Consider the following 72,089-nt stretch of genomic DNA (forward strand, 5'->3'; position numbering starts at 1 on the left):
TGAGGCTGGTCAGCTCAGAGGGTCTTTCATCTTGGATCCTATTAGCATTCTGAAGGAGTCCAGGACACAAACAGGAGATCATTTAGTCCAAGTGGCGGGCTACCTTCAGACCTACAGAGCCACACATGGAGATGGTAACTGAAGCCCCAGGGACTAGACTCAAGCATGCACACTCCCCACAAAGAAAGCAATACATATGGAAAGGTTAGCTGTCTCTGCAAACGATTTACTAATCCTGAACCAATAAATAAATACCAGAAGTCTTCATCAGAAACCAGAGAGAGCTAACAAAGGCTGAGGTTCAAGTTTCAGGTGAAAAGAATCTTGGAGGCTGATGGCAGCTTGCCAACAAGTTCTGAGATGACTACAGGTGCAGTCGAGGAAAGTAGTTGCCTGGGCCGTGGAGGTGGGGGCTAAGGAGCTGGGGCTTCCTCCTCTGCCGAGGCTTGTTTCTCCCTTTCAGCATCAATCCATTTCTGTGGTGCAATCATTCTCTTTGGCCCATGGGGCGGTGGGCCAATGAGGGCCTCAATGTCCTCATAGTTTATCACTTCCTTTTCCAGAAGAGCATTCGCCAGCTAGAAAGAACAAACACGGCAGTGTGTGAGGGTCCTGGACAAAGACAAGAGCCTTGCAGGGCAGAGCATCAGAGATGGAAACCCATCCCACAGAATGTCTCTGTGTCTAGTAAAGTAGGAGGGCTAGTCTATGAGCAGGATGCCTCAGAAAGGCCACCTTCCCAGAGGGACAGAGGCGCAAAAGCAGTTCAGGCAAAGAATTGCTCCCTGTCTTTACCCTAAAAGCTGCCAGTCTCATTAATTTTCCTATTACCTTTCAAAACCTCTGCTTATTTCTGGCAACTGCCATTTCCTTAACCAAACACCGTATGTATGTATGTATGGGAGAGGCAGGCGGGGGTGCTTGGAATCTGTGGAAATAGGCACTGACTGAGACAACTGGGGAGGGATTTGTTACTCTGGATATAGTTCTGAACATCAACATCATTAATATCATCATAGTCTTCAACACTATTATTGTATTCCCAGACAGGAGTGTGTGTGTGCACGCGTGCGTAATCTTAGGCTGACCTCAACCTTGCTGTACTCCTGTTTCAACTTCTTGAATGCCAGGTTTACAAGCACATGCTATCATGCCCGGCCCAGAAAATATTTTTATCCTAAAAGTCCTGTGTCTGTGGCCATATCCTGCTATGTCTTGCTGGCAGAACACATCTTTAACCCCAGCACACCAGAGACGGAAAGGTTGGTTTATGAGTTTGAGATCACCCTAGTTCCAGGCTAGCTAGGGCTATATACTGAGACCCTACTTCAAAACAACAAAGATAAAACAAAACCCTTCCAACTCAAAGGTTAAGGGTGGCTCTTGCTGCTCATACAAAGGACCTGGGTTTGGTTCCCAGCACATATGTGGCAGCTTTCAATTGCCTATAACTCCAATTCCAAAGGGGTACAACCTCTTCTGACCTCTGAAGGTTCCTGCACACTCAGGTACATGCATAGGCTTTAATTAATTAAATAAATAAATCTAAAAACCACATTTTCTTTTTCTCTTTTAGGTGATGCTGGACCTTAAACATGCTAGGCACTGGGATGATGTCTATAGCTATAGTTCCCCCTTTGCTCTAATCTGTCACTATTCATTGCAGTTAAACCCAAATAGAGGCAGCTCGATTCTGCAGTCAGTGTGATACCCACTGGTAGTCTTGCCAACCCCCATCTTCCTCCCAATACAGTCAGCTGGAGTTCTATACAGTAACACTGGCTCCTTACTAGGCAGAGGTTACCTCTGCAGAGATTGCACTGCCACAGGATCTAGTGAGGCAGAGCTGCTCCAGGACCAATACTCTGAGGGCCTGAAACAGGACTTCAACCTAACATAGCAGCTGCCTCTTTTCTCTGTGTAATAGCTTTGGCTGTCCTGGAACTTGCTTTGTAAACCAGGCTGAACGGGAACTCAGAGAGATCAACCCGCCTCTGCCTCCTGAGTGCTGGGATTAAAAGTATGTGCCACCATACCTGAGTTATCTTTTTGTTTGTTTGTTTGTTTTTTGCTTTTTATTTAAATTTATTTAAGATATTTTTAATTTTTGGAAGCAAGATTAACTCTGTAGGCTTGGCTCAGTTGCCTCATTTTAAGAAAGCAAAAGGCTAGAAACAACTACCCACACCAACCTATAATTCACACCACCAGAGGAACTAGGATACAAGGTGTATTCTAAGAGATTCATATAAAGTCCCTCACAGAAGGGGGAAGGGAAAGTCCCCCAGAGCACATGGGAAGTGGGGGGGGGGGCAGAGAATGGAGAGAGAAGTAGGAAAAAGAGAAGGGGAGGAGAGGAAAGCACATGCGACTAGGAAGATTGAGCCAGGGTAGGAATAGACAGGGGAGAGAGAGACAGCAAGAGAGAGAGAGAGAGAGAGAGAGAGAGAGAGAGAGAGAGAGAGAGAGAGAGAGAGAGAGAGAGAGAGAGAGAGAGAGAGAGAGAGAGAGAGAGAGAGAACAAACATAAAAGGGGGAGTCATTATTGGCTTGAAGAGAAAATTGAACCTAAAGAAAGGTCTAGAGACCTACAAGACTGCCACCAACTAACAATTTGAGCAACCGTGGAAAGGCTACCATAAATGCCCTTCCCGGATAGTGAGATCAACAACTAACTTATCCACCATCATGGAGCCCTCATTTAGTACCTGTTGGAAACAGAAGCAAACACCCATAACTAAACATTGAGTCAAACTAGAATCCAAATGCAGACGGAGAGAACAAGACCAGATTGCAGAAAAACATAGAGACAGCTGACCTGAAGGAGGAGCTAACAGGTTGATTGCTGCTAGTGCTATGTAACATGTACATGAGGGTAGAAAAAATTCTCCTCTGAATGAATAGGCTTGATATGATTATAGTAAGACATAAAACACACTCTAGCTGAATAGGGGTGTCAGTGTTGCCTACACTTCTAGGGGCTCCTGAGATACTATGGGGATGCTTGGGCCCACATGCCCTTACCGCCTGCAGCTTGTCCAGGTTGTCTAGCAGCACCCTCTCAGTGTGTCTGTAGGCTTTAGCCACCAGCAGCTTTGCTTCCTGCAAAGGAAAACATAAGTCTGTCATGAGGAAGGTATGAAACATCGTCCACAGACTCACTGACAACCAGCTCTAAAACCAAGGTGCAGAAAACAGGGTTCAGGAGCAGGCCCATCTTCACACAATATACAGCAGCATTCTGCTCTCATTCTGTCTAATGGATGCAAACCCACCAGCTACCCTCACCCTGGAGAGAGCAACTGGACAACCCACAGCTGCTACATTGCACAAGCAATCACAACTGGCCCTGAACAGACTCAGGTACCATGCTGGCCCAGCCTGTGGGCTATAGGAATCATGTACACTGCTCTACCGCTTGGTATCCTTATTTGATATTCTTCCCAGGTCCACATCTAGCTTATTTGGAACCATCTAGGTCCTCACCCAAGAGAACACACTTAATAGGTCAGAGTTCAGAACTAAGCACCAGCCACATTAGGCTTTCAATACATGCTCATCTGAGAGTGCTAGCAGGCTCCTGCAGGAGGCCCAGATGCTTCTTCTCCATGGGCAGTAAGGCCTGTGTCCACTCACATGGTCCATCAGTTGCTGGAGACCCTGGCTGAAGGGACGCCGCCCAATGCCCATGAGGCCCTCTTGTGCCTCAGGGAAGGAGACAGGCCCAATGCTAGGTGCCATCCCAAACTGTTTTACCATGGAGTAGGCAATGCGGGTAACCTTCCTCAAGTCATCCTGGGCCCCTGGAACCAAGAAAAGGAGGTATTCTGAGAGTACATGCATATGGGAGCACCAGATCTCAGGCTGTCAAGCAGCATCCAACATTCCAGAATGGAACCTAGATATTCTCTCTCTCTCTCTCTCTCTCTCTCTCTCTCTCTCTCTCTCTCTCTCTCTCTCTCTCTCTCTCACCTACAAACATACATACATGTATATATATGTATGTTGATTATTATTTTAGGTACATTAATGTGTTTATGTGAGGGTGTTGAGTTCCCTGGAACTGTAGTTATAGACAGTTGTGAGCTGCCATGTGGTTGTTGAGAATTGAACCCAGGTCCTCTGGAAGAGCAACCAGTGGTCTTAACTGCTGAGACATCTTGCCAGCCCCAATTATTCTTTTTTAAAATTACATTTATTTTTATTATATTTGTGTCTATAGGAGTTGGTTCCCTTATTTACAATATAGGTTCTAGGGACTGACCTCTAGTCTGTAGACTTGACAGTAAGTCCCTGAACCTACTGAGCAAGCCATTTGACTGGCTCATTACTGTATCTTAAAGGAAAAAACTTAAGTGCTCAGGACACTGGCCTGCCTTACATCAGTGACACACTCAAGTATATGGCTAGGTCTTACTCGGGAAGCCTGTCACTTTTGAGGCATAATGTTCCTGAGACCCCTATGACTTTTCTGGATATCTAATGAATACTCTAATATCCAGTTTTATGTAGCCATGACCAGTAATGAACCAAGCAAATGTTTTTATAGTCCATCTATATTAAAGTTTTAAAGTAAGCATTTTAAACTAAAGTTTTTTTGGTCAGGCAGTGGTGGCACACCCCTTAATCCCAGCACTAGGGAAGCAGAGGCAGGTGGCTCTCTGTGAGTTTGAGGCCAGCATGGTCTACAGGGTGAGTTCCAGGACAGGCTCCAAAGCTCCAGATAAACCCTGTCTGGAAACAAACAAACAAACAAAAACACAAATTTAAAAAAAAAGTAAAGCTTTTGCTTAGTTCCGAGTTTCCTCTGGCTCAAACTATATCTGCACTGCACACATCTTCTACCAGTCTCATCCTATCAAGTGCACTGAGCAGAAGGAAATAGGCATTAGCGTACTCTAACAAAGCCACACTCCAAGGACTGTCTCCTCACCAGAGGTAACCCTGCTGAACGAGATGGCCTCAGCTGCACGACCGCCGAGTGCCATGCACATCCGCTCAAACAGCTGCTCCTTGGTGAAGAGGTACTGGTCCCGAGGGAGCATCTGAGCGAAGCCCAGAGCAGCATTTGTTCGAGGTGCAATGGAGACCTGAGGAAGAACAACAGAGCAGGGAGCAAGTGACCTCAAAGTGAGGCAAGAGGCTCCTAAAACCATCACCATAGGTTGCCAAGTAGCCAATCAGGCTAGTCTATACATCCCATTCTTAGAGCATCCTTGCACTGCTATGTTAAAAAGAAAAGTGGGTGGCACAGGTCTATGCAGGTCCAGCTGCCTGTGAGCCCCAGATAGAAGACAACATTAATATTCAAAGTCAGGGCATGACTACAATTCAGTGGTAAAAAGCTTATTAGTATGTGCAAGGCCCTGGGCTGGATCCCCAAGGTTGCCAGAAAGAAAAAAAGATGGGGGCTGGAGAGATAGTTAAGAGTACTGTCTGTTCTTCCACAGAGTTCTGAAGTTGAGTCCCAGCAAAGGCATGGTGGGTCACAACCATCTGAAACTCTTGTTCAAGAGAATCAGGCACATATGTGGTACCCAGATATACATGTTGCCAAAATACCCACACATAACAAAATAATAAATATATATATACTTGGGTCAGGATTTAAAGATGTGGGTCACTACCACCCAGCAAAAAGAAAATTGTTTTGTTTTTGAGACAGAGATTCTCTGTGTTGTCCTTGGCTGTTCTGGAACTAGTTCTGCAGACCAGGCTGGCCTCAAGCACCCAGGGAACTGCTTGCCTGTGCCACCTGAGTGCTGGGATTAAAGGTGTGTGTCACCAACACCTAATAAGAAATTTTCTCAGAAGATGATTTAATGTCTATAACAAAGACAAACTGTGGTCATGATCAGTCACAGTTACAGTGACAGCCAAATCAGTAACAGTGTCAAAGTTTCCTTCATAGAACACAATGATGCTTGCAGTCATGAAAATCAAGTGACAATTTTGAGAACAAAAAGAAATCTTACTCTGGTATTTATTTGGAGTTCTTGAGACAGTATTTATTTTGCTACTGAGTTCATTAGTGCCCAGCCTCCCTCAAGCTGGACCTCATCCCCAGATCAGTGATTGCTTAATACACCATGGGGTAGCAGGTAGGAGTTAACTTCCTGCCAGCCCCAGGAACACAGAAGGGACTGCTACACACTACTTCAAAGAGACCAGCCAGTATATTGTTAGCTCTGAAAACAGCAACCGAAACTGAGCAAGAGTGTACATACTGGCAGTTGGCTGTCTGCTGCACTGTCTCATCCTGAATTGCTGGAGTGGGAACAGTAGAGCCACAAAGCCCTTATGGGACCCCAGTGATTTGTCAGAACTACTCAGAGCTTCGTAGAGGACAGACCAGATGCCACATCCCTTGTCCCATATCCCTGGGTTCCTCAAGGGTCTCTATGCACAGTCTACATGATTTCTGGAAAGTATCTCAAATAACCATTTGCCATCTGAGCAGAAACAAGTTCAGCACTCCTCCATAAGTCTCAAGTGGGCAAGGACAGAGGTCCTGGACATAGGAAACTTTCCCCTCATGCCTGGAAACTGAGGTTTAGGACCCACTTCTGCTAGGGGCTACAGCCGTCTGGCCAAGTTGGTAGTAAAATTTCTCTTATATAACTCTTATATATCTAATCTGGGTGTTTCCCAGACTAGGTGGGTAAAGATTTGTTTTCACGATGCCTACCACCATTTTCATCACAACCCACCTTCATTACAGCTTCTGTGTGTTCTAGCAGCCAACCAACCAAGGCATGGCCAGACTCATGGAAGGCAACCACTCTCTGCTCCTCCTTGGAAAGGATCTTACTCTTTTTAGCAGTTCCTGAAAGAAGTCAAGAACCAAGTTCAGGAACAGTATGCTCGGGTACCTCCTTGTGCTCTCTTCTTGCTTGGCACTTCTGTGGCTCTGCTGACTTTTCACAGACTCTTAACATCCAATCTCAAGGGAGTTCTAGGGAAAAGATGAATGGTTTCTTGAGAACCATCAAAAACAGTCTTTTCTTTGTTTTTTGAGACAGGGATTCTCTGTGTAGGCCTGGCTATCTTAGAACTTGATCTGTCTGGCATAGACAACTTCTGACTGGTTGTTTGAAAGCTTCAACCCTAACAAGGCCTTAACAATGGGTGTGGTCCTCATACCAGCAATGACACGCTCCACGGCATACTCAAAGTTGAATGTGTGGACAGATGTGTGCCCCTCCCGTGCAGCATGCAGTGCTGCCTCATTGCAGATGTTGGCGATGTCAGCACCTGTCAACACAAACCACAGGCAGGGATGGGGGGTGGTGCTGGCTCTTCCCTGTCAGCATTTAGGAAAAGGAAAGAAAAGGAAGGAGGGAGACTCAGCTTTTAATGACAAACAGCAAAAAGGAAAAAGGCCTATGATTCCATTACTGGGGAGGCTGAGGCAAGCATAGTCCACATAATGGAATTTTGTCTCAAAATAATAAAGGAACAAAAAGGAAAGGAGGAAGGGTAGAACGAAAGGAAAGGAAGGGGGAAGAGAGGGAATGAGAAGGAAGGGAAAAAGGAGGGGAGAGGAGGGAAAAGGGAGGGAGGGGGAGGAAGGAAATGAAATTGCCAGTGGTGAACTGCAGCAGGAGGCAGGAGGCTGACAATTGGTGCTGCCCCAGAAGCCCTCTCCAGGGGCAGCTGGCTGAAGCACTGTAAAGTCATGCTGCTCTGGATCTTGCAAGCCCTTTCCTTTCTGCTCTGTGCTGTTTTATGTCACCTGTCACTTATGTGTCCAAATAGCAAGACCAAAGGGCTCTCATGTATATAAATCCTATTAAAGACTGAAGTGTAATCAAAAAGGAAGAAAGCAGTCCAAGCGCAATTTTGTTTTTATTTTCAGAGACAGGGTCTCATGCTATAGCCTAGCCTGCCCTTAAACTCACAGCCATCCTTATGTCTCAGCCTCTCAAGTGATTAAGACTATAGACACAGATGCCAATGCACATGAAATAAAAAGCAAATAAACAAGTTTAAAAAAAAAAAAAAAAAAAGATTACAGACATAACCCACCAGCCTGGCTTTCAGGGTAATTTTAAATGTACATTAACCTTTAAAATGAGAGCTATGCAGAAAGGAAACCTAACTGTGATTTCTTTTTTTTTGTTGTTGTTGTTTTTGGTGTTTTGAGGTAGGGTTTCTCTGTGTAGCCCTGACTGTCTGGGACCTTAAAGAGATCACCTGCCTTTGCCTGCTTCCTGAGAGCTGAGATTAAAGATGTGTGCCATCACTAAAGGCACCTAATTGTGATTTCTACTTCACTGAAAATCACAAGGGGACAGTGTGTGGGGAGTGTGGTGGGGCAGTCTAAACTGGAAGGTGTTCTATGCAAACACAACACAGGAGACACTGCCAGACTTCTCACAGTCCCCCATGGCAGAAGCTATGGGACCATGATGATACTGACTGATACTTTGGTAGAGATATCACAGCTGCTACCTGTGAAATAGGTGAGCTATAATACTTCTTGCTATTGCTTTCAACATCTGGGAGGAAGAAAGTCCCTCTTTTCTGTCCTTCTGCTGCTTGCATTTGAACTTGATCTCACCTAGACGTGTGCTGATTAGTGACTCAGAACAGGGACAGAACTCACACAGGAAGACGGAAGCTCTCCGTCATGAATATATGACCAGGTCATACCACTGAATCCTGGTGTTAGCTCTGCCAGCCGCTGGGAGTAAAAACTGCTGGGCTGGGTCAACTTCAGGCTTTTCAGGTGCTGCTCAAAAATCTCCCGTCTCTCCTGTCACAAATAAGGAAGACACAGCTGAATTCACACTTGGGTAACAAAACAAAGCTCCCATAAACTCCATGAATGAAACTTGTGACGATTACAAGAAACACTGGCTTCGGCATGTTTGTCATTCTCAGTCATAACCCATAGTTTTGGAAACCAATTTAGAAAGCTCCAGGCAGCAATTTAAAGATGAAAAGAAAATAAATACAACAGAATGTAAGTAAATCATATCACACATAGCAAAGATTTATTCCACAAAAATTCTGCAAGTCACACATTCTGAATCCTGACATAAAACTCTGACATTGTAGGAGACAGCCAGCTTCTCTTATGTAAAGTGGGGGGGTACTGGGGCTACCCCCACACATCTCTGTCTAGGGGCATTAACCAACTACCCAGTCCTTAGGTTTTCTCTCCTTCCTTCCAAAGAGCCTCTATTTACCCAATTCCTGTTCTCTCAAGGCTGTAGTGCAGGTTCTTTGACCATGTAGCAGGACCAAACAGAAGCTTGTGAGAAAGAGGCTACTAGGGTAGAAAATCCTGGTTTCTGGGGCTTTTATTGAACACTACTCCAAGACAAAGTCAAGTGTAGGTTCAACAGACAAGATGATTAGAGACTGAAAAGACAGCACATAGCATAGGAACACATTGCTCTTTCAGAGGACCTGGGTTCGGTTCCTAGTATCCATATGGTAGTTTCACAACTATCTGTAACTCTAGTTGCAGATACTAGATACTCTCTTTTGTCCTCCTCTGGCACTAGCAATACACATGGTACAGATGCACTCATGCAGGCAAACTTTCATATACATAGAAATTCATCAACCAACCAATCAATCAATCAATCAATCAATCAATCAATCAATCTATGTGGGAGGGATGAAAACCCCAAGACTTTTCACAAAATTCAAGATGGAAAGGAGAGATGACTTCATTTTGATTTCAAAAGGATTTACTACAAAACTCAACCTAAGCCAGAGAGTGGTGGCTCACACCTTTAATCCTAGCACTTGGGACACAGAGGCAAGTGGATCTCTGACGTTGAGGCCAGCCTAGTCTGCAGGAGAGTTCCAGGACAGCCAGAGCTACACAGAGAAACCCTGTTTCAAAAAACAAAACAAAACAAAACAAAACAAAAAAAAAAAAAAAGCCACCTCAACATAGACCAGTGCAGTTAACTCCACACACTCAAGATACAACATATTGGGCCAAGATGAGCTCACTGTGAAACTAAGAAAGAGTAGTGAGCAAGTCCCATACCAGGACCCTGTAATCCCAGCAGTATAGAAGTTGAAGCTGCAGAATATTAAGTTCAAGGACAGCCTGGGCTACATAGCAAGACTCTTATCTCAAAAAACAAACCAAAACAACTACAAAAGGACATTGGCTATCATGGTGCCCAGAGGGGTCATGGACACTTACTTGGGCACCAAAGATCATAGTAGTGTCACACCAAGCCTAGGACCTGGAGAAAACAACTATGACAACTATAAACTAGAGCTTGTTGGCTCAGGCAGGGAAGGAAGGCTGTGACCCAGGTCATAAGAACCCCATTCTTCCCAGCAGTTCTGACCTGAAGAGTGGGAAGATCAATGAAGACATGCCTATCCAGTCGACCTGGCCTCATCAGGGCATTGTCCAAAACATCAGCTCGATTCGTGGATGCCAAGACGATGACATGGTCTGTGGTGCTCATTCCTGAGAGAACAGAGCAGACAGTGGCCTTTGGAGTTGGGAATTTCAACACAATGGCTTTTCCCAGTGACTACCCCCTTCAAGACATAGCAAGGAAAGTGAAGGCCCCAGATTCCTTCTGGACAGCCTGATGAGGTGGAGGCACTTTTCCAATGGCTTCCAATCAAAGTCATGCCAAAGTATGAAGCTGATTGTTTTCAAACAACAGCAGTTTCCTTTGGCCATATTGGGGGGGGGGGGAGAAGCAGAATTGTTCAAAGTCCCCTGGAGACACAGGTGTCACCCCTAGCAAGGGAGTAGTAAGTGTTCATCCCAAGGAGGAGTTGACCTTGCTGAGCTGCAGTCATTTTTACCATGTGGTATCTAGACACTTTAATACCTGAGTTTAGGGATGAGGTTTCTTGTGCAAAATATTAGAAATGGAGGTGGAGAGATGACTCGTGGTTAAAAACAGTGCTACTCTTGCAGAGGACCCAGGTTTTGTTCCCAGCACCTATATCAGGTGGCCCACAACCATCTCTAAGTCTAGTTCCAGGAAGTCTGCCATCTTTTGGCATCCATGGGCATGAGGCACACAGGTAGTACACATATATAAACAGGTAACACATTTATACACCTATAGGGTTTTGTTTGTTTTTTTAAAGTGGTTCAGAAACCACCCTTGATTAGATCTGACTGGGGGAAAAAAAAAATCAACTACACAAAAAGGTTTGTAGCCAGGTATGGTAGTGCATACCACCTTACTCCCATCATTTGGGAGGCAGAGGCAAGAGGATATTGGTGAGTTCTACATCTGCCTGGTCTAGATGGCAAGTTCCAGAAAAGCCAAGACATAGAGAACTCCTCCTAAAACAAACAAACAACAACAACAACTTTAAACTCTTTCTGAAGAAGCTGGGGAGAGGGCTGAGAATGTAGACCAATTGCTAGAGTGCTGAAAGCCCTGGGCCCAATCCTCAGCATCACATAAACCAGGCACATACTTGTAAATACTAGCACCCTGGAGGCAGGGTGATCTGAAGTTCAAGGTAATCCTCAGCCACATGCTGTGTTTAAGACTAGCTTAGAATGCATGAAACTCGGTGGGTGGGGGGCATCCTCCTTTTTCACACTTTAAACTTGAAAAGCCATAACAGCAACAATAATCCACTGAGCCTTCAAGGGCAGAGCAAGGCAGAAGGTCACCTTGCCAAAGCCAAGCAGATGCCTAAAAACAGTACTGATTGTTTAAAATGAGATCAGACTGACTCAAAGATGCACCACAGAGACTACCTTCTGCACCATAGCCCCACCTGAGCCTTTGGTAGAGTGATAATGACACAGAAGGCAAGAAGATGAGAGGCTAGAGATAGGGTAGCTAAGGAAGATCCAATTCTGCCCAAAGACCTTCCTGGTTTCATGCTCAGGCTTCTTTTGCTTGTTTTAATGAGACACTATCAATCTCAGTAGCCCTGGCTAGCTTATACCTGCTGTACAGAAGAAACTGGCTTCTGCCTGCCTTTGCCTTCTGAAAATGGGATTAAGGGTATGCTCCATCACACCCAGCATGCTCAGGCTTCTTAATGTCTTCTGTCCAGATGCCCTGGAAATCTGAAATTACACATGTGTGTCAGACCTGTACCCAAATATTTAAAAGGCTGAGACAGGAGGATGGCAAGTCCAAGGCCATGTTGGGCAACCAGTGAGAGTTTGTCTCGAAATAAAAAAAAAAAAATAAATGAAGGAGCCAGGACTGATGGCACACGTCTGCATCCCCATCTCTTTTAGGAGGATCAAAGTTCTAAATCACCCTGAATTTCAAGAGAGGTTCAAAGCTAGCCTAGACTACATGAGAACCTGTATCAAAACACAACAAGCTGAGCATGAAGACATATGCCTTTAATCCCTGCATTTGGAGGCAGAGGCAAATGGAGCTCTATAAGTTCCAGGCCAGCCAAAGCTACACAATAAGTAAGACCTTGTTCTGCATCTCACAAAAAACCAAAAACTAAACAAAAAAATTACAACATGCTGGAGAAATGGCTCATTTAGAAAAAAAGCACTTGCTGTGCAAGCAGGAGGACCTGAGTTTGACTTCTCAGAACTCAAACAAAAGCAGATGCTTGGGAGAGCTTTCCCCTTTCCCTTTCTCAGGGGTTCATGCATGTCTCTTAGGGTCCGCCTTGTTTTCTAGCATCCCTGGAGTTGTGGGATGTAAGCTGGTGATCTTTTGTTCTATGTCTAATATCCACTTATGAGTACATACCATGTTTATCTTTCTGCGTCTGGGATCATTCACTCAGGATGGTTTCTTCCAGGTATGTCCATTTGCCTGAATTTCAGGACCGGAGCCCATCCCCTATGGAGGGTTACAGGGAGAAAGGCCTCTGTCCTGCCCTAAATGATGTGACAGACTTTGATGATCCCCCATGGGAGGCCTACCCTCTCTGAGGAGTGGATGGGGGAGTAGGATGGGAGATGGGGGTGGTGGGAAGACAGGAGGGAGAGGGAACTGGGATTGGTATGTAAAATAAGATTGTTTTTAATTTAAATAAAATAAATAATTTAAAAAAGCCAGATACACAGCACAAGCTTCTGTGATCCCAGCACTCCTATGGGAATGGAGGACTCTCCTAAAGCTCTCAGTCCAGCTAGGCTGGGGAGAGTCGCTGTGTGGTGGGAGGATGGGAACATGCCCAGGAGCTGGGTATCGGGTTAATGTCACAAAAGAGATGAGGGTAGTGGATCGAAGCAGCCACCTGTTCTACATTAGAGAAGCTGGCCATACCCTGACAATATCAACATAGAGTTATTACCACATAGCTCCATAGTCACTCCCCAGACATCTGATTCTCTCCTCAGGGCTCACTTCTAACTTTTGGTCTGGGGGTAGGGGATATCCAGAAACTGTGGCTGTGTGTGGAAATGGCTCTTAACAAGGCCAATACTGATATCTGGGGCACACACAAAGGGCCACCAGTGGTGTCCATGTGTTCTCAAGCCTGACATCCCCCAGGCCTTGGGCCACAGTCTGACCTGAAGTGTTACTGATTCTACTGAAGGGTGATGAGCAGTCTGAGTTGTTGATGAATTGCTATTTTGCTAGTAGGGTATGACCTAACAGTTCAGTCCCAGGCTACGTCTGTTCTGTTATTCACTCATCTGACATGGTTAAGAGGTTATGTATCCTGCAAACTATGCAAAATACACTCACTTATACTGTAAGGACTGCCTAAAAGCCACAGCAAGGCTAGCAAGATGGTTCAGTGGATAAGAGTTTTCTGTCAAGTCTGACAATTTGAGTTCAGCACTCAAGATCCCAAGTGAAACAGAGACCAGACTCCTGCAAATTGTCCTCTTTCTTCTACATGTACATTGTGGGATAGATACATATACTCAACCCTTGAATGTAAATAAAAAATACAATTTTTAAAAAACTGCAAGGTCAAGCTGGGTGATGTGGCACATGCCTTTAATCCCAGCACTTGGGAGGCAGAGACAGGCCGATCTTTGAGTTCAAGGCCAGTGAGTTCTAGCTTAGCCAAGGCTAAACAAAGAAACCCTGTCTCAACAACAACAACAACAAAAAAAAAAAAAAAAAAAAAAAAAAAAAAGGAAAAAGGAAAGTCAGGTGCAGGTAAAAACAAACAACAAGCTGTGATAATGCTTTCTTAATTTTTGGGGTAGGGTATGGTGGAGTGGGAGTGGGGGAGGGGTTGTGGAAGGGGGCTGAGACAGTGTTTCTCTATGTAGCTCTGGCTATCCTGGTACTACCTGTGTAGACCAGGCTGATCTTGAACTCACAGAAATTCACCTTTCTCATCTTCTCAAGTAAGGTCTCACTATAGAGCCCAGGCTGACTTCAGATTCCAGATCCTCCTGCCCTAGCCTCAGCTTCCTGATTGCTGAAATACAAGTATGTACCACCTCATCTGTCTTCTTCCTTCTTTTTTTATTACCATTTTAAAATTTTTAATTAGATTCACTTTCTGTTGTTTATGTGTATGAGTGTTTTGTCTGTATATATGTATGTGTACAATGTGTGTGCCCAGTAAATGTCCCAGCCTCTGGAACTGGAGTTGCAGATGGTTGCTCTGCAAGGGCAACAAATTTTTTTTTTTTTTTTTTGGTTTTTCGAGACAGGGTTTCTCTGTGATTTTGGAAGCTGTCCTGGAACTAGCTCTTAAGCTCTTATAGACAGACTAGGCTGGTCTTGAACTCACAGAGATCCGCCTGCCTCTGCCTCCTGAGTGCTGGGACTAAAGTGTGCCACCACCGCCTGGCAGCAACAAGTATTCTTTTTGTTTGTTGTTGCTGAAACAGTGTATCACTATGTGGCCCTAGAATTTCTTCTGCAGATGAGGTTGGCCTTGAACTCACAGAGATCTGACTGTCTCTGCTTCCTGAGTGTTGGGATAAAAGGTGTGTATTTCACCATGACTGATTGATTACAAGCGCTCTTAACTTCGGAGCCATATTTCCAGCCTGTTTCTTTCCTTTCAGTTTTTTTGTTTATTTATTTTTTTGCCATGGGTCCCCTGGAACTGGAGTTATAGACAGTTGTGAGCTGCCTTGTGGGTGCTGCTAATTGAACCCTGGTCTTCTGGAAGACTGGCTAATGCCCCTAACCTCTGAACCATGTCTCCAGCCCCTTGTTTTGTTTTTTGAGACAGGGTTTCTCTGTGATTTGGGGACTGTCCTGGAACTCGTTTGGTAGACCAAGCTGGTTTAGAACTTACAGAGATCTGCCTGCCTCTGCCTCTCAAGTGCTAGGATTAAAAGCATGTGCCATCACCACCGGGTACCAGCTCACAATTTTTAAAATATAAATCAGCATTTCATACACACAAGGCAAGAGCTCTGCCACTGAGCCACTCCCCAAGCCCTACTAAGATTTTTTTCTTTTCCCTTGAAACAGTCTCACTATATTGTTCTGACTATCCTGGAACTTGCTATTACTAAGCTGGCTTCGAACTCATAGAGATCCACCTGTCTCTGCCTCCCAAACTAGGATTAAGGGTGTGAACCACCATGCTTGTCCCTGTTAGGATTTTCAAATGACTCCCATGTGGAATCAGAATTCACATTCTCCATTTGTGATTCCCCAAATACTTGTACAACATACATACATACATACATACATACATACATACATACACACACACACACACACATACATATACACACACCACAGCAGAACACTCCACGTTAAAGCACCCTTTCTCTAAGAATACAGTGTGTGGTAACCAAGTGGGCAGCTGGTTCTCTTGCCTTAGACTCTCTTATATAACTTTATAGTTCCGGAAATGCCCACAGCACCTGTGCTTAGGCTTCTGTGACTAGGATTTCTCATTCCTTTGGAGAGTTTTTCCCACGACCAGCACAACATCCGCTCAACTCCCTCCTCTGCACTTCAATGAACAGAAATTGCTCTTCCCGAGGAGACAACAAAGACTAGTCTCAGAGCATCTGAAGGAACCAATGTACACAGCTGTGAGAACACAAAGAGACTTGTTAGTGCTGGGCCAACTTGACAAGCAACCAGTTCCTCAGCCAACATTGGGGGACAAACAGCTATTTTTATGGTCATTCAGAGAAATTCAGCTCAGAAAAAGTCATGCTTTCTAGTAGACTCAAAGCTCTTGAGAAAGATGGCCTCTGTTCTTGTTAAGCTGTGTGAAATAACAAACTTGTTAACACATTTTCTTTTCTAGTTTAGTAGTAATGTTATGAAATTCATTTAAGCCCTTATTTAAATAAAATATATCTTTGAGGGGCAAAATGCCACAGGAGAAGGGTTCATTGGAGTTTTCTTCATGATCAAGGATGCCTGGTTCAGAAGGATGAAGGATACGTATTCAACCTCACTTCACAAATCATAGAGCCATAGCTGAGACAGGAAAGACCTCCATGCCAGGATCCTGGCCTGATCTGAAAGTTTCCATGAGTTTCTAGCAGCCCTCTGCTCTCTACGGGGAACCCATATCTCCCAAGGCATTTAGTGCTCTATAAACTTGATAGTAGAGCACTTGCAGTCAGTATGCAAAGCAGCTGTTAGGGTCTTTGTTGCTCCTGCCACCGGCTCTGAACTTATATGCTGATAGACAACTGTATAACAAAAGGGACAAGAAATAGGAGGGCTGTGGGACAGCTCTATATGTAACCATTCTCATAACTTCTCAACAATATAATATCTTTCCTCTTCGTTGTTAGAGCCATCCTTTGACCATTTATTTATTTATTTATTTTGGGCTTTTTGAGACAGGATTTCTCTGTGTAGTCCTAGCTGTCCTAGAACTTGCTCTATAAACCAGCCTGGCCTTGAACTCACAGAGATCCACCTGCCTCTGCTGGGATTAACCCTGCCTAGTCTGTCCTTTGATTTTTAAACCTGTATCAACTTTACAGTTCATGAAATAACTTCCAATGTGCATCAACCCATCTGATATCACAATAGCTAGGAGTTAAATTCTCATGTGCATGTGTGGGAAGGAGTGCAAACATAAGTGTGTGTATGTAGGTGCAAGTATGTCCCTGTGTATGAAGGCCAAAGGAAGACATCATGCGTCGTCTCCTACCATTCTCTACTTTATAGCCCCCCCACCAAGGATGTGATGGTGTTGGTGCTTACTGACTTGAGGGTCGTTATGTTACTGGACTGTTGTTCCTACCAAAATGAATGCTTCACCTTGCCTTAAAAAACACATCACACAGCAGATCAGTGGTGGCACATACTTTTAATCCCAGCACTCAGGAGGCAGAGGCAGACAAATTTCTATGAGTTCAAGGCCAGCCTGATCTACAGAGCTAGTTCCAGGATAGCTAGGGCTACACAAAGAAACCCTGTCTGGAAAAACCAAAAATCCAAAAACAAAACAAAACCCCCCAAAAACAAACAAACAAAAAACCCCAGACATCACAGTCATTAACATAACTGTCCTACAAAGAGTGTTACTATTCATCTCAAAAGACAGGAAGAAACAGAACCAAGATCACTCCATGGGCTACCTGAGTGGACCTGGATAAGGACAGTGGAGCTGGCACCTAGCATAAAGCAAAAAAACTCTTAAGACACTGACAAAGTTTTGTTAAACTCTTTCACATCAATGCTAAAATTTACTTAGAGCTGTTACACAGAGAAACTTCGACTTGAAAAATCAAACCAAACCCAACAAAACAAAAACCAAAGAACTGCCTCTTATTAATACCAAAAATAGCTTGGGAAGAGTGTTTCCATAAGATATAAACCTAAAACTTATAATTCTAATTGAAGTACAGATCAACCTCAAGCTGGGTATGGAGCCACATACTAGTAATCCCAGCCCTCAGGAGGCTGAAGCAAGAGGATCTGGAGTTTAAGGCCAGCCCTATAGTTACATATTGAAATCTTATCTCAAACACAAAAACTGAAGGGTTGGTTCAGAGCAAGAACACTCGATGTTCTTCCAGAGGACCTGAGTTCAGTATCAGAACCCATGTCAGCAGCTCACAAGCACCCTAACTCCAGCTTCAGGGGGGGCCAACACTTCTGACCTTTTCATGCTCATTCATATTCATAACATAAAACAAAAATAAACAAGCCAGCCATGATGGTACACGACTTTCATCCCAGCATTTAGGAGGCAGAGGCAATTGAATCCCTGTGAATTTGAGATTAGATTGGTCTACATAAGAAGTTCTAGGCCAGGTAGGATTACATAGTGAGACATGTCTCAAAACAAAAACAAAGAGGTTAAAAATTGTCAATTTTATGTTTTAACTGCAAAAATATCCATTATCAAATAAAACCAAACATACCACACACACACACACACACACACACACACACACACAGAACAGTGAGATGGCTCAGCTGATAAACGCTCTTATGGCCAAGCCTAATGATTTAAGCTTGATCCCCAAGACCCATACATACAATGAAAGGAGAAAACCAACTCATTAAAAGTCTTCTGATTATATACCTGCCAAGGCATGTACCCCTTTCCACACACAGTGAACTATATTAATGTGCTGCTCAGAAAATCTTTTAAGGGATGAGTCTTCTAGAAATAGTTCAAAAGAAAATAAAGTCCACATCTCTCTCACTGGGTTTCTCCATTACAAAGAAAAACAATGCCACCGAGGTCAGCCCAAAGTCTCCTTCACAGAGTCACACACATGGGTACCCCTTGTTGTAACACAAGAATCTCAACACACTGCTCAACCCTCTCACTCCAGGAACATAGAAACACACAACAGAGAAATTGAGGGGATTCAACAGCTTAAAGGCCTCACTACTAGCTGTCACCACTCACAGTCCTGGCTTCCCTCTGACCAAGCTTGACTGTTGGATTTCAATGGGGAGGAAGCTAGTGGTCAGTGCTCACCTAACATATGGGAAGTCCTGGGTTTACTCCCCAGTATGAAAAACTTGAAAAAGAAAAGCTGTAATTCCTTTATATTTACTAATTTTACCTGTATGAATATTTTGCCTGCAAGTATGTTATATGTACCATATGTGTGCCTGATGCCAGCAGGTTAGAAGGGCACTGGATACCAAGGAACTAGAATTATAGATGATTGAGAGCTACCACGTGGATACTGGAAACCAAATCCAGGTCCTCTGTAATAGCAATAAGTACTCTTAACCACTGAGCCCTCCAGCACCCAAAGAGGAGTTTCTTAAAGGTACCAAACGGATGGACATATAACAGCTGGTATACAGTGTATGGGGAGGCATGCTGGGAACTGACCGTCCATCTCAACCAGCAGCTGGTTGAGGGTCTGTTCTTCCTCTGTGTTGGAGAAGCCGGACATGGAGGTGGAACGTTTCTTTCCCACAGCATCAATCTCATCGATGTACACTATGCAAGGGGCCCGCGCTCGGGCTTCCTTGAAAAGGCTTCGCACTCGGGCAGCTCCCAGTCCTGAGGGGACACGGAGTAGTAGGCAGATAAAGGAAATCAAATCCTGTTTTTGGAGTTACATCCAGGCAATATCTTCCACCAAAGGCCATTCTCTGCAGATGAACCAAGAGTGTCATCTTGCCATCTGGACTTCCCAAGCCACAAATCAAAACAGAAACAAAGCACATAATTACCAAGTGGATGTGGACCAAAGCGTTTTTTTTTTTTTTTTTTTTGTCTGTTTGAGACAGGGTTTCTCTGTTAACCCTGGATATCTTGGAACTCACTCTGTAGACCAGGCTGGCCTCAAACTCAAGAGCTCCACCTGTCTCTGACTCCCAAATGCTGGAATTACAGGCATATGCCACCTCTGTCTAAAACTTATTTTAACTTGGGTTATGTTTTTCCTTCTCTGTTCCACTCAGCTCCCCATCCATGTTAGGGAGGGTTATGTAAAAAGCCATCCCAGGCACTAGGCCAATAAACTTGCCCATGCTTCTAGCCCATACCTACCTCCAATTACCTCGACAAACTCCGGGCCAGCCATTGCTAAAAAGGGCACCTGAGCCTCCGTGGCTACTGCCTTGGCCAATAGCGTCTTCCCACAACCAGGGGGTCCCAGTAACAGGGCACCCTTTGGAACTTTGGCACCAAGCTGAAGGAAACGCTCTGGGCTCTAAGCAGGAATAGACATGTGACACTAAGTACTCAGTATTTCACATAGAATGTTTAAGTGACTCATATGAAGAGTAACTTATGATAGTCATGAATTGGCTATAGCTTCAGTGGTTCCAGAAAAAGCAAAGAGCTTCATAGGGTCTCAATTCCAAAAGAAGAGATGGTCTAGTTGAAGTGGACTATTACACTCTTCTCTTTTAGTGGCCAACTGTATACTGAGCATTGTTGGTTTAACAGGTACAGATACATCTTATTTTTAGTTTTTCAAGACAGGGTTTCTCTGTGTAGGTCTGTTACTTGCTCTGTAGATCAGACTGGCCTTGAACTCACAGAGATCTGACTGCCTCTGCCTCCCAATGGTACAGACACATTTTATCATACCTATGAGATGATAATGTTACCTTTAACATATAACATCTAACTCATGGAACAAACTCCAGTCTCAAGGTTTCTGCTCTCTGCAGCCTTCTTTCTTGGAGAGAAGACATGTCACGACCTACTCACATCTTTCATGGGCTTAACACGATTCTCACCTTCAGATAATCCACAAACTCTCGGACTTCCAGTTTGGCTTCATGCATTCCTGCCACATCTTGGAAGCTGACTCCTTTCCCTGTCTTCCCATCCACAATGGTGAAACGTGCCATTTTAAGCTGATTCTATAGAGAAAGAGCGCAGGGCAGGAAGCTGAGAATCCCTAGCAAAACATGGAAGCAGTAGCTGCTATTTGCCTGGCCTAACACAAACCTCTATGTCCATTTACAGTGGAGCAGCTTCCTCTTACAGCCTAGGAGAAGCACCCCATTCAGCCTATTCCCTCCATTACACTGGGAATCACAGACCATTTCAAATGCATGAGGGGAATCTCTAGTTTGTATTGTTTGTATTAGGAAGAAAGTAATCTCACAATTTACCTTAAAAAAAAAAAAAAGAACTGGAAAGATGTTTCACTGGTTAAGAGTACTTGTTCCTACAGAGGTTCAATTACTAGCACCCACATAGAAACAACCTTCTATAAGTTGAGGTTCAGGAGATTCAACTCTCTCTTCTGGTCTCTGTTGGCACTGCATGTACAGGATGCAAACACATGCAGGCAAAACACTCATATACATAAAATGAAAATAAAATTTAAAAAGTTAAATATGTAGCTGGGTGGTGATGGCACACACCTTTAACCTCAGCACTCGGGAGTCAGAGGCAGGCGGTTCTCTGTGAGTAAGAGGCCAGCCTGATCTACAGAGTGAGTTACAAGACAGCCAGAGCTGTAACAGAGAAACCCTGTCTTGAAAAACAAAACAAAAACAACAGCAAAGAAAAACAAAACAAACAAACAAAAGAAAAATAGAGAGAGAGAGAAATAAGTGAAAAAACAAAACAAAAAAAAACCTCTTTGGAGTCAGGTGGTGGCCTGGTACAGCACTAGAGAGGCAGAGACAGGTGGATCTCTGAGATCGAGGTCAACCTAGTCTATAAGGCAAGTTCCAGGTCAGTCAGGGCTGCACAGAGAAACCCTGTCTTGAAAAACAAAAACAAAAACAACACTTTTTGGGCATGGTGACTCCTACCCTATATCCCAGCTTTCAGGGCAGATGCAGGCAGATCTCTGTAAATTCCATGCTAGTCTGGTCTACATAATGTATAAGAACTGCACAGTGAAAACCTGTCTCAGGAAAAAGAAAAAAAGGGAAAGGAGGGAAGGAAGAAAAGGAGGGAGGGAGGGAAGGAGGGAAAAAGAGAGGAAGGGAGGAAGGGAAAGACAAACATGAACTCAGGGTAAAGAGTATAGCTCAATGGTAGAGAGCTTGCCTAGCATGAAAAAGGTACTAGGGTTAATCACCAACAGAACACCAGAATAAAAAGTCTCCTTTAGCTAAGGGGTCAGAAATATACTTGCATTTTCTGAGAAAACAGAGTGACACTAACTGGGCTAGAAAAGGAGCTGCCTACATCCCTGACTAAGCCTAAGGGATGGAGAAGCCATAGAAGTAGAGTACACTTCCTAAGGTACATTCCAAGAATAGAAAAAGAGTTTTCCTACATTATGCCTGTTCTTTTTTTTTTTTTTTTTTTTTTTTTTTTTGGTTTTTGTTTGTGTTTGTGTGTAGTTTTTTGAGACAGGGTTTCTCTGTATTGCTTTGGAGGCTGTCCTGGAACTCACTCTGTAAACCAGGATGGCCTCGACCTCACAGAGATCCGCCTGACACTGCCTCTCGAGTGCTGGGACTAAAGGCATGTGCCACCAAAGCCCGGCGTCTTTAAAGTATTTTTAACATTTTTCTATCAGCCAATAAGAAAAAAGAAGAAGAAGAGCACCACTCCAAGCTGATATGGGACTTTGAAAAAAAAAAAGGAGAGAGACACAGGACACAGTTCCCTATACTCAGTGGGCTCAGTGGCCCTCATGTCAGGAAATGGGCTTTCAGGAACACTGGCTACCCCACACTTCTCAGTCAGCCAAGCAGGCAAGCAGGTTGATGATCATGACCACTGTAAAAAGTCCTTTTCCCTGAGGATTTTTTCCAGTTCTTACACACAAACATTCAGCAGTCCAACTTACAAAAGCACTGAATCCGCCTTCCCTTCCTGTCATCCCAGTCAGTCTGAAAACATACCACAAGATGGCCAAGCCCACTGCTGTCATTCCCAGGGCATAGAGGGCACTAGGTAAAAAGGAAAGGTAGTTATTGGGGTGGAAGTCATTGTCAAGGTAACTGACGAATAAAACTTAGAAGCTGGAACCTCCAAATCTGAGGCCAAGGCAGAAAGCAAACAGTTGTGCAGCCACGCTTTCCTGTCCCACGTTACCAAATTTCCTCTTCCACACAGATTTTCAAGTGTTTAGACTAAACAAACAAAGGAACAAAGGCTTACCTACCCTGCTATGTGACCATGCTTACAAAAGCAGGGTCTTCTATGGTTAACATGCTATATTTTGTCATTTTCAATTAGTAAACCAATAATAATAATAATAATAATAATAATAAAGACTCAACAAAATTAAACTATGAATAGGCTCTCTATATGAGAAGGAAGAAGAAGGCCACCTGCCCCATACCTCTCTATCACTTAACAGTAAAACCAGTTCAGTCTCAGGCTAGGAGGTTTCAGCATCTGGGCTGTGCCGATTACAAGTCATTTTCAAAGCTAGATACTGGACTGCTGCATCTCAGGTCAGAAACTCACAATAAACTACTCTTTAGACATTGGCTTCTATGACTGTCAGCCTAGTGAAGCCTATGGGTTCCATGGTCCCTTACAATATACTAAACAGTACTAGGATGCCTCTGAAAGAATTTATACTTACTGTGGCCTTTTCTATTCCATCTGTTCCATTTTCCTTTATAGAAAACAGCAACCCTGGTGTGTTTAATTAAGAACTACCACAGGAGCCTGGCAGTGGTGGCATATGTGTTTGATCTCAGCACTTGGGAGAGGCAGGCAAATCTCTGTGAGTTTGAGGCCAGCCTGGTCTAAAGAGCAAATTCCAGGACAGGCTCCCAAAGGTACAGAGAAACCCTGTCTCAAAAACCACAAAAAAACAAAGCTAGCACAGACAACTCAAGAGAATGAATAGGGATTTGCACTTCCACATCTGCAACCTCTGTACTTTCGCCTTCATGGAACCTCCCCACAGGGACCCAGCAAAGTCAACTCAAAATCTATTGCCTGTTTTACATTACAAGCCAGATTAGGTCAAGTCCACAGGACAACAAACGTACTTTCCAAAAAATCCTGTCCGCTTGTAGGAAACAGGAATCCTGTCCTTGCTCTCAATGTTCAGCTCATCTTCAGCTGCTCGAAGCTTCTCTTCAAATTTGTCTATATTTGCAACCTGCATCCGGTACATCAAGGCCAACCGCTGTGGGTAAAATGTAGAGTGGGCAAACAGAGAGTGGAATGTCAGCACACAGAGCTGGCACACAACATGACACCAGGGCTCCAAAGAGGACACTGTAGAAAGCACTTCCATGCCTAAAAAGTTGTAGTTTTCTCCAGTCCAACCTAGAGTGATGGTCTCAGGAGATAACCTTTTGAAAATTCTTTGCACTAAGCAACATTTTACCCTGGCATGTGGGACTCACCACAGGGACAGGCACCTGTAGGAAGTCACAATTATCTCATGGCCAGTGTGGGTCATCAGTTTGAGGTTTTATTACTTTTGCTTTTGTTTTGTGAGATAATAGTCTTGTTATATAATTCATGTTGGTCTTGAATTCAGACTTCCCTTGAATGAACCACCTTGCCCAGTTTTCATGTCACTTTTGTCATAGTCCACATCCACACACACTACTAGGTTAAATTATTAGGAGCTCAAATTCTAATACATTCCTGGATTTAACTTGAGCAAATGATGGAAGATGGATGGCCCAGCCCCACAGTTTCAGAGAAGTCTTCAACAATGTGTCATGGCTTGGTGAATATTGGTAGAGGTGACAGTGAAGAGGCAATAAAATATTTTAACCATCATTACATTTCCTCTCTCTGTACCTTAGCTATCTGTAACTTAGCTATAGTTACACTTTCAGGATTACTTTTACTGATCGTAGGTGTCTGATCTGGGCTTTCCCAATACATCAAGCCATTCCAACACCCGAATAGCTTCACCAACCTACATAAGGGGAAAAGTGTTGAAATGACCCTCTTTATTATGGCAGACTCAAGAGCAAAGTGTCTTAGTTCAGAAGCCAATTCAAACCCTACATTCTCTGCAGTGTCTGGGGCCTTCTGTAGCTGCCTCATCCAGAGGTCGCTCTGTGCACCTTTGCTGAGGTAGGTAGGTGTTTTGGGCTAGGTGCTTCTTGTGTCATCCTTCATTTTTGTGGTTAGATGGATTCAGCTTTTGTTGTTTGACAGAGGGTGTTGACTTCATGGTCCTAGTTCTTACAAACTATCAGCACAGAGCTGATCTAATCGAACTTGTTGGACCAGATGACACCCATGCCACCCACATCCAGGTAAGAGGAATTTTAAAGTGTCCTTTTGAGGTGCAGAACAGGTCTGTTGAAAGGAAACATACTACACTGGAAGAATAGGCTCATTCTAGTCAGTACAGCCTGCAAATAGAGTCTGTGCCTACAGCCTGGTATGGCTACTTGAAGCAAGGGAGCACAGTCACGTGGCCTCTCATAGTTACACTCTCCTGTCATCAAACTGCAAATAAAACATGAGGAGATGAAAGAAAAAATTCAGAGTCTGTTGGCTGAATGTGGTAGCATATACCTTTAATATTAGAACTTGGGAGGCAGAGACAGGTGGATCTCTAGGAGTTTGAGGCGAGCCTGGTCTACATAGTAAGGCCCAGACTGGCCAGTGCTACATAATAAGCTGTCTTAAAAAAAAATGTAAAATATTAATTAATTAAAAAAAAATCAGGCCAGGCAGTGGTGGCACATGCCTTTAATCCCAGCACTCAGGAGGTAGAGGCAGGTGGATCTCTGTGAGTTCAAGGCCAGCCTGGTCTACAAAGCTACACAGGAAAGCCTTGACTTAAAAAAAAAAAAAAAAAAAAAAAAAAGAGTCCTAATTAATCCTATACTCAAGTAATTTTAAGGCTCACATAGAAACAGTCTGGAAAGATGGACAGGATCTTGACAATATGCTTGCCATAATGCTTTCAGGACTCAGTAATGGCATATATTACTGGGGGATAAATAAGAAAGACACTCTAAAAACTGAAGCAAAGTAGGATGGCACTTACCTCATATTGGCTGTACTCTGAGGCCAATATCAGCTTCAATCGCTAGGCACTGAGTACTCTCACCCTGGGGGTGGGGCATGTCCCTGTTCTCTGACAATGAGCTTCCTACCTGATCTGAACCCCCATTCACTGACCTATCATGTGTATTCTTCCAGTCTCCCAAGCTGGGATCTTGGTATGAGCACAGTCCCTCATTGTCCTCTCTGGCTCTAGACCTTCACTAACTTGCATTTATTTTATATCCCTCAAAGGGCAGACTGGTTTGTGGTATCAGCAGGGCTCAGACTAAAAACCCATCATCTTTTCCTGTATCCATCCCTGTCAACCATCCACTTAAGGGCTATGTTGCAAACTGTTTACAGGAACTCCTTGCCACCTTAGCCCTCCCTTCATGACCCTCCCCTGACTTCACAACCAGCCTGCACAGACCCAGATTAGCTCAGCACAACTTCTGGGTCTCATCTCCTTATCCTTTCATACCAAAGAGATACTGTTTAGAATCAACTGTCACTTATTTTCACCTCTTCCACTCTGACACCCCATCAGAGCTGTCTTTCCTGTCAAGAACTCTTTGGAACCTGTCCTGGAACTGGCTCTATAGACTAGGCTGGCCTCACAAAGATCAGCTTGCCTCTGCCTCCCAAATGCTGGGACTAAAGGCATATACCACCAATGCCCGGCAATAAATTCTTTACATATGTATATTGGTTCTGGGAATCAAACCCAGGTCCTCAGTAAGAGCAGCAAGTGTTTTTAACCACTGAGCTAGCCCTCTAGCCTGACTACCTTCCTTAAGCTCCACCTTAACAAGCACTGCTCAAACCCTGCAGAAAGTCCTACTTTGTACTCATCTTGTTAAAGGCAACCAGACAAGCCCAGGATCAAAAGGCTGACTGAAAAAGGGATACTCCCAACTTTCCCAGTCTTCCCAATGCCTTCACCCTGACTCACAGGCCGGCCAAACACCACAGCTCCAGGATGCAGATAGACTTCCACCACATCACTTTCGGGTACCACCTGTACACGCTGCACCTCGCCTTTAGCCAGCATCTCATTGACAAAGTCTGTCCAAGAAATACTGCCCCCACTGGTACTGAGGGAATTCAGCAAGCTCATTACAACAGCAATGATGAACAAGGTGCGCAGCCTCTCACGATACATCTGGTCTTCCCGCTCTTTTCGTCTCCTCTCTTCTGAACAGAACACAGGAAGAATCAGGCACATCAAGAGTAAGCACAAGGTGTCCCCCAAACCCACTCCAATCCACTCCTGTCTCTATCCAGGATAGGGCCATCTCTCACGGGTATCAATAAAACATGGCATATCTAGTTGCAATAAGAATAAGCACCTCCTCATGTATCTCAGCACTTGGGAGGTAAAGGCAGGAGGATCTCAGGAGTTCAAGGACATCCTGGTCTACATAGAGATCTCCAGGACAGCTAGGACTATGTAGAGAGACTCTGTTTCAATACCACCACCACCCTCCCATCTTCCATGCCTGAGAAAGAGAAGAGATAAACTTGACAAATACTATCCATATGTTGCCTGCCGTCACTGGGACTTTATTCACTGAAATCACTTCAGGGGAAGTTGTAGTTCCCACTGTGAAAGTAGCAACTTTTAAAGGTAAAAGCCATCTTAGGAACACCATCCTGTTGTCTTGTACAAAAGTCTTCCACAAGTCTAAAAGCAGACAAAGGCTCTGAAATGCATTCTGTAGCATATGAAAACTATCAAGCCTAGTGAGTATCTTCTCTTATTTGTCCCAAAAGATAACATCTTCCTCATCCATGGAAGAGCTGAATTCTTCCTCTACCCAAACTTAATTATTGAAATGTAATATTTAAAAATAAGTTGATGCCAAATGCAGTGGTGAAGGCACTTGGGAGGTAGAGGAAGGTGGATCTCTGTGAATTAGAGGCCAGCCTGGTCTACAAAGTGAGTTCCAGGACATCCAGGCTACAAACAAACAGACAGACAGACAGACAGACAAGTATCTCTGTGAGTTACAGAACAACCAGGGCTACATAATGAGACTCTGTCTCTAAAAACCACAATCAAACATGTTTATGAGCACATTCACACATATATACAGAAGACTCCAAAGCTGGCAAAATAGCTCAGCAAGTAAAGGCACTTGGTGCCAAGCTTCATGACCTGGACCCACATAGTGGAAAGACAGAACGGACTCCCACAAATTGTTTTTCAATTTCCACAAACACTGTGTATGCATGCCCCTTTCCCACAAAACACAAATAAATAGATATAATAAAAACTAAAACATAGGGCTAGAGAGATGGCTCAGTGGTTAGTATACTGGCTACTCTTCCAAAGGACACCATACTTAAATGGTAGCTCACAATCATGCGTAACTCCAATTCTAGTTCCATATCTACTTCTGGCACTCATATGGTACACAGACATACACAATAATTAAAACAAAATAAATAATTTTGCCTGTAATGTTAGTAATTAGGTGGTAGCAGAAAAATCAAGAGTTCAAAGTCATTCTTAGTTACATAGTAAGTTTAAGGCCAGCCTGGGAATACATGACACTTTGTCTTTTTCTTTTTTTAATAACTTATTTATTTTTATTTTATGTGCATCTATGTTTTGCCTGCATATGTCTGTGTGAGTAAGCCAGATCTCCTGGATCTACAGTTACAGACAGTTGTGAGCTGCTATGTGGGTGCTGGGAATTGAACCCAGGTCCTCTGGAAGAGCAGCCAGTGCTCTTAACCATTGAGCGATCTCTCCAGCCCCTGACACTGTCTTAAAAATACCAAAATAATACACATCTTTAATCCCAGTTCTCTGGAGTGCTGATACACAGGGATCTCTGTAAGTTTGAGGTCAGCCTGAACTATATGATAGGTTCTAGAACAATCAGAAATACACAGTGAAACCCTGTCTTAAATAGTAATAATAAAAGATAAAGTAAAAAATAAACTAAAGCTGGGCATGGTTGCACATACCTGCAAGCCTAGCACTTAAGAGGTAGAAACAGAGGGCTCAGATATTCAAGATCATCCTCTGCCACATACTGAGTTCTAAAACTGCCTAGGACTAGCTGGAAAAGATAGTCCACCTGTTAAAAGAGCACTGACTACTCTTCCAGAGAACCTGGATTCAATTCCCAGCACCCACTGGTGGCTCACAGCTGACTCACAGCTGTCTAGAACTCCAGTTCCAGGGCAGCAGGCACACATGTAATGCACAGGCACACATGTAGACAAAACATCCATACACAAAAACACCCTGAGCATATACAACCCTGGTCTTGTGTTAAGTGTGGGGGTGGGGGCAAACATGATGTTGTATACCTATAACTGTAATCCCAGAATGTTCAGGTTCAGCCTGGGTTACAAAATTGAGACCATTCTTCTCTTAATTTCAAAAAGTCAAAAAATTAATAAATAGCTGGGGGGTACGGGGGTGGCACACACCTTTAATCCCAGCATTTGGGAGGCAGAGGCAGGCAGATCTCTGTCAGTTCGAGACCAGTCTGGTCTACAAAAGCTAGTGCCAGTACAGCATCCAAAGCCACAGAGAAACTCTGTCTCGAAAAAACAAAACAAAAATAAATATAACTCATATGCTAGGCCTTAAGACTATATCATACCACCCCTCATTTCTATTTCCATGATTCTGTCAAAAGAGAGAGTGAACACTGACCCTGGGATTGACTAGAAACTGGCATTCCATGCCCAGTGCTCAACTTCTTCCTCAAGGACTCTGCCAAGATGCCCAACTCTGCCTGTCCCTCATTGATCTGTGCCATGTTTATTTGTGTCTAAAATCTCAAAACTTCACAGATTGTTCCTACATGCTTTTAATTATACATATGTTTAAGTGTGGTTTGTACTTTTGAGTACAGTGTCTGCAGAGTCAAAAAAGGGTGATGGATCCCCTGGAACTAGAATTTCAGACAATTTGTGCTGGGAATTGAACTCATATCCTCTGCAAGAGCAGTAAACACTCTTCAACCACTGAGTCATATCTCTAGCCCCCTAAATACCTCTTCCTACATATTTCTTACATATCTTTGAGGCTAATAATGTACCAGCTCAGAAAGTTCACAGCAGAGTTTTGTTTTTCTGATATCACACTGTCTCCAAAGTACTTAAGGCATGAACCTCCATCAAAGCTAAAACATGGTACATCCACCAGTCAGCAGCATAAAAAACTAATAGCAAACTTTGTTGCTAAAATTCTTCTGGGGGGATGGGGCAATAAAGACAAAATGCTGTTAATGAATTTCAAAGGTAGAATCACTAGGTTTTCAGGCTCAGAAATCCTTCCTGCTCTGAGCACCATGTAGATAGTTTTAGACTCATAACATTTATTCTGACCTCTGATGACCTGTAGAGAAGCCTGGAAGGTAAGGACAAGTCTCATCTTGCAGAAACAATGGAGGCATTCTCCTTAGGAAACTGCCTGGAAAGTTTTAAAATGTATTTATTTTGTGTGCGTGCGTGCGTGCGTGCCTGTGTGAATTTATGTGCATCTCATGCGTGCAGGAGCCCATGGAGGCCAGAAGAGGATATGAAGTCTCCTAGAACTAGAACACAACCTAGATGGTTGGGACCTATCATGCAAGTGCTGGGAAATGACCAGGGTCCTCTGCAAGAGCATTAAGTACTTTTAACCACTGGGCTACCTCTCCAACCTCTGCCTGAAAATTTTATCAAAAGTTTATTATTTCCTAGCCAGGGGTGGTAGTGCATGCCTTTAATTCCAGCACTCAGGAGGCAGAGACAGGCAGATCTCTGTGAATTCAAGGCCAATCTTGTCTACAGAACTAGTTCCAGGACAGCCAAGGGGTGTTATATAGAAAAACTCTATTTAAAAAAAAAGTAAAAATAAAAAGCCAGGCATGAAGACTTACAATCTTCTTGAGAACCTGAGGCAATGGTCAGCCAGAGCTACAGAGTAAGACCCTGTCTCAAAACAAAAACAAACAAGCAAAACGATTAACAAAAAACCAAAGCCAGGAGCAGAGTCACACTTCTATAAACCTAGCACTTGAGAAGCTGAGGCCTCAGCTATACAGTGAGTTCTAGGCCAGCTGGGGTTACATGATACTTCATGCCCCCCCCAAAAAAAAACAAGGAAGAAGAGAAGCCCTTTCCACTTCGCCACTTCAAGATGTGAAACATCGACCTGTATGTTGTAATTCTTTTTTTATTTTCTTAAAGATTTATTATGTATACAGTGTTCTACCTGCATGTTCGCCTGCAGAGCAGAAAAGGGCACCAGATCGTATAGATGGTTGTGAGCCACCATGTGGTTGCTGGGAATTGAACTCAGGATCTCTAGAAAAGCAGTCAGTACTCTTAACCTCTAAGCAATCTCTCCAGCCCTTATGTTGTAATTCTTTGTAGTTTTGTTTAAAAACAAACAAAAACCTATGTGTGTGGTCTGAGTGTGTATGTATTCATATGTGTGAGTATACATGTGTGGGTAGGTATGCATGTGTAGTTCACATCAGGAGACTTCCTTAATTGTTCTTTTTTTTTTTTTTTTTTTTTTAAGATGTATTTATTTATTATGTATACAGCGTATCCCTGCAGGCCAGAAGAGGGCACCAGATCTCATTATAGATGGTTGTGAGCCACCATGTAGTTCCCACTGATCCATCTACCCAGCCCTTGTTCACCATCTTATATACTAAGACAAGGCCTTTTACTTGAACTAGAGCTTGTTGATTTAACCAGTCTAGTCAGTCAGATTGTGCCAGAGATTCCCTATCTCTACTCCCCAGTGATGAAACTTATAGGCTGTCAAACTGTCCACATTTATACATGGGTGCTGTGGATCCAAACTCCTCACACTTGCATGACAAGTTCTTTACTCACTGACCCATCTCTTAGACCCAGCTTTGCCTTTTAGATTTAATAACTTAGGTAAGCATGATGGTACATGCCTGTAATACCAGCACTCACTCAAGAGAGAGGTAGGAGTACAGATACAAGCTTAAAGGCAGCCTGGTCCAAGTGAGACTATCTCAAACCAACAAAATAAGCATGGAAATAAAAAAATAAACTTTATCTGTTTAGAATTTGCTCTATTTTCAGAACAGAATTAAATGAGACAATGTATGAAAATCACTTAGTATAATGCTAAGCACATACTATTTCTAATGGTAGAAAACTTTCACCATTATTGGCTCCAAAAAACTTGCAGAAAAAACAAAACAAAACAAAAACAACTTCTAGCTATGAAACTTAAGAAACTAGATGGGTGATGGTGTCTGTGGTAGCTCATGCCTTTGATCTCAGCACTTGGGAGGCAGAGACAGGTGAACTCTGTGAGTTCAAGGCTAGCCTTCCAGGACAGGTTCCAAAGCAACACAGAGAAACCCTGTAGTAGTAGTAGTAGTAGTAGTAGTAGTAGTAGTAGTAGTAGTAGAAGAAGAAGAAGAATCTAGAAGTTCAGTTCAAACTTTAATTTTCTACATTCTCTTCAATGAGTCCTAATTCCAGCAATGTGAACCTAAGACATGAGAACATTCTTAGTTTCCCCAAGCATGGCTGTAAACTGGAACAAGGCAGTATTAGCCCATAAATGGTGGTGATCCTTCCACTACAAACCTGTCCCACTCATTTGCCCTCTCCTCACTGATCTCCTGCTGACTTCACACACTCAGGAATGTGCATGAGGCTGGGTTCACCACAGTTGCCACTCCCAGGATTTAGGGTTTACCCATTCTGTGCAGAAACACAGAAACTCTGTCTACCTTCAGACATTCCTGAATGTGACAGAGGGACATAGGTGTTCACAGAGGCATCTCTGAGAGAACAAAGGACTCAGCAATCACAGAAGTAGGGCAGTTCACACAGGGACAGGCAATCAACTGAGCCTTTCTTAATAGCCTCACCCTATTAACAAGAGAATACACAAGGAGGCACAAGAGGGGCAGGTACTTCAAAACATTGGGTAGGTGTACCTTCATCATCTTCAGGGGCTTTGCCTTTGGGTTTATCATTGTCTTTATTCTTCTGCTTCATCCGTGAGGTGTTAAAATAGTAAGTACTACCTATAATAAATAAGAAAATAATTAAGTTTGCAGCTACAAGAGACATACAAGAAAGCAGTATGTCCATAAATAACCACATCACAACAGAAACTATCTGGAACCTATTCCTTGAGAATTGCTGCATTGGAGGCATTTCCTTTTATGTACATTACTACAGTATCTGCTGGTGATAGAATAATGAAATTTTGCTGGGCAGTGGTGGTACACGCCTGTAATCCCAGCACTTGGGAGGCAGAAGCAAGCCATCTCTGTGAGTTTTAGGCCAGTATGGTCTACAAAGTGAGTTCTAGGATAGGCTCCAAAGCTACACAGAGAAACCCTGTCTCAAAAAACCAAAATAATAATAATAATGATAAACTACTATTGTAGAAAGACAAATCTTTGCTATCTAAACTGAACAGCTAGTGGCTGGATCATACTTCCCTTGCAAGAGGATCCCAAGTTTGGCAGTTCACAGCCACCTATAACTCCAGCTCCAGAGAATCCAACACAAACACCCTCTTCTGGCCTCCATGGGCATCTAGATTCATGTATACACACACACTGAACAATTTATTTTCATTTCTAAAAAAGTAAAATAGGGCTGGAGAGAGCTCAGCAGTTAAGGACACTTGCAGAAGATCTGCACCCACATAGCTGCTCACAACCAGCCATAATTGCAGTTTCAGGGGATCCAACACCTTGTTCTGACTGCTCAGGCAGCAGGTACACCTATGTCACAGGAACATTCAGATAAAACACTCATACACATAAAATAAGCAAATCTAAAAATTATTTTTAAATAAAGCAACAGATTGGCTAGCCAGGTATAGTAGCTCATGCCTGTAATACTAGCACTCAGAAGGCAGAAGGATCGCCTTGAATTCAATGCTACCTAGGCTACAAAAATATAAATAAATTAATTAATTAATTAAATTGGCTAATATGAGAGAATACAGAATTAGAGGATATAGTTCAGTGGCACAAAATATGTTAGGTTTAATACCTAAATTTATCAAAAAACAGGCGTTACAGGCATAAGTTTGAAAAATGACACAAGCTTAACAGATGAATAATTTAAATAGTTTGGTGTCTGTGGTAACAGCAGCAATCTAGCTGCCAATGCCAGGGACAGGCTGGCATAAGGCTGCATAGGAAAGGCTTGGTCTTCCCCAAAGTCTCAACAGATGGGGGAGAAAATCACCATGATAGTTAAGTCTTTTAAAAAAATACGCATGCTGGTCAGTGGTGGCTCACACCTTTAATCCCTGGTCTACAGAGCAAGTGACAGGATAGGCTCCAAAGCTACACAAATAAATCCATCTGGAAAAACCAAAAACCAAAACAAAACAAAAAAACAAAAACAACCCCCCACACACACACACAGAGCCAGGTGTGGTGCCAGCTCCTATTGCAAAATCAATAAACAAATGAACAAGAAAAAATTTAAATTTAATTTAAAAAACAAATATTTTTTATCTATATGAGTATTTTGCCTACCTGTTTGTATGTATATCATGTGCATGCCTGAGGAATCAAGTGCTAGATCTTATGGAACTTAGAAGACTGAGTTACAGATGGTTGTAAGCTGCCTGATGTGGACGTTGGGAATTGAACTCAAGTCTTCTGGAAGAGTAGTGTTTTCAACCTATAAGGCACAACTCCAGCCCGGAGTCCAACTTTCTTCATAAAAACATTAACAGTCTGTGAAAGCAAAACTATCTTTATTTCCATTAGAACTCAACATTGACTTTTTGGATGGCTGGGGTATGTTCATAATTATCTCAGAGTCACTGGATATGGGGGAAAAAATCAAATGAAACTCAGAGCAGATGAGGAAACAGGTTGTTTCCTTCGAATTAGGATCCAAGCATTTCACTGTTCTCTATTCCAACTAGTCAAAAAAAAAAAAAAAAAAAAAAAAAAAAAAAGAGTAAAATTATGGCACCAACCCTGAGACACAGTAGAATTTTAACTGAGTGCTTGAAAGGCAGAGATAGGATCTGAGTTTGAGCATAAATTGTTTTACAAAGTGAGTTCCAAGACAGCCAGGGTTACAACAGAGAAACTGACTCAAAAATATAAATAAATAAAAAAGAACAACAATGATATACAACTTTAATTTCATGCTTTATTTATTTAGTTAGGTTTTTTTAATTTGTTTTTTGAGACAGGGTTTCTCTGTGTAGCTTTAGAGCCTGTCCTGGGACTCACCCTCGAACTCACAGAGATCTATCTGCCTCTACCTCCTGACTGCTGGGATTAACACCCAGCACTTTATATTTTAAAGATTTATTTATTTTTATTTTATGTGTGTGGGTGTTTTGCCTGCATGTACATCTGTGCACCACTTGTTCTGTGCTTAGTGAAGGCCAGAAGGGGTTGCATCCTACAGAATAGGCATTACAGATGACTATTAGTTGCTGTGGGGTCTGGGAACCAAACCTAGGTCCTCTGAAAAAGTAGCTAATGTTCTTAACTACTAAGCCATCACAGTCCTGAGCCAGTCCTCGACACTTAAATGTTTTAAATGAGGGTTAGTTAAGAATGCTCAATAGGTAAAGGTATGTGCTGCCAATGTTGATGACCTGAATTTGATTCCTAGGACCCACATGGTAGCAGAGATCCACAGGGGGTACCCCTGTACACACACACACACACACACACACACACACACACACACACACACAGAGCTGCTAAACAAAACACTTTATGTGAACAAAATTAAGTCTAGGCCTGGTAGTACATACCTGTAATCCCAATACTTGGAAGGTAAAGACAGGAGGATTATGAGTTCAAAGCCTGTCCGGATTATAAAATAAAACCTTGTCTCAAAAAGACAAAAACAAAACAAAACAACCACCACCAACAACCCCAAAACCCCAAAAAGCAGAGGAAAGTAGTGGCATATTCCTACATTCTACCACTGGGAAGGTAAAGGCAGGATGATCAAGTATTCAGACTCCCTATCTATAAACATCACTTCAGATTATCCAAAGACTAACAGGCTCACAACAGAAAGAACCAAAGCTTGGAATGAAAATATAGCTTAGCTGGTGGAGTACTTGCTTATCATGCTCAAAGTTTGAAGTCCAATCCCTATCATCATATAAAACTAGACACAGTGGCACATCATACCTATAATCTCAGCACTAAAGAGGTCAGAAGTTCAGGGTTTTTATGGTGGCTGTTCTTAGTTTTCTGGTCAATGTCAAACTAGCAACATTCTAATGATCACTTGACATTTACCAAGGAATCTGTATTCTTAGATTTGATCACAGGATCACAGTGTATGTGAAATGACAGCACACCTACCCAGTAGAATAGCCTTATAGCCTTTTTTTTTTTTTTGAGGCAGGCTTTCTCTGAGTAGTTTTGGAACCTATCGTGGAACTAATTCTTGTAGGCCAGGCTGGTCTCGAACTCACAGAAATCCACTTGCCTTTGCCTCCCAAGTGCTGGAACTAAAGGTGTGTGCCACCACCGCCTGGCAGACACCCATGGGTACTGGAAACATGGGAACAGAACTCTTATATTTTTGGTTGTGAGCCCAGCAATTAATGGCTGAGCTGTCTCTCCAGCCCTAGAGTAGCCTTCTGCTCCTAGGCTACTCTACTGAACACCACATGCTCTCACTACAGCTCACTACAGTAAATACTGTGTTTTCCGGCACCTGAACTAACTAACTCTCTCTCTCTCTCTCTCTCTCTCTCTCTCTCTCTCTCTCTCTCTCTCTCTCTGCCTCTTTTGAGACAAGGTTTCACTAGCTAATTCTAGCTGGTCTCCAACAGGTAGCCCCGTTTCAGTGCTGGAATTACAGGCATATTAGACCATGCTCCTCTTCCATTATACTCTTATAGGACTACAGTAAAAGCTGTGTCCATCACTGTGGGAACATGCAATTCATAGATACACACCTGAAAGCTGCCACAGTCTCACTGCATTTGGTACTATATGCTGTTTCAGTAACAATCCGCTAATACTTCCAAAGCTAGGGGTCAGTATTCGAAATATCAAGTTCTGTAAAAAAAGAAAAAGACTGAGGTAACACTAAGACCACGCTACAAAATAACACAGGAACAGGGATATGGATTAATTGGTAGTCCTTGCCTACCATTCAGGAAGCTATGGGTTTGATCCTCAGTACCCCATAAAACTAGATATAGTGGTAGATGCCTATAATCCCAGCACTGTGACACATAATCTGGCCTCAAATTTAGTGATCCTCTTGCATTAGCCTCCCAAGTGCTGGGATTACAAGCCTGGGCCACCAATCCAGTGAGCTTGTTTAGAATTTGGTTTTGTTGTTGAGACCTGCCTCATATAGTTCAAGCTGATCCCAAATTTACTATATAGCTGAGGATGGCTTTGAAATCCTTACCTTCCATCTCTACCTCCCAAATATAGCTTTATGGTTGTGCTCTACAATTGGCTTCACCTTTTATGCTCTCCCCCCCACCCCCCAATAAGATGGGGTCTTACATGTAGCCCTGGCTGGCCTAGAATGGAATTTGATTGAAGATCAAGCTGGCCTTGAACACACAGATATCTACCTGCTTCCTCTCCTGAGTGCTGTGATGAAAGGTGTACACCACCATGATCCACAAACCTTTTAAGTGTTAAGATCAGTAAAATTTAACATTTTCTAATTCATGGTATAGTGAAGGCTAAGAATTAGAACCTTGTTATCAATGGGAAGGCTATCTCCATCTTCTAATAACAACATTCCTACCAACATCAAATGGGGTTATACTGGTGAGTATACTGTGAAGTCTACTCATTTCTTCACTACATGGAGAAGGTTGGTGCTCACTTGACAGGTGAAGCCCCTTGTACTGAAGTTATGGTCTTTGTAGTGGCTGTAAACTACAACTCACTCAAGATCATCAACAAGTCAGGTGGTAGTGGTACGTGACTTTATTCCTAGCACTTGGGAGGCAGAGCCAAATGGATATATGAGTTTGAGTCCAGCCAGGACTACAGATTAAGTTCCAGGACAACTAGAGCTACACAGAAGAACCCTGTCTCAAAAAACAAACAAATAACAACAAAAAGAGCATCAACAATGCCTCCTGCACCATCAACTGCTTAGCTCTGATGGCCATGGCCATTTGTCAACTTTGATGTCCTGAACAACTCATAACCACAAACCATGCCACCTATATAGCCTCTCTGGGAAACTAGCATGATGGCAAATGAAGGTGCCCAAATCAACATCTTTGTATCCTCTGGCACTGTCCAGACTGTAGGTGAGGTCATCCCAGAGCTGAATAGGAAGGAAACTTACTGGCATGTTCTGCTCTGATCTGACCTACCACCCTGAGAAAGCTGGCAAACATATTGGCATCAAGAAGGTGGTGAAGAAGGTATCAGAGGGACCCCTCTACTGGGCATCCTGGGCTATACTGAGGATCCAGATGTCTTCTGAGACCTTAACAGTGACTCCCACTTTTTCACTTTTAATGTTAGGGCTATCATTACACTCAACTCTTTTACTGGCACAGTGAATTTGGCTACAGCAACAAGGTGGTGGACTTCATGGTCTACATTGCGTTCAGGGAGTGTGAACCCTGGACCACCCATCCCAGCAAAAGCACAAAAGGTAAAGGGAGACCTTCCAGTGCTGAGAAGTCAGGTGCTCCATTAACATATTGAGAATCTCCCCCTTCTCAGAGTTTCCATCCTAGACCTGCTTCCTAAGGAGGGGCTTAGGGATCTCTACTGTCAATTCCATCAATAAATGTCATCACATTCAGCCAAAAATCAAACCAAAACACAAAAGAAACAACAAAAGCCAATAACTTTCAACCATAGGCTGAGGATCACAAGACTAGTTTCAGCCTCCAATTCACAATCTTCCTGGCCTCAACCTCCCAGTAAATGCTGAAATTGCATGTGTGCACCACCTTGTTCTGCTTAAAAAAAGAAAAAGTTCAAGTGCATATTCATGTGTGATATTACAATGCGGTGAAATGTGACCATTTGGAAGTTTGATGATAATATCAAAACCTCCCCAGGCTGAGTTGAGAGGCCTGAATGAAGCATAGCCTTCCCATTAGGAACCCAAGGAATTCCTATCAATAACAACCTACCCTACATCTGCAGCTACCTGGTTTTCATTCACGCAAAAAGCTTCCTATTGCTCTAAGCAATTACTTTTCCGAAAGCGCTGAAATTCATCCTAATGGAAGTGGTCCAGTTGAGCCAATTATAGCACTAACGTCAGACCCTGGTGAAGTCATCTTGGTATGGTGGCCCACATCCATAACCCCAGCGCTTCCGAAGATGCGGGGCTGGGGGGGGGGCGCGGGGGATGTGGGGAGGTAAGAGAGGGGGAGGTCATTGAATTCAAGAGCTGCTTTGACTACACACTGAGTTCCAGGCTACGTGAAATTCTGCCTCAAAAAGAAAAGGAAGGAAGCTAACTCGTAAATAGGACTCAATTTTAAACCGCCAGGGACTGAGGTACAACACAAACACACTAGGGCTAGAAGAACCATCCGAGGCTCTACCTCACGCCCCGGGAAGCCTACAACAGCCCTCCCGCACCACGCAGCCGGGTAGGCCTAGCAGATTCCCGCGACAGCCGCCGCCACCGCTAGGTTCGGAGCGGGTTACCTGCGGCGCTTGGCCTCCAGCCGTAGCAAAGCCAACCGGAGTCCCGCGGACCATGTATGGCCGCCTGGTCCCAGACCCAGACGAGAGGCCTGGGTGCCTGCTCGAGAGCAGGCTCCTTAAGGGCCTGGGCCCAGGCTCCGGGATTTGGCGGAGTGCGCGCAATAGGAGCAACGCGGCCGCCATGGTGTCGAGAGCGGCGCCTGCGCAGTGGAGCTCCGACAGCCCCAACGGTCAGGTTTTTGGGGAGGCCTCCTCCAGCGCTTGCGCTGTGGCAAGAGTTGTGAACTCCAGCGCCTGCGCCGTCAGAACCTTCACGTCTCTGCAAGGTTAGCTGCTAAACTTACAGTGTCAGTAGAGAGCGCAACATGAATGCTAGCAACCTGGAGCCTGCGGGTTCCGGTAGAGACAAACTACAGTTACCTGGTATTTTTCTCTCCTCTTGTTTTATTTCCAGTTCAAGTACTGTTTCCAGTGCTTGGCAAGTGAATACAGGATTCGGTTTTCAAGTCGCCTTTCTTTGGGGAGTGTGGTTTGGTTCCCGTTGGCCACTTTCTGTCCATATATATTTAAAATACAGTATTCACTGTGTAACACTGTCTGGCCTCAAATTCCACATCCCTCAAGCTCAGCCTCCTGAGTGCTGGTCTGACAAGCGTGAGCCACTAAATCCAGCTTTTTTATAAACACCAGAGGTCCTGAGGATGTTCCTGACTAGCTACAGAAAACGTTGTAGAGGTCTACGGTTTGTAAGACCACAGTGCAGCAGCTACAGAATAGGAAAACTGTGCCCCATCTTAAGGAAGAAGAGGCAAAAGTGGACTAACAGATGCAGAATAGTCGGTCCCTATCCTGGAGAGGGCTAAAGAACAGGTTCAAGTCCACTAAGGGTTAATGGCCATAGGTCAGCGATCTTTGTTTCCTTTCATGTCAGGAACCTAAGAACGAATTCAAAATGCAGCAGGAAAGACAGATGAGAAGGAAGATATTTTTGAAAGAAAAGCATTTAGTGGCTTAACCAGAGTGGAATATCTGTTCTGTATACATTTTAAATTAATGTAGATGGGACTGGAGATTTAGCTCAGCAGTTAAGAACACTGGTTCTTCCAGAGGGCTCCAGATTGATTCCCAGCACCCACATAGTGGCACATAACTGTGCCAGCTTGGAGAACCTTTTTCTGGCCTCACTAAGTACCAGGCACCCATGTGGTACACAGACAAAATACCAATCCACATTTAAAACGAATTTTTAAAATGATAAACTTATGTAGATAAATATCTCTTCATACTAGCTTATTTGTTTTCTCCTGGAGAAGGGCTGACTCACTTCTGGAAGTAATTTCCAACCCTAGTGATTGACCATGGCTCTCAGCCAGGCTTATATAAGACTAGGCAACACAGAAGTCCCTATTGCTATATTGCCACTCACAGGAAATGAGAATGTATCAAAAGTGAAACTGGATGTGTAACCCCAGAGTTTAGGAGTTTAGTAGGTAAGAGGTAGGAGAACCAAGAATTCAAGAGTTTAATTTCATTTGCTGTGTTGTGAATTTGAGACCAGCCTGGGCCACCTACTTTTGAAAACCTGTCTCAAAATCGAGTGGAGGGAAGGAGGGGGGGGTAGACTGGAGAGATGGTTAAATGTTTAGAGCTGGATTTTTCTTTCAGAGGACCTGATTTTGGTTCCTATCATCCATGTCATGCAGCTCACAGCCATCTATAACTTCAGCTCCTTGGGGGTCTGATAACCTTTTTTTGGTCTACACACACACACACACAAAAGAGAGACAGAAACATAATTTTAGAATATTTTTCATAATCCCCCCCAAACATTTTTTCTACTTTTCTTCCTCATTTATAGTCATTAATAGTCCACTCCCCATCTCCCCAAATCACTTAGTAATAGGCAACTACTAATATGTTTTCTTTCTGTGGACTGTTTGTGATCAAATTTAGGGCCTTATTAATTATAGTCACTACCACTAAGGTAATACCCCTTGTCCTAGGCTTCATACCATCGCGCTTTCACAGTTCATTCATGCCGAAACAGAAGGGAGGACTTGCTGTTCCACCCATGGACAACTGTATTTCTAGGCCTGGAAAGGGTCACTACTAACCACTGTGTACAGCAGAGGGAGGGCAGTGCTGTGAGTCTGCCCTCTTCTAATGCCTGATAGCTTAGTCTGAAAACAGAATAAATGCACATGCCTCGGAAGTGAATTCTATTCTGTGTTTTTCTGTACTCTCTAGGTCTATAATATTAAATATTAAAAACAATAAAATTTCTTAATGCTGACTAGTGCCTGGTTCAGTCTTAAACACTGAGACTTAATGTTCACACCTCTCTTAAGTAAATTAAACATTTTTTTAAAAATTAAAATTATCTTACTATGCAGCCATAGTTGGTCTCAAACTCACAGAGATCTGCCTGCTTCTGCCTCTTGAGTGCCAGATAAAAAACATGTACCAGCTAGCTGGGTAGTAGTGGTGGATGGATGCCTTTAATCCCAGAGTTAGGTAGATATCTGAGTCCAGGACAGCCAAGAATAGGACTAAATAGAGAAGCCCTGTCCCAAAAAACAAAACAAAAAGAAAAGAATAAAACAAAATGAAAGAAGGCACCCACCATGTACCCTGTAGAAGTGAATTAGAATCAACTAATTTTATATTATGTGTATGATTTTTACCTGCATGTATGTAAGTGTTAACACACACATGCATGTCTGGTGCCTTCAGAGGTCAGAAAATGGCATTAAAACTGGGCAGTGGTGGCACATGCCTTTAATCCCACTTGGGAGGCAGGCAGATCTCTGTGAGTTTGGGACCAGCCTGGTTTACAAGAGGTAGTTCCAGGAAGCCTCCAAAGCCACAGAAAAACCCTATCTCATTTTGAAAAACAAACAAACAAACAAAAAGAACAAGACAGAGAGAGAGAGAGAGAGAGAGAGAGAGAGAGAGAGAGAGAGAGAGAAAAGAAAATGGCATTGGATTCCCTAGAACCATAGTTATAGATGATTGTGAACCATTATGCAGGTAGTGCTGGAAATCAAACTTGGGCCCTCTGCAAAAGCAGCAAGTATGGTAGTAGAGCCATCTCTCAGACACTATAAATATTTCCATTAATTTACTTTATATGGGTGGATATTTTGCCTGCATGTGCACACTGTGTGTGCCCAGTGCCTTAGGAGGCTAGAAGAGGGCATCAGATCCCCTGGGAATGGAGTTACACATGCGTGTGAGCTGCCATGTGGGTTCTGGCAACTAAAACCATGCGCTCTTAACTATTGAGTGATCTCTCCAGCTTTTGAAGTAAAAAATATCTTTAATTTACAGATTTAGAAAAATTAAAAGAACACTGCCCAAGATCACTGTTAAGCCAAGTGTAATGGCTCACACTTGTAATCCCAGCACTCTGGAGGTTAATAATAGGAGTCACAAGACCTACATCAAAAGTTTAAGGTGAGCCAGACCAGCTTGGGCTACTTGGTGAGAACTTATCTCAAGACAAAATATATAAAAATTCAAATATTTTAAAACAATTTAAAAACAGTCACAGATTAGAGGAATGTCTCAGTGAGTAAATTGCTTGATGGGCAAGCCTTACATCCTAAATTAAATCTCCACAATGGAAAATTCCACATTCAGTGGTACACATGCTTCATCCTAGCATTCCACCCCAAGACAGGAGGTGAAGACAGGAGAATCGCCTGGAAATAAGGCTTCCTGGAAGTCTAGAAACCCAGATGTTTGTGGGCCAGTTAGCCTGGAATAAGCATCTCAGTGGCAGAAATAAGATAGATCCTGCTTCCAAAACTAGGTGTAAGACATGGGACTGTAGAGATGGTTCAGGGTTTAATAGCACTGTTCTTCCAGATGTTCAGGGTTCAATTGTTAGCACTCATATGGCAGCTCTTAACTGTAACTCCAGTTCCAGGGCATATAATGCCCAGGCATATATGTAATACACAGACATATATACAGGGAAAATACCTGCACTAATAAAATAATTTAGAACAAGAACAACAATAAAAAGAACACACAGGTACATAAGACACTGTTTGACTGCCTGGCCTGCATTCCAACCTGTGCAGAACAATCTACAAGGTCAAAGGTGTGATTTCATGTCCCTTTCTTTACTCCTGGGAAAGTATTAAATGTCTTGCAAACTAGCCTGCAGCTCTGTAGTAGCTAGTGCTTATCAGCAGTGTTTCTTAAGGTTGGAGAAATGTGCTATTGGTGTGCAGAGAGTAGCCCCTAGGCTAAAAACTACCACTTATGTTTTACTACTGATTGCTTTTCTTGTTGTTTCTCTTGTTCTTAAACAATCTTCCTTCACAATAATTTCATCCTTCCTGTTTTTCTTTCTCCACTATATATATAATTTTTATTTCTTATTTATTTATTTATTTTGGTTTTTCAAGACAGGGTTTCTCTGTGTGGCCTTGGCTGTCCTGGAACTTGCTCTGTAGACCAGGCTGGCCTTGGACTTACAGAGGCCCATCTACCTCTGCCTCCTAAGTGCTGGGATTGAAGGTGTGCATCACCACTGCCCAGTTTTTTTTTTTTTTTTTTTTTTTTTTTTTTTGAGGCAGGGTCTCTTTCTCTATGTCCTAGAATTGTTAAGTAGACCCAAATATGTCAAACTTCAATCCTAGCACTCTGTCTCCACATTTCCATTGTGTGTGTGGCACAGTGGCTGTGAAGAGGTCAGAGAACAACTTTGAGAGTCAGTTCTCTCCTTTCACCACTTGGTCCCAGGGATCAGACTTAAGTAAACAGCTTTTACCAGCTGAGCTGTTCTTCTTCTGCTAAACTTAGTTAAAATATCAGATGATGGGCCTGGAGAGAAAGCTCAGCAGTTAAGATCACTGGCTGCTCTTGCAGAGGACCCAGGTTGCTGCTTGGCCTCTGCCTGAGTCATAACCACCACCAGAAAGAAGATGGCAAGAAAGAAGCCACTGGAACCTGTCAGTCAATAGCCCTGAGCAAGTATTTAAGTTCTAAGCCTCAATTTTCCCATCAGTAAATGGGCATAATAATTATCTGCAAAGCCAGGCTAATGCCAACCTTGGTTTTCCCACACAGTAGTTATAAAGATAAAATGCAATAAATGCATGTGAAAGCAACTTGTGAATCAGAAAGCCATTTATACCAGTAGTTATTACTAAGATGTTGTGAGAAATAAGTGCCTGGGAAAAAAGATTACTGACTCTCCTTTTTAAAATTATGTTTTACTTATTATTGTGTGTGTGTGTGTGTGTGTGTGTGTGTGTGTGTGTGTGTGAGTGTGTGAATGTGTGAGCTCAGAGGACAATTTTTGGGAGTTGATTCTCTCATTTGACAGCGTCTCTTCCCACATTTTCCTCCATTCTGAAGCTGTACTTCAGAACAGTCCACCTCCTACAAGAATGTTGGTTTTACCATCCAATACCATTTCCTTCATCTTTATTATATCCGTGTTTCTTAACTTTTGTTTACTCATTTGTACTTCCTCGTCACCTGCCTGGGCCTGTCAAATCCTGTACACTAGGACATTTTGGCATGGCTTCTCTTTACTATTTTCTTCAATGTCTGAGAGAGAGGCAATGTTATGGTGAACTCCTGCTTGAATCAAGTGTGTCTTAGGGGCCTCTACCCTGACACCAGATACCTTCAGCTCTAGGTACTCAACTAAGGAGAGAGCAAGTCCATCTCCATTCTACTCTTTTGTTTGTTTTATTTTATTTTTTGAGACAGGGTTTCTCTGTGTAGCTCTGTAGACCAGGCTGGCCTCGAACTCAAAGAGATCTGCCTGCTTCTGCATTCTGAGTACTGGGATTAAAGGCATGTACCACCACTGCCTGGCCTCCACTCTTATTCCAAATTGACTTAGGGCTCCTGGTCTCTGGTCCCTCCCCTCATTGATCACTAGGGGCATCAGACAAGATACTTTTGAATCCTTTATTGCTTTATCTGCAAAACAGGAATAACTTTAACCCTTTGGAAACAAAAGATGAACTTTGAATATTTATTGGTTTTCCAATCCACATTTCTTTGGGTGATGTGTATCTATAATTCCAGTAGTTGGGAGGTAGAGGCAGTAAGAGTTTAAGCCAGGCAGTGGTGGCTCATGCCTTTTATCCCAGCACTCTGGTGGCAAAGGCAGGTGGATGTCTGTGAGTTAAGGGCAATCTGGTCTTACAGAGCAAGTTCCAGGACAACTAGAGTAGTTTTACACAGAGAAAACCTGTCTCAAAAAACTCCCCCCAAAACAAAACAAAACAAAAAACAAACCTCCCCTAAACAGAAAAAGCAAACAAAACAAAACGTCTTTGTTTCTGCCCTCCCTTTTTCTGAGGAGACAGAATCTCCTATATAGTTGTTGCAGTCTTCCTGCAGTCTCAGTGCTGGGATTATAGGTAAGCACCAGGCCTGATAGTTTGTTTTGTTTTGAAACTAGGTCTCATTGTGTAGCCCAGGTTGGTCTCAAACTGTTGGTCCTCCTGTTTCAGTTTCCTGGGTGCTAGGATTACGAGGGTGTACCAAGTTTAAGTCTGTTGTTTATCTAAACTGGAACTTCCCTGTCTGAGTTTACTGCCCATTGAGAGGTCCACATTGGCCACATGCCTTGTATCCTTCCTCAGTGCTGCTGGAGATGGCAAAGGGGGATCAGCTCTGAATGTCCAATGCACAGCCTGTGAGTCTGAGTATCTAGTTTGATATCTCTTTAGTCCAGGAGCACTTAATAGGGGAATAAGATATTTGAAGCAGGAAAGGTTATGCTTGTCTGTCTGTGTATGGCCTTTCAGGTAGTTTTCACTGAAGCAGGACTTTGAGTCCAATATACAGCCATTACTACATATGTCATTACTACATAACCCATATCCAGTCATACACAGAGCTGTTGTATGCTTGGGGACTGCAACACTTGTCTTCCTGAAGGGTGAAGGTCCTAGGCTTTTGGGCCCTGTGATCAAAGTAATAGCTTGTTACTGGCCAGCTTTTCCAATACCCCCACTGTTTGGGTCACTACAGGTTTTCAACAAATCGAGGGCAAATAAACCCTGTTGTTGTAGGGTTTCCTATAAGCCACACTTGAACTTTGGATTATGATTAGTATGTATGCCACACCCCAACCTTGTTTGCTAGTAGGTTTGCCTTTGTCCCCTCTGTCTGCTGGGAATTTCCAGAGTCTGTCTTCAGGAGACCCCTGGCCCCTTCTGGTGCTTAGAAATGCAAGACAAAAAAAAAAAAAAAAAGCAAGGGCTTATGTGAAGGGATGGGAGATGCCCAGAATTTGTTAGTCCCTCAGTAAAGATTAAAGACACAGGAGGAAACAGTAATTGGAGATTCTGAGGCTGATTTTAGGGGACTTGGTGACAGGTTTCAAATTGATTACAGGGAATAAAGGAGATGGAGAGAAAAGAAGACTTCGAGACAGCATGGAGATTAAGAGCGATTTGAGATTTACTAAGGATTACCCTCTGATAGTACACTTCTAGGGACACTGCAGAAACAAAATGACAATTCCTATCCTTAGGAACCTCCATTCTCCTGAGAGAAGAAACAAAAATAAGCTGACTAAGCAATGTTTAGATACTTGGCAAGTGGCAAGTGACTCCAAATATGAAGGCCAAGACATGGGTGTCAGAAAAGACTTCAGAGAGAAGGAAACATTTTAAAATGTGTGGGAAGGCAGGGGATTTAGCTCATTTTATAGAGTGCTTGCTTAGTGTACATAAGACCCTAGTTCAAAGACAGGTGTTAGGGGCATACCCCTTTGATCTCAGCACTCTGGAGGCAGAGGCAGGAGGATCTCTGAATTTGAGGCCAGCCTGGTCTACAGAGCTAGTTCTAGGACAGGCTCCAAAGCAATACAGAAATACAGAAAAACCTTGTCTCAAAGAACCAAAAAAAAAAAAAAAAAAAAAAAAAAAAGGAGGACTCTAGTTCAATCTCTAGCACTCCATATCATTGGTAGTGGTGGCCCACACATGTGACCCAATACTGAGGACCTGAAGGCAACAGGATCAGAAGTTCAAGGACATCCACTACATAGGTCAGCAAGGGATTCATGAGACTCTGACTCTAACTGAGGCCAGCAAAATTCGATGGCTCAGTGTGTAAATAACTTGCTGCCAAGCCTGAGTTTGATTCCTGGGATTCATATGGTGGAAAGAGAGAACCAACTTCTGAAAATTGTCAGCTGATCTCCACTAGGGTACATGGTGTGTATATATATGCATACATAATTTTAAAATGTGGTGGGGGGGTGTTGCCAGGCAGTGGTGGTGCACGACTTTAGTCCTAGCACTGTGGAGGCAGAGGCAGGCAGATCTCTGTGAGTTCGAGACCCACCTGGTCTACAAGAGCTAGTTTCAGGATAGCCTCCAGAGCCACAGGGAAACCTTGTCTTGAAAAACAAACAAACAAAAGAAACAAAACAAAACAAAAAAGTGGGGGGTGTGGTAGACCTTAGTTGTACAGCAAGTACTTAGTGTTCATGAACTCCTGGGTGCTGTCTGAAATGCAGGCACACTCACACATGGGATGGGTAATATGCTGTAAACTATATGCAAACTGTATATAAATAAGTTTCTCTTTTTTTTGAGATGGTATCATATATCCTATGTAGCCAAGGATGACTTTGAACTTGTGATCCTCTGCCTCCCTAGTACTGTGATTCTGAGTGCTCTGCCATGTCCAGTTTATGCAGTGCTGGGGATTGAGCCCAGAACTTTGTGTATGCTAGTCAACCTACATCGTCAGCCTAAAACTTACCATTATTTTTATTTATTTAATTTTTATATTTAGTTCTATTATTTTAAATTATGTAAATGTTTGTAATTCTGTATGTATGTGTGTGCAGGAGAATGCAGTTGTCTGTGGAAGCCACAGCTGTCAGAGTCTCTGGCACCTAGAGTTATAGATGGTTGTGAGCTGCCTGATTGGGTGCTGGGAATTGATTTTTAGGGCCTCAGCAAATGCCATCTCTCCAGCTCCTAATATTTTATTTTATTTTTTCCACATGGGGTCTCAGTATGTAGACCGGTCTGGCCTGGAATTCACTGTGTAGCCCAAGCTGGTCTTGGCAACTCAAGCAATCATCCTACTTCAGCTTCTCAAGTGCTGAAATTACAGGCAAGAGTCACTAAGATGGGCATCAAAGTCTGTTTTAAATGTGTTATTTTGGCTGCTTCATGAATAGATTGCAGTAAGGGCCTATGGTGAACCAGTAAACAAAAGGATGTTGTAACAGGGAGTGAGGGGAAGTTGCCACCTAGGCTAAGAAAAGTATGCAGGGAAAAAGAGCTGGCTTTCCACAGGCTTAGGGAGACTGGTGTCTCTGTTTATTCTGTTGCTGGGCTGCATTTTTCCAGTCTGCAACCTTAGGAAACAAGGCCAGCTGAGGTCTCCCTTGAACTTACTGCTGTGTGAGAAGAGGGTGAGCACTAAGTGAGGCTTTGGGACAAATATTCAGTGGGGCTGGTGTGGAAGGGCAACAAATGTGCAGTGGCTTCCAGTTCTTTGTGACTTTAATTTTTGTTATTGTTATTGTTGTTTTGTTTGTTTTTGAGACAGGATTTCTCTGTATAACTTTGACAGTCCTGGAGCTTGCTCTGTAGATCAGGCTGGCCTTGACCCACTCACTGAGATCCACTTGCCTCTGTCTCCAGAGAGCTGGGATTAAAGTCATGCATTACTACTGCCCAGCTAATTCTAGCACTTAGGCAGAGGCAGAGTCAGAGGGCAGAAGTAGCACAGGGAGTCAGGATTTCTGGGGCTTTCTGACTTGTAGCCTTGTGTAGAAAACACAAAGCCCTAGGTTCAAGGAAACACCCTCCCTTAGGAATAGCTAGAGAACAATAGAGGACACTTGATGCCTTTTCTGACCTTCTATAATTTTTCTTTTAGACAGGTTTCTTTGTTTAGCTTTGGTTGTCTCAGCCCTAACTCTGTAGACCAGGTTGGCCTTGAACTCACAGAGACACCTGACTTTGTTTCCTGAGTACTGGGATTAAAGTGAGTGTTACCACCACCCAGCCCTTTTCTGACCTTTTATATTTATGGGAGCAGGGACCAGCACAGATGCATACATGTACATGCATTCTCTCTCACACACATAAATTAGTAATTATTTATTTCTACGTTAAATGTATGGGAGTTTTATGCTTGATGCCCATAGAAGCTTGAAGTGGGTATCAGTTTCTGGAACTGAAGTAGTTAAAGATGGTTGTTGCTCAGTAAATCCTTTATTTTAAAAAAAAAAAAAAAAAGAGTTCCACCTGGGCAGTGGTGGTGCATGCCTTTAATTCCAGCACTTGGGAGGGCAGAGGCAGGTGGATCTCTGTGACTTTGAGGCCAGCCTGGCCTACAGAGTGAGTTACAGGACAGGCTCCAAAGCTACAGTAAAACCCTGTCTTGAAAAACAAAACAAACAAAAAAAAAAATGGAGAATAAAAACTATAATCAAAGTTGGGCACATTTGCTCGTGCCTGTATTTCCAGCTACTTGGTGACTGAGGTAGGAGGATTTCTTGAGCCTAATAGTACAAATACACCCTGCACAACATGTGTATGGGGGGTTTTCCTGCATGTATGCCTATGCATCAAGTGTGTACTAATGTCCTCAGAGACCTGAAGAGGGCTTTAGATGCCCTGGGACTGGAGTTACAGTTATAAGCCACAGTGTAGATGCTGAAACCATTAAGCCATCCATCTCTCCAGTCTCCCCATTCCCTAACTCTGAGCCAGTGTCTGAGTTGTCCTAGATAACTTGGAAGTTACTATGTAGATCAGGCTGGCCTGGAACTCACAGAAATTTGCCTGCCTCTACCTACCTACTGGGATTAGTATGCACCACAATACCCAGCCACCAGTCTTTTTTGTTTGTTTGTTTGTTGTTTGAGATAAAGTTTCTCTGTGTAAGCCTGGCTGTCCTGGAACTTGGTCTGTAAACCAGGCTGCCCTTGAACTCAAGAGATTTGCCTGCCTTTGCCTCCTGAGAGCTGAAATGAAAGGTGTGTGCCACCATGGAGAGCCACACATAGTCTTAAGAATAACAAAAAGTATCTTTGGGGGTTCCCTTAAACTGATAGGGATATAGAAAAAACATGGGGGTACAGTTTAAGTGCTGGGTCATGATTTGGTACTAGTAGGCTTGGCCTGCAATGAGTCTTGCTTTTTATTCTCCAACTCTTCCTTTTGTGGTATGGGAAGGCAATGTGCCACAGTATTGTGGGAACTGGGGAGCAAAACCTGTAATCATTTATTGTGTAATGAGCTTTAGTTCCTATCTCTAATGCTAAGAGTGCTTGTGAGCTGGGGCTCCATAGGGCAGAGGCTGTCAGATTACCACATGGCCATAGAGGAGGTAGCAGGGAGGGAAAGTACCAGAACATAGACTGTTCCTTGCACTTTGCCACCTGTGTGGAACAGGAAGCAGTGTCCAGAACTTCAAGATGGGCCAAGAGGGAATCTTTCCCAGTCTAATAAATGGTTGTGGATAGGGAGCTTGGGGAAGGGGTCTCTGCCTAGGGATAGAACTAAACATACACATGCTTTCTTCCTTGGGAAGGGGTCCCACTCAGTTTTCACTCTTGCCTTTACAAAATCTGCTCTCTGCAGCCACAATTGACTTAGTTTAATGAACAGTTAATTAATCAATCAATTAATTAATTTTTTGGTCCCAGGGAACAGATACATTGGAGCTATTTAACATCACCATTCTCCAACTTTATTCTCCTTGCCCTTTCTCACAGGTTAACACCAGCAGTTTCCCACTTGGCCTCTTCCAAGCTTCTCACCTTCACTTGGTTTCTCAGAAGAATGGGAATTTGGGGTTTAGGATTAGGGCCTGGTTTTTTGAGACAGGCTGTCCTGGAACTAGCTCTTGTAGATCAGGCTGGTTTTGAACACACAGAGATCTGCCTGCCGCTGCCTCCCCAGTGCTGGGATTAAAGTCGCGTGCCACCACTGCCCAGCTTCTTAGTTCTAAATCTTTGAAATCTCAGGCCTGTTTTTACTATTATGGTACATGACAATCTGGACTTTATATTCAGTACAAAGATGTGGCTATGAGCTGTCTCAGTGGTAGCAAAAATTCAAAACTTTTCTCAGCTTCCCCAATAAACTCGTGGTCAGAAGCACAAATGTCGAATTATCAGTCCTTTAGGAAGCAAAACAAAAACAACTCCCCCCCACAACTTATAAAAGCAGACCCTGGATTGTATTTTTCTGTGTCTTTTCCCTCTCTCTTTCTCTCTTTTTAATTGACAGGGTCTCACTATGTAACCATAGCTGTTGTGTAACTCCCTATGTGTACCAGACTGACCTCACAGAGGTTTACCTGCCTCTGCTTCTCAAGTAGTGGGCTTACAGGTATGCACCATCATGCCTGGCTCCTTTTGGTTTTTAAATAATTTTTAAATTACATATATTCATTGTATGTGTGAGTGCCATGGCATGTGTGTGGAGGTTAGAGGACAACTTGTGTGAGTTTTTTCTTTCACCTTGCGGGATGCAGGGTTAGTATCAAGTTGTCAGACTTGGTAGAAAGTACCTATACCTGCTGAGCCATTTTACAGATGACTCTCTTGCTTTTGAGTGTGATGATGGGCTGTTGGTTCCTACATGGCACAAGTACCTCCTGCCTCTGCCTCCTGAGTACTGGGATTAATACACAACCACCATCTGGATTCAGGCTTCCTTTTTTAAGGACACTAATTCCATTCAAAAGAGATTTGATCACAACTGGCCATAGTAGTGCATTCCTATAATCAAGGAGACTCAATATGAGTTTGGACTATCTAGAGCAGTGTTTCTCAATCTGTGGATCACAACCTTGTGGGGTGTGTCAAACAACTCTTTCACAGGGGTTACCTGTAGAAAACATTACATGAACACATGGGTTTTGTGCATCTAAGGCAAGCATATTATTAAATGAACTATATCTCTTCTCAGTTTTTTTTTTTTTTTTTTTTTTGAGTCAGTGTTTCAGGTAGCTGAGGTTGGTTTTGAGATCCTGATTCTTCTGTCTCCAAGTGCTAGGCTCACAGGTATGCATCAATCACAATGCCTGACTCCAGAGCCATTTTCTTTAAATTTTAAAAAATGCTTTATGTGTATGGGTGTTTTGTCTGTATGTATGTCTGTGCACCATGTGCATACCTGGTGCCCAAGGAGGCTGCAGTAGGAGTTAGATATGGAGTTACAGACTGTTGTGAACCACCATGTGGGTACTGGGAACTGAAACTGGGTCTTCTGGAAGAGCAGAAAATGCTCCTAACCTATGAGCCATCTCTCTAACCCTCTTTCTTTTAAGAAAAAAAAAAAAATTATGGGCTAGGAAGATGGCTCAGCAAGTAAAGAGTAAGTCTATAAAAGCCCCTGCAACCATATAAATGTCAAAGGAGAACTAACTCCACAAAGTGGTTATCTGACTTCCCCTCCCACATAATACACACTCCAATAAAAAAAAAAAAAATCTTTATTTTGTGTAAGTGCTCATGTACTTTACAGGTTTGACATCCTTTTCCCTCCATGTTCTTATGAAATTGGTATCATTTGTTGTTCCCATTTTATTCAGGAAAATAAATGAAGGTTAAAAACAAAGGGTCCACAGTTACAATTACAGCTATTTATCACAAAGCTGGGTGAGTTTAAACTCTACATATGCAGAAAAAGGGGAAATGTCATCTCCAAAGACCCATCTGCTTTACAATTCTATGATTTCATAATTTATGCTCTGTAAAGACTTTGTTTACACATTGTTTTAAGAGTTTAGGAAGATACAGAAAAAACAAAAACAAACATCCTAAAGCCCCAAAACAAATAGCTTTTCTAGTTTAGTTGTACATAGATGCATTTAAGTAGGTCAGAGAATTTTTTTTTTTTTTTGGTAGATTTCTTTTATGTGTGTGTTTGTTGTGCCTGTATATATGTATGTATACCAGTGCATGTCTTGGGAGACCCTACAAGAGTTATGGTGGGAACAGAACCCGGATCCAGTCTCCAATTACTTTTTTAACAGGATTTATTAATTTTGTATTTTATATGTGTGAATATGCCACAAGGAAGTGAGTTCTTCAGAGGTCAAAAGAGGACGTGAGATCCTCTGAAGCTGGAGTTAACAGGTGTTTGTGAGACTGTCCAAGGTGGTGCTGAGAAACAGACACTGGTTCTCTGGAAGGGCAGCAAGTGTTCTTTACGCTTAGCCATCTCTCCAGCTTTGATTACTTGGTATTTTGTTTTCTGAAATAGGGTCTCACTGTGTAGCCCTAGTTGGTCTGCCTCTGTGTCCTGAGTGCTGGGATTAAAAGGCGTATATCACCACACTCGATTATTGTATGTATTTTGAGACAATGTCTCTTGTTACTCAGACTTCTCTTGAACTCGAAATGTACCCAACAATATACCTTGAGCTCCGGATCCTACTGCCTCAGCCACTGCAGTGCTGCCTTATATCCTGTGCTTTGGGTTTTTAGCTCGTTTGCAAACCAAATCTACTACACAAATCATTATTAAAGTTTTCCGCGTTCCGTACACTTTGCAGCCTGAGGTTCGTCATCTTTCTTTGGCTCTATGAACCCTCGAGGTGAAGTTTTTTGAGCGGGGGGGAGGGAGGCGGTCGAAGCGCGGGGTCTAAGGAAAACTGACGGGTAGCGTCAGGAGCTCATCACATCGCGGTTGCTAACGTGACGTTCGGTGCTCAGAGCGAATCGCTGTCCATGAACACCTCCTGGAAGGAGCCGAAACGCGGGCGGGGGCTTGATCTTCGTGGTCACCAAGCTGTCTTTGCTACTTCAAGAGCCTCCGGTAAGCCTGAGCCACGTTTTCTCGAAGCTCACACAGACTTGCAGGCGACATGTGACCGCGTGCTGCAACATAAGTCGCGCCAGTAAGGCACACATCTAACCTTCCGACTCCTTCGACAGCAACCTTGTTTCTAGGCCAGGTTCTCATCACTTCCGGCACTGAATAAAGCCAATCGTCGTACCTCGTAGCGCAAGATCCACCCTCTTATATGGTAGGGCAGCCAATATAGTTACCTTTTCCGCCGGTGTCGTATACGAGATGCACAATTTCGTCCAATCATTCCTGGGATGTCTTCCTAATCCCACCTCAAACCTGTTACGGAAGCCGTCAGGCTGCCTGCGCCCTTTCACCCCGGGATCGCATTTCCTCTCCGACGTGACGTGAGCGGCCCCTGCCGCTCTGCTGGGCGGGCCAATGGCGGTGGCGGATACGGCGAGCCAATGGGCGGGAGCCTCTCATGCGGCCGGCGCCCGCCGCAGCCACCGCTGGGTCCTGGAGCCAGAGGCCGCCCGCGACAGAGCGCTATGGACCGAGGGCCCCAGCCGGGGAAGCGCCGCGGCGGAGTCCGCGGCCAGACGCACCCACAGTAGCGCCCGCGCGAGCGCCGCTGTCCCGCGTGAGCTTCTGTGCACCGAGAGCGGGCTTGCATCCCGCCAGTCCCGCACTCGCCGCAGCCTACAGCCCGTGAGCCGCCGCCGCCTTCCCGCCCGGGCCTCGCGGCCCGGGAAACGCGGCCGCGGGCTGCATGGGCAGCGCCCGCGCCCCGCCGCCGTTCCGCCGCGGAGCCGCGTCGCCCTCGAAGCCGGGTGAGAAGCGCCGCAGAGCTGGGGCTAGTGGTCGGGGCGGGCGCCGGGCGTTCCCGCGGCCTTGCGGCCTGCAGGCCTCCTCCGCTGCCCGACGCCGCGGGTGCCCCTGGGCGGGCCGGCCTCCGCGAGAGGCTTGTCGGTGGGCCGCGGGGGTCCTGCGAGCTGCCAGGAGGGGCAGAGGGCGGGCTCCGAGGGGAGCCTCGGGGCGTCCCAGGGGTCGGTCGACCATGAGGGACTGAGGGAGGGCTCCGAGGTGGGCCGGGGTGGCTGTGAAGCTCGGGGCGGGCCTCGGTTGAGGGGCGACGGTGGGTCATTGAGTCTCGGGACTCTGAGGACGACGCCGAGCTCCCAGGGGCCCCTGGGGTCTGCAGTGGTGCGGGGCGCCGACCTCTGACCCTCGGGAGGGGCCCCGTCGTTGGGCTGGTGGTAGTTGTTATTCCCAGCGTCCCTATTATTATCGTGTTTTGAAATGGGAGCAGGCGGCCCTCGGGCTGCGAGCCGAGCCGGAGGGGGCGGGCGAGCCGGGGACCTGGAGCTGCGGGGTGCGGAGGCGCGCAGGCCCGAGTGGGGGGTAGGAATGCGGGGCGGCGGGGGGCGTCTGGGGGAGGGGAAGGCGGGACTGGGGGCGAGTGGGAGGAAAGCGGTGTAGGCGACGGCTGCAGCAGCAGCCCTTGGCCTCAAGGAACAATGTGAGACGTTGCTTGAAATGTTAATTTCCGTTCCTCATTTCATCATCCCCGGGCAAGGCGGTAGCTGTGAGTGTGAGTGCGGGTGTGTGTGCGCGCGCGCGTGTGTACGTGTGTGCAGGGTTGGCCTTGCCACATGGATTCAGTCCCTTCACAGACGGATGTGCGGTTCAGTTCCTATGTATGTGGATTGGTGTGGAGTCTTAATTTTTTTTTTTTTTTTCTTGAAGTCTTGTCTGGCCTGGTGCTCCAGTAGGGTTTTCTTTTTGTTGTGTTTCTGGAAAGCTAGTCTAGCATAACCGCTTACAGGGGTTTTGGAAGTCTTGTGAAGGTTAAGCTGGTCCTCAGTAAGGCTGTATGTCCTGAAATCTCGTTATATGTGTCTAGTGTTTCATACTAGCTACTGCAGTCATGGAAATTTTACATTCACTTGAGAGAACTTTGTAGTTTTACAAATTTCTAGATAGAAAAATCAGGTTTCTTGCCTATTTGGTGAGTTTTCTGTCCTTAAAAGCACACATTTGTTGAGCGTAAAAACTTACTTAGGTTATTGGGTCTTTAGGGGATGAGGACACTTAATTCAGAAAAACGTAGGTGATAATGGGTTGTGGAAAAAGCTATCGAAATAGTTACTGAGTTATGTGTGTGAGATCCCAGTCTGTGGTATAACATGGATAGTTCACGGCAGTCTCCAAGAATGTTACTTGTTGCCCCAACACCTTTCTCTTCTTGAATATTGGCTGCCCTGAAGACCTAGAGTTCTGTTTATGTTTTTTTGAAATGATTACACAAATACACAAATTACTCTGATGTCACTTTGCAGCTATACTTAAACGGAAAAAGGCCTTGCTTAACTTTGATTGTGACCCTTGAATTGGATCTCCATATAACTGATGTTTCCTCCCCCACACTCCATTCAGCTGTTGTTCTCCTTTCTGTAGTTTCACGCTTAAGAGCAGGATCTCATGTGATAGGCTGGCCATCCTGAATGGAATGGGATGGGAGGGAACAAAGGCCAAGTTGCTATGACATTTTTCTCTTCTTTGTGCTTTCCTCTTGCCTTCCTGGAAAAGCAACCCAAAAGATACTGCTAAATTTGACCTCAGCATGATTCTTTCAGGAGTGTTTATTTTTTATTTTCCTCTTTTTCTTCTGTGGTAAACAATGTACAACACAATTTACTAGACATTCTCTAAAGTGTCACCTAGTTTCAATTTCCTCATTTACAGTTCTAACTTTCTACCAGTTTTCTAACTTGAATTTTTCTGTTCCATGCTTTTCTCTAGACTAGCCTTGTTAATCATGCTGCTCTATCAGTCTTTCATCTCACTAAACCAGATGGGCTACTGATGACTAGTGGCTGTCATGTTAGCTATAATTACAGTGTTGATTTAGTGACAAGAAGAATTTTCTACAAATAGAGTTAAAGAAACTGTGCTGTTTGTATTTAAGGATATTTTTCTAACCTTAGTGTGTGTGCCTTGGATACCTAAGTGAGTTTGACATAGTAGAATTATGTTCATCAAATATAAGAGGAGGGTGATTTTTGCATATTGGCTGTGAGCCCATCATCAATTAAATAACATAATTAGAAAGCATCAGTAAATGCTGGTTCAGAGAATAATCTGCATTTGTTGCCAAAATAAGTGTTTTGATCTGTCCATTACCCCATGTAAGTCCCTTCATCCCTCAAATGGCAAGTGTAATGGATGAGCTTCTCTTAATAGCAAGATATTTGCTAGTTAATAGATGAAAATGATGATGCATTGCATGTCTGACCGCATGCTGTGACAGTTTATTACTGCTGTTTAGGCAGTGCTCTGAGACTGAACATGGCCCTTGTGGTAACTTTAAACAAAAATCGAATGAACTCAAATAACTAGGAGTTATTGTCTTGAAATGTTTTCAGTATGTGTTCTCATTTGAATTTCAAATGGAATTTCTGCCCAATTCAGCTTTTTCAGTTTTGTCTTAAAGCTATATGAAAGAGGGTGTCAGTCATCAGCTCCGGAACTCAGGCAGTTGGATAATTGGCATGGAAAGTCTTTTTAGGCTTAGGAAATGATCTGCTTTAATGACTACTTCATTAATTTCTATAGATATTTTTATTCTTTGTATTTAAATGGCTGTTTTTGTTATTCTGTATTTTTAAAATATCATTTAATTATCCTGTCCAATTTTCCTTGTAGTTAATTTTTAAACACAAACACATTTTTTTTTTTTTGACAGTTCCAAGTAGATCATATTATCCTTGAACCCCTTAGGTAGCAGAAGATAACCTTGGAATTCTGAGTCTCCTCTTACTACCACCCAATGCTAGAATAGTACAGGTATGTGCTATCACATACTAGGCAAGAGTTTACCAGTTGAGCTACATATCTGGCCCCTCAAACAGAGGTAGAAAGAATTTTATTTATTTATATGTATACACACACACACACACACAAAATAATGCACAAAATAATGAATACTAGGCAAGAGTTTACCAGTTGAGCTACATATCTGGCCCCTCAAACAGAGGTAGAAAGAATTTTATTTATTTATATGTATACACACACACACACACAAAATAATGCACAAAATAATGAATACTAGGCAAGAGTTTACCAGTTGAGCTACATATCTGGCCCCTCAAACAGAGGTAGAAAGAATTTTATTTATTTATATGTATACACACACACACACACAAAATAATGCATTGGTATTTTTGCCTTCATGTATGTCTGTGTGAGGTTGTCAGAACCCCTGGAACTGTAGTCACAAACAACTGTGAGCTGCTGTCATGTAGGTGCTGGGAATTGAACTGAGGTCCTCTGGAAGAGCTGTCAGTGCTCTTAACCACTGAACCATCTCTCCAGCCCCCTTGTGTGTATTTTAAATATGGTAGAAGTTGAGTGTCTGTGCTTGCTGCCAAGTCTGATGACCAGACTTTGATACCCAGGTTCTACATGGTAGAGAGAACTGATTGTCTCAAGTTGCTTTTTGACTTTTGCATGCATCTAATGTCACAGGCCCACAAAAAGAAAGGAAAAAACAAAACAAAACAAAAAAGCAAAACAACCTACACCCAAAACAGCAACAACAAAGACGATAACTGATTGTATGACAAACTTCTGTTGAGATTCTTGGTCCTGTTACTCTTTACAGAATGAGTATCTGGATGGTGTTGGCTCATGCCTTTAATCAGGCCTTGAGAGGCAGAGGCAGGCAGATCTCTGTGAGTTCAAGGCTAGCCTGGTCTACAAAGCTACACAGAGAAATCTTGTCTCAAAAAACAAAAAAAAAAAAAAAAAAAAAAAAGAACGAGTGCCATGACCTTTTGATTTCTAGATTGGATCTCATACTTCACACTTGGGCTTTGATATACTGCTTGTCTGCTGAGTGTCCTCCTGGCTTCTCATACTCCTTCCTCCTCCTTTGGGTTTTAGTTCAGTATTACTTCCTTTTAATACAATCTCTTCCTTTGCCCTTCCTCCCTTTCTTCTTCTTCCTTTTTTTTTTTTTAAAGACAAAGTCTCATATATATCCATATTAGCCCTAACTGAATTTCTGATTTTCCTACTCCCAGAGTACTAGGGTTACTGGTATATACTGTCACATCCTGTTTATTCCATGTTGGGGATTCAGCACAGGGCTGTTTGCAAGCTGTGGAAAAGTTTCCTGATTGCTGATTGAACTATATTCCTAGGTACTCCCACTAAAGGCCCCCCCCTGAATTTCTCTTTGTAGCTCTGGCTATTGTCCTGCAACTCACAGAAATTCACTTGCCTCCCAAGTGTTGGGATTAAAGGCGTGTGCCACCATCACCCAGTGACCCCTTCTTTTTCTTCTTTTTTTTAACCTTTGAGACAGTGTTTCTTGGTGTAAGCCCAGACTGTCCTGGAATTTGCTGTGTAGACCAGGTTGGTCTTGAACTCAGAGATCTGCCTGCCTCTGCCTTCCAAGTACTGGGATTAAAGTTGTGTGGGTCGTCCCTCCCCCAACTGAGTCTTAATATACCTTGGACTGATTTTGAACTGACTGTAACTGAGGCAGGGTTGCTGGGTAGTTACTGAAACTTTTTAATCAGTACTCCCAAGGAAAAGTGTCCCCCTACTTTGTTATAGCCACAAAGAACATAATACTTGGTTTGATATGTTGTCTCTTTTTTCCTACTGCAAAGATAATGCTGTACGCTTTAATGAAAATAAAGATGATCTCATTGGTAACATTGGCCCAGCCCTGGGTGTTACAGGAGAGTCATAGAGTTGGTTTAACAAGTATTTGTGGAATTGTAAGCAGTTCTCAAACTGTGGGTTGAGACCCCTTTGGGGTCCAGTGACTCTCTCACTGGGGTTGCCTAAGACAACTGGAAAACAGATATTTACATTACAATTCATAATAGTAAAATTACAGTTATGAAGTTGCAGTGAAAATAACTTCAGGGTTAGGGGTCACTACAACATGGGGAACTGTATTACAGGGAAGATTGGTTTAAACTTGTATATGGAAGTATATGAATACTTTTTTGGTCTTTCGAGACAGGATTTCTCAGTATTGTTATGGAGCCTGTCCTGGAACTCGCTCTGTAGACCAGGCTGGCTTTGAATTTACAGAGATCCTCCAGCCACTGCCTCCCAAGTGTTGGAATTAAAGGCGTGAGCTACACCAATGTCCACCCAGAAGTATATGAATACTTTTGATTGGGGAAATTGATTGGCTATGTGCTGCTTCCTGATTAGTCTTCATTACAAATTTGCCTTTGTAGTTTAGCTGAAGGTGTGGGACACGGCTTTCACAATTGATATAGAATAAGGAAAAGGTAGGAGCTTATTTTTTTGGTGGGAAGAAAATGCTTTCTGTGAAAGAAATTTTAGTGGGACTTTTTCAGGTCAAAGGAAAAGTCTACAAGCAGTTTCTATTCTGATGTCCACACCCTTCCTGTAACAAGGTCCCGGGGTTGTGGTTTGGTGGAGACTGAGTCTAGACTGTGTGTGAGTCTGCTGTTGCTGCTCATGGAGAAGAAGTGTTTTACCTGTGAGCACCTTCTCCCTAAAGGCAACATGAACAATGGTTTACTGTCATAGTGGGATCCTATGAAAACTTCAGCATTATGAGATAAGCCTTTTGTAGTGGTGAACATCTTTAATATATGCAGGGGAATCTTTGAGTTCCAGGCCAGCCTGGTCTACAGAATTCAGGCCATCCAGAGCTACATAGTGAGATCCTATTTCAGAACAAGCAGGTGTTTACTTGTTTCCCCCAAACCTTTATGGAGGGAAATATGCCAAAGTGGAGTTGCATGCTTTTATTTTCCCTTGTAGGCCTAGGTTTTTTTTCTTTTTGAGACATGGTCTCATGTAGTACAGGGTGACTTCTAGCTCCTAATCCTTTACTTCTGGAATGTTGGGATTACAGTGTATTCTCTCTTCCTCTCTCTCTCCCTCCCCCCTCTCTCTGATTGTGTGTCTGTGTGTCTCCCTCCCACACATACATATAATTAAATGAATTGGTTTTTTGAAACAGGGTTTTTCTGTGTAGCCCTGGCTGTCTTTCAACTCAGAGATCTGCCTACTTCTGCCTCCTGAGAGTGCTGGGATTAAAGGTGTGTGTGCATCACCACTGCCCAGCTAAACGATCTATTTTAATTTTCTGTATATGAATATTTTGTCTGCATGTATGTAAGTACACTTCCTGCTATGCCTGGGGCCTGTGGAAGTCATGTCATATCTTCTGGAACTAACGTTATGGACAGTTGTAGGCCACCACATGGGTGTTAGGAATTGAATTTGTATCCTGTAAGAGTATCAAATGCTTCTAACTGCTGAGCCATCATTCTAGCCCTAGGCTAATAGTCTTATACTTTACACAATTTAAAATAGGAATCTGGTGATTGGAATGTAGCTCTGTGGTATAGCACCTGCCTACCTACCATGCTCTAGGCATTGGTTCCTCTGAATACTGTGACAGGAGCATATTTACATAGCTGGCAAACAGCATCTATCATTTTGTGAGAAAGGGTTTCTTCGTGTATCCCTGTCTTTCCTGGAATTCCCTCTGTAGACCAGGCAGGCTTTGAACTGAGATCCACCAGCCTCTGCCTCATAGGTGCTAGGAATAAAGGTGTGTGACACCATTGCCCAGCAGCAAACTTTTTATTTTCAAGATATTTGTTTCTGTATAATTAGGCTGGTTTCAAAACTTGTGATTGTCTTGCCTTAGCCTTCTGAATGGTTGAATTACAGATATGTACTAAGATGCCAGGGTAGAAGTTTGCTTTTGAAAAGAAAATTATATTTGGGAGATGGAGGCTTCATTTCTTGGATTTGGTTAAGTGGGCTGGGTTTGTTTGGTTTAATCATTTTGGTGATGTAGCAGGATGGAAGAGTTGGCTGTGGTTTGAACTATTTAGACATAATTCTAGATTTGAGAAATCCTACAGTTCTATAGCTATTCTGTGAATAAAGAATTTATAGTATGAACACAAATCTACCAGATTGTTCAGAAGCTGAAAATCTTGTGGACAATCAAAGGTGTTTTGATGACTACTCCTTCCCTGTAAGCCCCAGGCTCTGGTGATGTAGAAGGATCTGGTTGGGTACAAGTGCTGTTTGAAAGGCATTGCCTTTACTGGCTGCCTAAGGCCAAGCCTTAAGCGTCTATCTTGTCCTGGCATTATTGTGGTAAATTATTATCTTGAAAATCTGGAGATACTCTTCCATCATGTGCATTAGTTTATTATCAGAAAAAGTCCGGCTATTTATTTATTTGGGGTTTTCCAGCAAGGTTTCTCTGTGTGATAACTCACTCTGTAGACCAGGCTGCCTTTGAACTCACAGAGATCTTCCTGACTTTGCCTCACAGGTGCTAGGTTAAAGGCATATGCCACCACTGCCCAGAAGTTGGCTTTTTATTAAGAAAACAAAAACAAAAACAAAAAAATTCAAGGTTAAGTAAGATTGCATGAAATATTTCTGCTTGTTACACCAACATTTTGAAAAATGACCTTGGGTTGGGGAGTATAGCTTAGTTGTAGCTCGCCTGATCTCTCTCTCTCTCTCTCTCTCTCTCTCTCTTTTTTTTTTTTTTTTTAATTTTTATGTGCATCGGTGTTCTACCGTGGGTGTCAGGTCCCCTGGAACTGGAATTACAGTTGTTTACAGACAGTTGTGAACTGCCATGTGGGTGCTGGAAATTGAACCTGGGTCCTCTTCAAGAACAGTCAGTGCTCTTAACCACTGAGCCATCTTTCCAGCTCCTTGCCTGGTCTCTGAATTGTTAGGAATTCCATCTTCTGTACACCCTCCTTCCTCCCAAAAAGGTGATGTTAGGAAAGGGTGAATTTGATATTTAATTTGTAAATGTTTAATAACTGTGATGTCAGATTTTCATCTAAAATAAAGCACATGGATCTGTTTGTTTTTCTTCTGAAGCTGGAAGAGAAATACTGAAAAACTTTATTACTTATTCTTAACACTTTATTAATATTGGGGCTGGAGAGATGTCCCAGTAGTGAAGAGCATTGACTATTCTTACAGAGGACTTGATTTAAGAAAGTTGTTAGTTTTCCATTGCTTTCCTTAGTAGCCTAGGGCCTTGTGCATGCTATGTAAGTGCTCTACTACTGAGTTACACCCTCAGCTCACTTGACCATGCTTCTAAATGTGGTTTTTAACATCCTTGTAGAACAGGAAATAAAAGACCTACAAAACCCCAAAGTAACACTTTTGAAAGGATTAACTGAAAAAATTATCAGCAGGAGTAAGAACACTAGCTTCTCTTGCAAAGGGTTCATGTTTGATTCCCAGCACCTACATAGTGGCTCACAAACGTCTATAATTCCAGTTTCTCATTTGTCTCTCCACAGATGTGTATCTAGATACTAGGCGCACATTTTGTGCACAGACTTACATGCAGACAGAACGCGCGCGCACGCACACACACACACACACACACACACGAGATTTATTTATGTATATGGGTTTTTTGTCTTCACATATATTTATATTTGCACACCAGAAGAGGATAGGTATCAGATCCCATAGAACAAGGTATAGACAGTTGAGTCACTCTGTGGATATTGGGAATTGAATTCAGAACCTCTGAATGAACAGCCAGCCAGTGCTCTTAATGTATAAGTCATTAAGATAGCTGACTAGTTAAAGGATACGCAGAAAAACACCTTTCAGCTGATTGGTTACATAGATGAAACTTGAACTTTTAGGATCCTGAAAAATAATATTGACAACTTGCTTTGTTATTATTCCATAACCCAAGGTAGACATTGATTTTAAGGATTACCTTTGTGATTACCTTTGATAGATTTTTGTGTTTTCTTGCCTCCAATGTGTGTGTGTGTATATATTTTGGAGAGTGGTTTGAAACAGGGTCTGTCTGACTGGCCTGGGACTTGCTATGTAGACCAGGCTGTCCTGGAACTCAGATCTGCCTGCCTCTGCCTCATACCTTCCAGAGCTTATTAAATGTGCCAGTGATGTGTTTTTTGTTTGTTTTTTAGTGATTCTGGGCCACTAAGTTTTAATTATGTGTTTAGGTAATTTAATTATGAGTTCAGGTAATAGTGGTTATGAGCCACTTTACATGGGTGCTAAGATTGAACTCAGGTCCTCTGGAAGAACAGTGTGTGTTTGTATTGTGCTGAATGTGCTGAATCATCTCTCCAGTCCTCTTTTTTTTTTAAAGACAAGGACTGGGCAAGTTGCTGAGGCAGTGCTTGAATTTTGAAGTACTTTTTCCTTAGTATCCTGAGTTATGGGATTATAGACATTTACTACTAGGCTCTAGTCAGCATTTTCTTATAGAAGGTTTTGCACAGTAGACGTCTTTAATTGTACCTTTTCATATAAAACTTAACCTTTTTTTTTTTTTTTTTTTTTTTTCAAGACAGGGTTTCTCTGTGTAGCCCTGGCTGTCCTGGAACTCAGAGATTCACCTGCCTCTGCCTCTCAAGTGGTGGGATTCAAGGTGTGTGCCACCACTATGCAGCAGTTTTTTTTAAAAGTTGCATTTATTTCTGGGTGTGTGTTTTATGTATGTGTGAGTGCACGTATACCACAGCATATGTGTGAACGTCAGAGGACAATTTGCAGGAGCAGTTCTCTTCTTCCACCATGAGGATCCTGGGAATTGAATTGAGATACTCAGGCTTAGTGGCAAGTACTTTTATTCACTTGAGCCATCTTACCAGCCCACAGTGTGAAACTTGGTAATTGGTCTGTGCCTTCCCTTAAAGTTTAATTAATTTAAACAAAAGTAACTTTAATTAGATTACATGTAGTGTCTTTATATACCAACAGTACTCCTGGTTGTGGTAGACTTGGTATTATACTTCTCCCTTTTCAGTAATGGAGGTTGAACTAAGGGCTGTGTAGACAAGCGTTCTAACTTTACTTCTGAGCTATGCCCTTAGTTGTGGTGTCTACCTTTTCTGTTTGGTTTTTGAGTCAGGATTTTTCTATATAGTCCTGAAACTATGTAGACCAGGCTTGCCTGAAACTCACAGTCTTGTTTCCCAGAGTGCAGGGAATAAAGGTGTGTCACTTGGCTGAGATGCTTGGCTTTAAAAAGAGGTTTCTGGTTTTGTTTTTCTTATTGGTACTATATTCTGAACTCAGGGCACACTAGATAAACATTTTACTCCTGATATACATCCTCTAGCCTCTATGTTTGCCCTTTCCCCCTTGTGTTTTTTAAGCATTGACTATGTATCCTAGACTGGGTTCAAACTGTAATTGTAGATGACTTTGAACTTCTGATTCTCCTGCCTATTTCCAGTGAGTGCTGGGATTATAGGCATTCACTACTATGCCTGGTTTCTGCAGTACTGGCCTCATGCATACTAGGAAAGCACTCTACTAACTGACCAAATAAGCTATGTTCAAGTCCTACTGATACTCTTTTTTTTTGGGGTGGGGGTGGGGGAGACAGAATCTCTTCCATGTACTCCTAGTTGTCCTGGAGTCCTGGAACTCACTAAGTAGACCAGGCTGGCCTTGAATTTACAGAGATATTTAAGGAAGAAGTTTACTTTAGCTTATGGTTCCAGAAAGGTAGAGAGTCCATAATGGCAGCTAAGGTATGACATGATGGCAGGAGCAGGAGACAAAGAGATTGTTCACACGATGTAAGAAGAGAGAAAAATAAACAGGAAGTGGGGTAGGAGAGGGTTACAGACTCTCCAAGTCTATCTCTAATGACATACTTCCTCCAGCAAGGTGAAACCCCATAAAGGTTCCATAGCCTCCCCAAACAGCATGACCAACTGGGAATCAAGTGTTCAAATTCATATGCCCATGAAAGCCGTTTCTCATTTAAACCACCATTGTTAAATAGTCTGATAGTGAAAATGTCTCTTTAGAATATATTCATTTCTGCCATGTGGTTTATAGTCCTCTATTCTAAAAGCTATTATTATGTGTATATGATGTGTATATGTGTGAGGTACATGTGTGCCACTGTGTGTGGTGAGGTCAGAGTACAACTTTTGGGAGTTTCCTCCTGTGTCTAGTCTTTCTCTCCTGCCAGTGTACAGATATCCTATATCACTCTCCTATAGTTTCTGGGGAAACAGCTAAGGTCATCAGACTTGTGTGGCAAACCCTCTTTGTGTGAGTGAGCCTTTTACTGATACTTAGTGATTAGACCTACTTGGACACTCCATGTTATTCTGCTATTTGTTTTGTGCCTACTGTATATGCCACATTTTACTCTGCTTGGCATTTGGTTTTGGGTAGCTCTGGTCTCTTGGGGTTTACATTCTGGAGGGTGAAATGGTTAGCTCACTTCAGAAGAGGAAAGAGGATTGTTCAGAAAGTGACAGATGGAGGTCAGAGAGCCTCAAAGTGGGCAATTCAGGCCTCACATGTATTTTCACAGAAGTCTTAATATTAGCAGCTCTTATTTATGTCCAAGACAATAGAAGGGAGTCAGAGACTTTCCGTATTTGCCTCCAGAGTTTTACAAGACAGTAGAGAGGGAGTTAGAGACTTTGGTAGTTGCAGGAGCCAGGGGTGCCCCATAAAGGAAGAGTTGGAGATTCATGTATTAAGATAAGGTAAATTCATCTTGGGTTTGGTTTTCTTTTCTGCCTCCTGTAGTTTCTTTCTATTTATGTTAGAACATAGGTAGTTAATTTATGCTTAAAAAGGATTGCTCTTGAAAGGTCTGCTTTTAAAAAGGCTTATGTAAGTCTGAGAAAATGGTAATACATGATAGGACATAATATTTTATGTAAGAAACATTTAATCCATGCTAAATTTAAGAGTGGGCAATTTATTTATTTTTGTCTTTTTTGAGACAGGGCTTCCCTGTGTAACAGAGTCCTGGTTAGCCTGGAACTGACCAGGCTAGCCTCGAACTCAGAGTTTCTCTGGCTCTGCCTCTCTAGTGCTGGGATTAAAGGTCTGTGCCACCACTTACATTTAGTGCATTCTTGAGTTACCTCAAGACAGTAGGATGTAGTTCTTTCCATGATTGTGCACTTTGGTCTGCTGTCTGTCTTTGTTAACATCTAAGTAGCTTTGGAGTCTTTGGTTTTGTGGGTAGCTCTCATAGTAGTTCTGTTTCTGTCAGGACCCTGAGTCTCACTTAGCATAATTGCAGGAACAGAATACAGGGAGGGAGATAGTGCAAGATGCCTATTGGAAATCTGAAACAGTGGACAGACAGTATTGAAACATTAGTACTGAACCCTATATTTGCTATGTGCTTTTTGATTTCTCTTTTTCACTGAAAGGTTGCACTTTATGTCTCTCTGGTATGTCTGGATGGCTATAGTCACTTTTGAGTGATTGGGCATTCATATTACTAAGTAAGCGTGTTTTTTGTTAATTTGTTTTTCAAAACAGGGTTTCTTTCTCTGAGTAAACTGCCCTGGGACTCACTTTGTAGACCAGGTTGGCTTCAAACTCACAGAGATCCTCCTGTCTCTGCCTCCCAAGTGTTGGGATCAAAGGCATGGACTACTACCACATCCACTTGTTATTGTCTTTTTGAGACACATTTTCACTATGTAGTCTGGAATTTGCTATGTAGAAAAGCACTCCTCAAACGTACAGGAATCCACCTTTCTCTGCCTTCTGAGTGCTGGAATTAAAGGCATGTGCCATGGCCATGCCCAGCCAAGTAAGTGTTTTGAAACAAGCTTTATAGTGTTGACACTTAAGTGACTGATGGATACAGGATGATTCAGTTCCTGTTTAGGCAGGCAGACGAGCAGAAATAGTATACAATTTTATTTTGTCTGCCAAAATCTATCTGTCTATCAGTTCAGTCCAGTCCAGTCCAATCTAATCTAAGGACAAGGTCTCACTCTGTAGCTCTGGCTATCTTGGAATTTAACATGTAGACCAGGCTGGCCTGAAACTCACAGAGCTCTCTCTGTCTGCTTCCTTTGCCTCTGGAGTGCTGGGATTAAGGTGTGTGTAACTATGCCTGGCTAGCAGTATACATTTTATTTAAAAAATTTAGAGAACATTCATTTTACCTTATGCATATGAATGCTTTTCCTGCATGTATGAATGTGCAGCATGTGTGCACCTGGTGTTCAAGGAGATCCAAAGAGGGCATGATTCTGGAGTTAGGAGTGGTGTGAGCCCTTTGTGGGTGTTGAAAACCAAACCAAGCAAGTGTTAACTGCTGAGCCATTGAAACTTTAAACATTAAATTTTACATCCCCCCCCCCCGGAATAGTCAATGTAATACTTACTATGAGGGTACCACTGTAAATGTGGCAGCTTGACATTGCTGTAGGGTGCTAGATGCTCTTGAGAAGGCTGCACTTGGTTCTTTATTTTTGTTTTTTGGAGACTGTTTAACAGTCCTGGCTTTCCTGGCCTCACACTGACTGAGATCCACCTGCCTCTTCCTCCGCCTCCCAAGTGCTGGGATTAAAGATATGCACCACCAATACCTGGCTCAGTTCTTTTTTTTTTTTTTTTTTTTTTTTCTTCTGTAAAGTCTTCTCAGAACTGTTTCCCTCTGTCAACAACCTTACATTGTTAGGAGGAGTAAGGTTTCCTGCCGGCCTGAACCCACAGCGGTGCCAGCCCCAAATAACACAGAGAGACTCTGTATTTGATATAATTCTGTTGGCCAGTTACTTGTTTCTTATCGGCTAGCTCTGTCTTAAGTATTAACCCATTTCCATTAATCTAAGTGTTTCCACATGGTCTCATCTTACTGCAGAGTGGGGCTGGCATCTGCTCTCTCCAGTCTCTACATGCTGACTCTTCCCTACTACTTCCCCTTTCCTTCTTGTCTCCTAGTCCCTCCTATTGTCCTTTCCTTTTGGCCAACAGTGCTTTATCCATTAACCAATATTTATAGAATAACATCTTCCATCATCTCCTCTTTTCTGTCTAAAATAAAAAGAAGGGTTTTAACCTTAGCATAGCAAAATATATCACAACAGTTATCAAGTAAGAATCACAGTTAATAATATTTAATCCATTAACATTTAGCAAGATTTAAAGTAAATACTCTATCATCTATCTTTGTGAGTCTAAAGTCTTATATGTAACTTATCTGTAATCTTAACTAAGGAAAACTATAACCTAACTATCTGTCTTCAACTCCTTCAAAGACCACAAAAGGATAATATATAAACTCTAGAAATGACAGAGACAACTCTGCCTGGTCAGTCACCCGAAGTTCTTCTGTAATGTTCCATCTTCAGCCCATAGGCTATAGTGTGTCTGTCAGACTCCTCAGCAAAGCAGGAAACTTTAAACTGTTCATCTGCAGTGGCAGTTTGTTTACTTTTTTTTTCCTTCCAAGAAAATATGCTTTTTGTTGTTTATTTTTTCTGTTACAGTTGCTGATCTAGTATTGCTGCCTTATGTACTAGACTGGATTGGATATAAAAACAACTGAGTTAGCCTGGTGATGGTAGCACACTTTTAATCTTAGCACTGGGGAGGCAGAGCCAGGAAGGTCTGTGAGTTCAAGGCCATTCAGAAACCCTGTCTTTAAAGTAAAAACAACAACAACAACAACAACAAAACAAAAACAAAACAAAAACAAACAAACAAACAAAAAAAAACCCCCAAAACTCTTGAGTCCTTTTAGGAACTGTGGTACATTGGGAATGGAGAGGAAGGGTCCTGTGGAGGTAAGTTATCCTGCTTGCCCCCCCCCCCCCGCAAGCTGGTTCATTTTTCTTTCACAGGAACGCCTTTGAGGGCTATGTTTTCAGTGAGTGAAATTAAATAAAAAGTGCTTTAAGACAAGTGGGTTTATCAAAGCTGTTTGGTTTTGATGTCTTTGCAACTATGGCTGAAGTCAGTTCTCTTTGGGCTGTTAATGTGAAAGGAAACCTGCCTTGATCCTCACTCAGACTCTGAGACCTAAAATACTATGGGACATTATACATTTAATATTGTGATACCAAATTTTACTTTTGAAAATGGAGCCTCTTACTTCCTGGGGGAAACAAGGTAGGTTGTGGGTGTGAAATGGGAGTGGTGAAATTTGTAGCAAATGGAATAATTTATTGGTAATATGTTTCCTTTGTGTGTAGCCTATTATGTGGGTGTTAACTTGCAGCTCACATTTACATTAAAAGTGACTTGTTCAAACTGGGTATAATGGTTTATGTCTGTAATCCCAGTGCTTGGGGAGGCTGAGGCTCCTAGGAGGGATGCCAAGAATTTGCCTTATAGTAAATAAGACAACAATACACTCCTCAAATGTCCCTCCTCTCAACAAATAAAAGAAGCAGATGCAGAGGTATTCAGTGAGTAGCTGGAGAACTAGAATTGGAACTCATGTCCTTTATCAACAGTATATTTTCTAAATTTCCTATGTAGATATTTGTCATTGGTGGCTAAGTCCTCTTGCACTTCTGTGAATGCAGCTGTCACTTAATAAGATGTAGAGGTAGTAGAAAAATCACAGAACATGAGCTAGTGATGGTAAGGGGCACTTACTACCATCAAGCCTGATGACCTGAGTTCAACCCTTGAGAGCCACAGGGTTGAAGGAGAGAACTGCTACAGGTTTGTCCTCTGACAGCCAGATGTGAACCTTGTCACTGACACCCCCTCTCCCCAATATGTTTAACAAAAAAGAAATAATAGAAAATCATCAGATGAGAATCAGGTTACAAATTCACAAATTGACTCAGGCCTAGCATATGAATCAAAGTAGTCTCACTAAGAATAGTTGATACTGGTGTTAATCCCTTCTCTGTCCCCACTTTCCATCTCCTTTAGGAGTTTATGCTTTAGTACGGAGCTACATCCTCAGCCTTTTATTTGAATTAGGGAGACCTTGAACTCTTAGCCATAGGCATGTACTAATGTGGCTAGCCTGATACTAATTCCCATTTCTGAGTAGATTTTATCTGTTTGTTTTTAATTGATCAACAGAATTTATACAAAAAAGCATACAGGGCCAATTAATCTAGGAAAGTAACTTCTTAGGTTTCTAAATTGCCTTCAGTTTTATTGTAGGTTGTCCCTAACTAAGCTTTGAGATGTTTTATACCGACCTTGCTGATTATGTGCAGAAGGTAAACATCCCTGTAATTAATTTTCTTTTAGTGATGTTACCTTTTTTGAGCCAGTTACCTGTTACTTCAGGACTGGTTTTCAAGGGACTTGCCAGTTATGTGACTGCTGCTTTGGGAACAAGGGGTCCTATAGGGCCCTACTAAATATACAATTAACAAAGGTTGTATGGTGATTTAACGTTCAAAACAGCTCATAGGGCCATGGAACTTTTGTGTGGTCTTACTTTTGAAAACCTTTATAATATTTAAGATTTCATTCTTTTGAATGCCAGGCTTGGTGGTACATACCTCTAATCCCAGCACTTGGAAGATGGAGTTAGGATTGGGAATTCTAGGCCAGCTGGGCTATACTGGTTTGTTTTATTTGAATAGTTTAAACACATTAGAGTAATTATTTTTAGATTTATTTAGGGTTTTGCTTGAATTTATGCATGTGTGTCACGTGTACCTGGAAGTCAGAAGAGGATGTCAGATTCCCTGGAGCAGATGATTGTAATCACCATGGGTACAGACAACTGAACCCCATCCTCTGCAAAAGCACTCTTAATCACTGAGCCAGCTCTCTGGCTCCTTTACCTTTAATTACTTACATTTGAAACAGGGTCTTTCCTGATTTTCCCAAGTGCTTAAATTATATCAGTATACCTGGTTTTATGCAGTGCTAGAGATTGAATCTAGGGTTTCATGCGTGCTAGGTAAGAACTCTACCAGCTGAGCTATATTCCCAGTCCTTTTTTTTCTTTTTTTGAAATTTATTCATATATTTATGAGTGCTCTGTCTGAATGTTTCTCCACTCATAAGCTTGAGGGCATTGGATCCCACTCCAGATGTTTTTGACCCACCATGTGGTTGTTGGGAATTGAACTCAGAACCTCTGGAAGAGCAGCCAGGGCTCTTAACTGCTGAGATCTCTCTCCAGCCCCTTCACCCTTTTTTGAGACAGAGTTTCACTTGGAAGCTTAGGCTGGCC

General features: G+C 42.9%; 1 protein-coding gene across 3 annotated transcripts; it reads right to left on the bottom strand.

Moving 5' to 3' along the window:
* Window positions 1-223: 223 nt before the first annotated feature.
* Window positions 224-39,533, bottom strand: Spg7 (SPG7 matrix AAA peptidase subunit, paraplegin). 3 transcript variants are annotated; one of them, XM_051201860.1, is made up of 17 exons: window positions 39,324-39,533; window positions 36,623-36,725; window positions 32,637-32,726; window positions 26,639-26,877; window positions 23,709-23,848; window positions 22,547-22,649; window positions 20,523-20,648; window positions 19,825-19,987; window positions 19,159-19,332; window positions 10,326-10,450; window positions 8,656-8,758; window positions 7,144-7,254; window positions 6,711-6,826; window positions 4,934-5,090; window positions 3,637-3,803; window positions 3,025-3,102; window positions 224-578 (listed from the first exon to the last, which is right to left on the bottom strand). In XM_051201860.1, the coding sequence occupies exons 1-17, from the start codon at window positions 39,504-39,506 to the stop codon at window positions 414-416; spliced, it is 2,343 nt and encodes a 780-aa protein (XP_051057817.1). In that variant the 5' UTR covers window positions 39,507-39,533; the 3' UTR covers window positions 224-413. The 3 variants fall into 3 exon arrangements, with proteins under 3 accessions (XP_051057817.1, XP_051057816.1, XP_051057818.1); XM_051201859.1 differs by having other exon boundaries at window positions 26,639-26,880; XM_051201861.1 differs by lacking the exons at window positions 4,934-5,090; window positions 6,711-6,826; window positions 7,144-7,254 and having other exon boundaries at window positions 26,639-26,880.
* Window positions 39,534-72,089: the final 32,556 nt, after the last annotated feature.

Source organism: Phodopus roborovskii, unplaced genomic scaffold, assembly GCF_943737965.1.
Source record: "Phodopus roborovskii unplaced genomic scaffold, PHOROB, whole genome shotgun sequence".
Lineage (NCBI taxonomy): Eukaryota > Metazoa > Chordata > Mammalia > Rodentia > Cricetidae > Phodopus > Phodopus roborovskii.

Bases quoted from the DNA above. Each gene is read 5' to 3' on its own strand.
- Spg7 (XM_051201859.1), bottom strand. From the start codon at position 39,506: ATGGCGGCCGCGTTGCTCCTATTGCGCGCACTCCGCCAAATCCCGGAG. The intron at 23,849-26,638 runs GTGAGTCAGGGT...TTTTACCCACAG, and splicing joins CTGTGGTGTTTGGCCGGCCT to CGGTTGGCCTTGATGTACCG. The intron at 7,255-8,655 runs GTATGACCTGGT...TTGTGTTGACAG, and splicing joins GCTAACACCAGGATTCAGTG to GTGCTGACATCGCCAACATC.